We start from the raw sequence: 72,089 nt of genomic DNA on the forward strand, positions 1-72,089 counted from the left end.
AGTACATTCTCTTTCACTCACACACACACGCTTGGTTAGATCATAGCGTTGCATGTGTGTTCAACAGATGGCTCACTAAATGTGTTGTTAACATCTATTAGAGTGAAACCAGGGATGCTTTCTGTCCAATAATCTAGCAACTAGCCAGACCACTCAAACACACACATACACACACACATACACAGACACAGACACACACACACACACTAACATGTGAAGTTACACACTGCACAAACGACTCATCGATGTCTATACCCCAGCAATGAAGACCTCGATCGATACTCTCATATCCCATTGCACTCCTATTTCACCTGGAGAAAAGCCCTTTGATTACACACACACACACACACACACACACACACACATAGATGCGTATAAGTGACAGCGCTTGTATGCATGACACGGGTCTTAGGCATTACATGATGTCTCGCTCATTACTCTCAGGGAGGAGCCAACATGTCATCAGCACATGGCCTAGATATGACAAATGAGCCAATATAATAGATACTGTAAATCATCAATGTGAATTGAGTTACTTTTGTGCCATTGGATTGTGTCAAGAGAAGAGAGAGAGAGAAAGAAAGAGAGAGTCGGGCTAGCCTACAACATTGCACCATAGCCCAAGGGAGAGAAGCAGCCATGGCAGCCGCAAAGCCAGCAGATTCCCGGAGTTCTGCGAAATGAAGCCATTTAGAGGGGGGAGATGGGAAGGGAGACGGGCTGCAGGGAGGGAATGTAGGGAAGAGAGGGAGGTGGGAGGAGATGGATGGGTGGAGGGAAGGATTAGAGGAATAGATTTATTACCCCTTGTCCGGGGTCTTTAGCTTGTCAGGCATTCCGAACACGCAGTCTCCCGTACACGGCTCCCACATCAAGGTGCCCTTCACACATGCACACACACACACACACAGACATGCACACCCTCATGTGTACACACACTTGCTTTATGTGACAGAAAAAATCCAGAAAAGCTGCCCTGTTCCTCAGATATCCCCCCCTCCACTCACGTTGGCTTCCCTCCACTGCACCATTAGTTCATTTCACACAGGACATAACAAGTGCAGCTAAAAACCATGTCAAACTCCAATGAAGAGCCAGACTGGCATTAAAATCAAAACCTTTCCAATACAAAATGAATGTAAGACATAGCAAAAGAAAAAGCAATAGAGAGCACCATCGGACTGCTTTCATTTTCTCTCCCTATTTCTATTTTCTTCCTCACTTGTCCTCCTCTGTTGACCCCTTTTCAACAAATTCCCTCATTCCTTCCTTGTTCTACAGTGAACAAGCTGTTTATGAGAGCTTTATGGTGTTCTCTACACAAGAGGCAAGAGAGGGAAGAGGAGAATATATCAGAGTTGTGCTCTCTCCTCTCCTCTCCTCTCCTCTCCTCTCCTGCAGCACTTCAGCAGCAGCTTAGAGTTTCAATGAAGCAGTTTAATCCAGCAAATGAAAGCACTTTCACTCAGGATGTGACTGATTTTCTTTATGCTGAAAGCCTTGATACATTAAATCAGACAACAACAGAATGACTCAAGAGTAACGTCACTTTGAACCTGTTTCCTTGTATGCAATTAATGTACCTCTCTCTCTCTCTCTCTCTCTCTCTCTCTCTCTCTCTCTCTCTCTCTCTCTCTCTCAACCTTTTGCTCTCTCTCTCAGATAACAGTTTTCCGGATGGGGTCAGAAGGTCATCAAGACATTGACCTTGCCATCCTCACTGCACTGCTCAAAGGTATCTATGTGTGTGTGTGTGTGTGTGTGTGTGTGTGTGTACTTGAGTATGGGTGCATGAGTGGCTTCCATGAGTTGCATTTCACTGTCGCCCTTCAGGGATTTCTCTGTGTTGTTATTTTGGAACTTACATAAAAGGAGGATGATATAATTTCAGAAAGCATTCCTCTCACTGTCCCCATTTTAGGTTTATGTTCACTAAAAGCATACCAGTATATTTTTACTTTTACAGTGCATAACTCAGGACACACTGAAAAAACCATCTGTGCCCAGTCCTTTCTCTCTCAAACAGAGCGGGGAGGTTTGGGCTCTAAATTATACACTTTCCTACCAGCTCTTAAAGCCAGACAAGTTTGCAGTGAATTAAGGGGTCAGCATGGCCACAGCTCAATGGCCAGAGAGAAATATATTTACAGTAGTAGGAGGTTGCTGCATCACAGCTTTTCATCCATGTCTTTTAAAATACATATTTTCTTCTTTATTTATTCAAGTAATTCCCTGTGAGGTCAATGATCTCTTGTAAAAGGGACACATAGCCAAACTTAAATGCCATCATACCATATCAGAGTAGCACGTTTGCAAAAGCCAAAAGTAGAGTACACCATGTGGTGTCCCATCAGATGAGTTCTGGCTCAAATCCATATACAATACACATTGCCACCATTCTGTTATCAACAGCTTCTGATATCTCAGCAGTATGCAGATGCTGACACAGTGGCCAGCCTCCCACAGTCTGAGCCCGAAGCTCCTTATCTTTCCATGTATACAGCTGTATACAGGTAACGTCACACAGCCATTCAGTGGCATTACAATAGTGCCAGACAGCCGTGAAGTGAGTTAAGTGCTCCTATCTGTGTTGGTTAACCCTCTCCCCATATCACAGTGCAACACATGCAGAATAATCAATCAACACGGCCACAGCAGCACAGAGTTTAGTCATGACAGAGTAAGAGGAAGATATGTTAGGCAATTACCAGGAGGGGGAATGAATGGGAGAAAATGGAGAAAATAGAGTTGCAAAATTGAAAATGTCTCAAGTGCAGAGGGCGCAATTAAACTCAGCCACCATTGTTCCTTGTCTTCCATCCTGTTTCCCACTCCTCCATTTCTCACGCCCAAGCATCCCTCCCCCCTCCTCTCCTCCCTTCCTCCTTTCCTCCCTCACACCTACCCCTCAGGATCCATACTTTCGACTGGTTGTTCAGTAGCCTGTATTGATCATCGTGGCGCTTGCGTCTTCTAGGAATATGACGCTAACTGGGCCCAATGGAGTTTGCATGCACACACACATACATACATGCACACGCACGTATACATATACAAAGAAACAGTGAGTCCTAAGGGGCTGCTTTGCAATCCACAGCAAATGATTGACTATCTCAGGAATTGCTCCTCAGAGAAACATTGCACTCCAGAGAGAAAGCGTGAGAGGGGGAAAGCTAGAGAGTTTGGAGAGATGGGGAGAGAGAGACAGATTCTCCATAATTCATGTGAAGCAGTATGTCGAGATGCACAATTTACTCACTCTCATCTCTGTCTTCATCTCAAACTCTTGCTCTCTTGCTTCATCACTTTCCCTATACATACATGTCTCACTCTCATGTATTGTGTTACACCCCGTCTGTTGATCTGTCCTTGATTTCTTTTCTTTTTTAGCCTTTTCTTTGTTCACTTCCTTTCACATATCTCAGAAGAATCTGTCTGAAGCATGGCTTTGACAGGGAGAGAGAGAGAGAGGATGTGGAAGGAATGGTATTTCAATGAATGGGTGAAGGGAGGAATTGAAATAAGAGAAAGAGCGAGAATAAAATAAAAGGGAGATAAAAAGCGCTTTATGGCAAACAGCGCGAGGGTCGTTTTACACGTGAGTCTCATTCTGTCGCTGAGCGAACGAGACATGTTCAGGCTTTTAGTGTAAAATGAAATCAGTCACATCCTGCCTGAGAGCTTCTAAAACACTGGATTAGACTCCTTCGCTAAAGAACTAAGCTACTGCCTGAAGCTCAACAGAGCACAGCAGAAGAGGAGGCAGAGAGAGAGAAAGAGGGACAGAGTGCGAGCGAGAGAGAGAGATTGAGCAAAGGGGAAGAGACAGGGCGGGGAGGAAACTGCAGCTAAAGACACATGGCACACTAGAGGAGAGATTGGAGTAATTGATGGTCTGGTGTCTGAGGTAGTCCATATCCTGAAGATTGGGTCCATAAAATCCAGTGGCTGCAGCTCAATCCTCCCTGCAGGCAGGCGGACGTAAAGTCATGGGCCTTTGATAAAGCAAGGCCACCCTGCCTTTTAATAAACACATATCTCTCCTAAAGCCCTATTAGAGCGTTCTGCATCTCATTACCAGGGTTCTGTCTGGGCTCACACCATTAAGCTCCAGTAATGCTTCACAGACATTTAAGGAGGAGAAAGCACTGTGTAAAGTAATGATTCTAGTGTGCCTATTAAAAAATTACAGTGTTGTCAGTACACAAAGGATTATTCTACTTTATGCTGAGGCAAATTGTTTCCTCATCTTTCTCGTTTGGGTAACTCTTCTCAGTGTGTGTGCAGATTATGAGTCTCAACAACAGATGAAGCACGGCTCTCTGTTAGATCTCTGTAATCAACGGCCTTTGATGTACGGCCTTTGAACAACTACAAATTCACTGTCAAAGTCTGAAACTTTTCTGAAGTTAATGTTTTAATGTTGCATATCACAACAGCATTTTTACATCAAAGCTATATTTGGGGTTGGATTATACTTAATAATCAATCAATTCTGAACACAGGGGTTTAGGGTTCTGAAGTAGGGCTTTATATGTACAAATCCCCCTGGATCCCCCTTACTGATGCTATTGAGGTTTCTCCAGTGCCTGAGGTGTTTCACACCAGTCCACTCCACTTCCGACACTTCCCTGTTCTCCGATCCCCTGCAAGAAAGTAACTAGGAAGAGTTACCTTCCTGATGCTTTACTGACTTCCAGACCCAGGCTGTTGCCCTCCAGTAGCGCCAGGATCCCTGTTGATCTGACAGGATAGGAAAACACCAAAAATATTACACAAATATGAACATAAGTGGAATACAGCAGAATAAGATGTAACAGAATAAAGCACCAAATGTGGCCTTCCATATCCATCTCATAGTTAAGATAAGATGAAACTTTATTGATCTACATGGAGAAATTAGGTTGTTGCAGTAGCAGAAGTAATAGGATTTAGCAGGGGAAAAAGAAATCTAGAATATAAAATAAGCAATAAAAACAGTAAAAGTAATCCAAACAATAAAACATTCTAGCAATAAAACAATATAAACAACTGCAGTGTTATATAAGGCATACTCTAAAATTGTGCTTAAAATTTGAATGTTATTTATGACTATGACAACTTTTACTGCTACCTCTGAGGCCTAAATCAGATAGATGATGCAGAGGGAAATATTTAATACCAAAAAATGTGAAGTTGACTTAACTCGCTCATTCCCTCCTCCAGGTGCCAACGCTTCAGCTCCTGACCAGTTGAGTCTGGCTTTGGCCTGGAACAGAGTGGACATCGCCCGCAGTCAGATCTTCATCTACGGACAGCAGTGGCCTGTAAGAAACACACACACTGTTCTGGTCTATAACTTGTGTGTTCTCCTACTGTCCTGTTCTCGTATTCATACTATAACAACAGTATCGATTGTGTTCACAGGGCTTGTTTGCAAGTTTGTTCTTCACTGCATCTTCACTGAGTTTTTGTTTTACATAACGCAGTATTATGCTGCCCAAAGCCGTCTTGTGGTTTGAAGTGTTACGCCTCAGTTTTTAGTTGTGGTTTGATTATTTGAGTCTCTACAACAAATCGCGTTACACTTGATCTGTGTTTTCTCTGTCCATACAGTGCTCCTAGTTTATAAGTTCAGACTACATTATGCACGTTGTGTCCTGTGTGCACTAGGTGGGTTCTCTGGAGCAGTCAATGCTGGATGCCTTAGTTCTGGACAGAGTGGACTTTGTCAAGCTGCTGATAGAAAATGGAGTCAGTATGCACCGTTTCCTCACCCTCTCCAGACTGGAGGAACTCTACAACACGGTAATAACACACGTGCTGTAATTATAACAATGTAAATATATGCTGCATTATTTTTTACAATGCAGTAGGGAAACATTTATTGCCAACAAGTTTGGATAAGGAGTTCCTGATTAAACTGATGAATGAAATGATGCTTACAGAAAAAACATGGTGTTGGCAGCGTACAACATGGCAGGCAGTTGCAGTTTAGCTGAAATGAACTGTGAACACTGTTACTAATGATAACTGCCTGATCTGTTTTTGTTTCATCAGAGACATGGACCGTCCAACACGCTGTACCACCTCGTCAGAGACGTCAAAAAGGTACGACTCCCGCTGCCTTCACTGTATCTCTGTGTGGCTGTGCAGGCTCGCCATACGGGAATGTTGGCTTGAGTGTGTATACAAGAGTAGAGATGTTTGACCACATAGACTTCGTGTTGCTTTTCTGCAATGTGTGTCGGCGGTTATAGCGTACCTGTCTGCAGAATGTGTCTACTTTCACAGAACACGTTTGCAGACTGTGTGCCGTTACTCTGTCCCCGTCCATCTGATGTGTGTCCAGATTCTGGTAGTCCTAGTTGTTGCTAATGGCAAATAGAGGCCGGCTTTTCTCTTTCAGCTGGAGATGCAGGCTGCAGTGGCTGTGTAGAGCTATGCACGACTCTCATCCCTCTCATCCCCCTCATCCCTCTTTAGCGATCCACCCTGTTCTTTCTCTAAGGCTTGTACACACTCACTACCATGGTAAACAAACACTGCATGTATTAAACATAGATTTATCCACACAACCTGAAATTGGGCAACTTGAGACCGCAGTGGAACTGCTATGAGGCTGACAAAGAGCAACTCAACAGGCATCCATTTGATTAATTTAATGTTTTCTTTGAGTAGTGAAATTGTGCATTCCTGTACATGCCTATAGATAGTTATTTTTGCTTCATGATTGCGCAATTTACGTGTTTGAGATGACGAAATGGCTGCATTATGTACTATCTTTCTCTGTATATGTTTTAGCTGTGCTTAAGCCATGAATCCCCAACACTATGCAGTATGTATTGCTTTTGCTGTTTCCTAAAGCACCATGATGATTACTGGCAACGAAGGACAGCAACCTAGAGTTTTACATTCAGCACATACTGTATGCCCGCATGCCAATTAGGAGTGATCCGCTGTTGAGAGATGATGGAGAGGTCAGCATCACCATCATTAGCATCGAGATGTGTTCATTAATTAAAGCGTGACTGATTACAGTAATGCAGCATGCTCCTCTGGGAGTCATTAAAGAGGTTCACTGGTGTAATCACCCCTTCTTTAACCCCTCATGGTCCTTAAATGCAACTCTGATCTGAGGTTGGTGTAGAGAGGAAATGCAATTTAGATTGCACTACACCTCACCACACCACACACACACACACACACACACACACACACACACACACACACACACACACACATACATGCAAAACACACATCTTAGTGCATGGCAAAACATCATCTTGTTTCTGAAGAGCTCTGTGCAAGTGTCATAATGTAGCTGTGAGTGTGTGTGTGTGTGTGTGTGCCTTTGTAGTATCCTAGTGTGATGCAAATTAGATTTTAGTGCCATCCCTCAGGTTGAGTCAACATGTCATCACTGTTTCCTTTCTTTCTCGTTTCTGTGGTGGAAACTGTAGATTGTTTTAGGTCATACTGTTAGAAATTGGCATTTCTTATTTTGATTCAGCTGCAGGTGTTCTGCTAATGACCGCTGTAAGGACCGGTGAAGGTTGCTCTCAGGTTTAATCTGGCTCCTTCATTAGATTGTGTGAAAGCTGATTCAGAAAAAAGGAAAATCACAGAGATGGACTTGTAGAGCAGCCACTCAAGCAGAAATTGGTTTTCATGCAGAGCGAATGAACAATGCAGTTCTGTGCCTGCAGCTTGGTAGTGATACACCCTGTGCCACGAGTCCCACATACAAAGAAAAGTTTGGAGGAAGTCCAAATTTAACCAGCCAGCTTTACTTCTTGGGTCCATTGTTGATTGTTGATGAAATATTTTCTGTTTATTTATATCTGGTGAGATGGTAAGCAAAATACAATTATGTTTTCTCAACTGCTGAACAATTACAGACAATGGGATTTGCGAAGTGAGAGCACTTCCATAACGCCCTGGTTAACTAATGGCTGTTTATGCCCGGGCCACGCTCTATGGAAGCAGCTGCAGTACGAGAGATTTAGAGTTCTTCAGTGACACGGCTCCCGTGTTGGGAAATCAACCAGGGCTCAAAGTTTACAGACCATGTCAGAGCCTTTAGAACCGAAGAGCTCAGAGCTCACAGAGCATATTCACACAAGTGAAGTCTCAGTTGATAGCTACAGCTTCACCAACGCAGGGAGTTAAATGAGGGCGCAGCTGACCGCATGGTGCATTTGAACTGTGTGTATCACTAGAACGGGGGCTGAGGCTCTGTGTGCGCACGGTTTGAACTCTGGATGTTTCAAAAGACAAACTGTATCTGCGAGTCTTTCGAGTCTCCCTACTTCAAAGAGTATCGGCTGGCCTTTGGAGGTTTGGTATCAGCGCTGCCAGGCTTTACGGAGATAATACCAATAAAATTGAATCTTTAGGATACTATGAAGACAGGCGAGGGATGAGAAGGAAGGCGAGGCTTTCTAGTACCACAGTTCTGACTGCGGGGGAGTGGCGATGGTATCGAGACAGGTGTAGATGTAAGGTAATTGGTGCAGCTCAAAGGAACAGCAGGGGGTCTTGGACTCTAAGTTGGCTGGATAATCACTGCAGGATCTGGGGTCTATCTTGAGGGCAGCAAGTGTTGACATGGTTATAGTCATCGTGTGAAAGGACTGTTTCAATAATAATTCTCATCCCCTCCCGCCTTATTAAGCTATCTGTCTATCTTTCCATGCTATTGCCCAGCTCTTTGAGGCTAATGAGTCATTACTGCTCTCTCTCTCTTTCTGTCTCTCTCCTTTCTGTCTCTCTTCAAGACCTCGCTGAACCTCTCTGAGAAGATCTCATTATTTCCCTGAATGCAAATTAAGCAAAAATCATTCACTTTTTTACATCCGTCATAATTTTCCTCACGATATATCCTTTCTTTAAACCTTACCTGAGTTTTCAGTCTCGCTTCCTTCTCCCCTCCTCCTTTATTCCACCCGAGAGAATAAGGTACAGCTCTGATGTCTGTCTCAGAGCTTTACAGTTAACAAAACTGTAGAGGCTTCAAGGGTTTATGCAAAACCTGCATTGCCTCAAAGACTATACTTGAAATTGTGACCAAAGTATGGTTGCAAGAATGGAGGAGTGGCTCCACACTTCTAGATTCAAGGCAAGATCAACACAGCAGCAAGTAATGGCTTCTATGAGACATAAGTTGAAACATTGCCTGGATGAGATCACAATCCATTAAAGAGACCTGGACAGAGATCTTGTCTGAGAGTTTCTGTGTATCCCATCTCTCCCTGCTCCTGCCACTGCTTATCGCGTCGTATACTCACTGACCTTGTGTGTTCTTTCCAAGCGAGAATATCCAGGGTTCAGTTGGATCTACTTCAAGGTGAATCCGATAATCACGTTTTATTTCATAGCCAAAAAACAAAGTTTGATATGGATTATGTGAAGTGAGTGTGTATGATTTGTGTGATTTCTTTTGTATCTTTCCTTCTTGTTTGCTTTTCTTTATGAATCAGTTGGCATGGGCTTGAGCGGTTGTTGTCTGAAACGATGTCTTGATTTCTAGGGTAACCTGCCCCCCGACTACCGCATCAGCCTCATCGACATTGGATTGGTCATCGAATACCTTATGGGTGGAGCATACCGGTGTAATTACACCAGGAAGAGATTCAGAACTCTATACCACAACCTCTTCGGACCCAAGAGAGTGAGTGGATGATCCTCAACTGCATTAGCATCATACCGTTTAATGCACTCCAACACTAAAAGTTGTCTGGGAGTGAAGTTTTCCCTAGAACTGATTTCACAGCCATTATTTTTATAAGCAAATGCACATTAGCATTGAAATTATCCTCATATTAATCAAATTAGCCCTGAAAAGGGCAAGAAGGACAATAAGAACAAATTATATTTTAGTGATTAAACATTTCGCTAATCAGAGATTGTATGCTCCAGGGCAAACTTCACCTTGCTGATGCTAATAATAAATTTAGCATGTACCTATGTGAATTATGTGGACTGAATGAGCATGTACATGAGGCTATGGTCTGCAGGGTTTGGGTGTGGGATATAATATTTGGAGCAAGGCTGACATAAGTGGGTTAGCGATATATGTTGAGCCATTTTTTAGCCTGCAAGTGAATCATGGTCTCTCCTCTGCACAGGGAGATTAATCAAAGACTATTTTTGTAATCAGATTATTTTTCTAAACATTTATATAAATATCATTTCTACAGACAGAAATAACTAATTGACACTGGATGCCGATCCAGTGTCAATCATGACCAACATATATACGCCTAAACCAGTAGTTCTCAACCATTTGCCTTCAAAGTGCAAGTGAATGCAGGTTTTCTTTCCAACCAAACACTGCATCAGTTGATTTCACTGATTTGCACCTTCAACTAGAGAGTGGGAGCTAATCAGTGAAACCAGCTGTGTAGTGTAGTGTTTGTTACTTTTGACCTGACCACTCTAAAGGGACCCTGAGCATAAATAAAATACATTCAGCAAAAATCAGTGAAGTCGGTGAAGTTGTGCTATTGGTTTCCATTGCATAGCTTTCACTGAAGCCACACAAATAATCTCCAGCATTAAGATGTTTTTCATTAGCCGATGTCAAACCTAAGAGCCATCCTCCTCTTATTATATTAATTCCACATCAGGTAGAGCAGCACCCCGGCACCCCTTACTGGCTTGCTGCAACAAATCATCTATAGCAGTGGTTCTCAACAATGTGCCATCATGACCCAAGAGTATGCAGGGGTTCATTCCAGCCAATCACTACAGCAGCTCATTTCACTGATTAGCACACCTTCAACCACAGAAGAGGAAGTAATCAGAGAAATCACCTGGTATAGTGTTTGGTTGGAGTGAAAAGCTACAGACTCGTGCAGGCTACAACTTCTAGTTTGAATTATTTCTGTGAGCATTTTGTAAGCTTTTTTTATACTAACAGCCATAATGATGCAGCCACTTTCATTTCAATTTTTATATTACACATACGTAATATGCTCTCATGTGCCATCCTGTGACTCTAATGTCTCTCACTCTGCCTCAGTGCCTCACACAGCGCCACAGGTGTGATGGAAATAGAAGTGTGCGCAGCTGTGTCTGAAGCACCATATTTGTGCTTGGCGCTGCACCTTTGTGTTTGTATGTGCGTGCGCGTCTTCATGTGTCTGTGTCTCTCTGCTGTGACAGAAACAAAGCAGCTGGAAAGACACCGATAAAGGGAAAGAAAAGAAACAGAAGGACAGAGAGTGAGCATGCCAACAAAAGCAAGAGACAAGACAGAAAGACAGAGACAGAGACAGAGAGAGAGAGAGAGAGAAAGAAAGGGACTCAGGTAGAGGGAGACAGAGAGAGAGAGAGACAAAGAAACAGTTCCAATTTAACTGTGATTTGACTTAACATGATTTGGGCATACTGACAGCCCCTTTCTAGATTAAATTAACGTGTGAACACATCACGTCCACACACACACACACACACACACACACACCACACACACACACACACACACACACACACACACACACACACACACACATGTTAACTAAGAACAAAGCCTTGAAATAGATGCAGATATCAACAGCCCCACAGGAGGCCTGGGCTATTTTTACCAGCTCAGATGATGGCTCATGAATACATAATTCATACATGCCCTGCTTTAATACAGATGCACTGTACTGTATGTACCATAGACATATCGATCGCACAAACAAACACACACAGTGCCTCGATACACACAACACACACATGTAAAAGAGATGGCTGTTATATGTATAGTGCAACATCAATCACACCGGCACAAAACAAAGCATTGTTCTACCCATTTTAAAGAGACCTGCTTCATGAAAGTGAATGACCTACTATTCTGAAGAATGCACAGGTATATTCCTGGTTTTGGTCTTAAGTGAGTGAGTTTGTCTGTCAGTCTGCACTGTGTTGTGCTTATAGAGTAAATCACTCTATAAAATACATTCGACAAGCTCTTGTTCTGTTTGTTTATGTTTTTTGTTGCTTTTCTAGCCCAAAGCCCTGAAACTGCTGGGGATGGAGGTGAGTGTTGAACCCATCAAGGCTGTTGTTATTCAGTCAGCGTCCTTCCTGTCCCTCGTCTAAAAGCGTCAGTCTTCTCATAACATGAGTGTATACTCAATCAGCAGAAGGCTCTGGGCAAAGTAGCTGTGAAGTGTGTGTCGTATGCCTCGCAGTCTTCGAAAGGAAGAGCTTGAGGCGTGCTTGATTTATTTTACAAGCAATGTGTGTCCACTTTTGAGCTGGTTCAAGCCTGGCTGTCAAGTAAAATTATCAAGTGCACTTCAAGAATTTCACACTATCTGGTACGAAGTCATTTTCAAATACATTTTCCTCAGTCTGATGAGCAGAAAAAGGTTTATGACCATGTAAATGTTTCATGGCTTTAGACACAGTATATGTGTATATGACTCATGTTATGATATATGTCAGAGCACTTCAATTACATTTGGCTGAGTAGGTAATGACTGACCTAACAGGATTACATAATACATGGTTTGTGTACTCACATGTATCCATGGAGTACACACCATGCAGTATTATCTGCATCATAAAGCTTTTATCACAGCATGTGTCTGAAATTTTCTCAGAGGTATTTATATCTAACATGTGTGGCTGTCTGTTTTATCGTCTGTCTGCCTGCCTGTCTGGAAATCTGTCTCTCTGTCAGTCTGCCTGTCTGTATATCTTTGTTTGTGCCTGTCTAAAATCTGCTTCTGAATGTCTTTCTCTCCTTTTGTAAGCCTATTTGTCATCCAATTAGTCTGGCAATCTGGCCATGAAACTGACTCAGCGTAGTATATTAAATTTAGAGCTGTTAACATTTGACACCTCTAATTTGTGCACATTTAAATAGATTTTGGTGCAATTATCTCTAAATATCTATAAAACTGCAAAATCACACTTTCAGAAATGGGCATCAGTCTCACTGTTTAGATTAACTATCTGACTAATACTGTATTGCCATAGTATTAGGCTGCGGCCACACTGATCCGTCAGAAAACGGACAGAATTACTAACGGATAGATATCTGTCCGTTGGGCTGTTTTGGAACGTCAACGCTCTTTTTAAAAAAACACCTCTGATTTGCGGTGACGAATCCGTCCGTCAAGAAAAAGTTCAACTGGGTTGAACTTTCTGTCCGTCAAAACAAACAGAAATCTGACGGAGACGGACGTGTCATCAACGCTGTCCGGACAGCTCTCATTGAAAATGAATTGAAATGAACGGAGACGGACAGACACAATGGATCAGTGTGGCCACGGCCTTAGGATAGCTTTCTGTAACTGAATGTTCTGCATTATCTGTCTCAAAGCCAGCAGCGGAGCTAAAAGCACTGAAAGCCATTTCTCGGTTGTCTGTAAGTGACCAAGTCTCAGCAGTCCCCAACCAGTCAGTGTGAAACTAGTGGGGATCAATACAGCCCACTGAGAAGTGGCATTAGAGACTAACTGGCAGTGTCGATCTCTCCTGAGACAGAGAGCCACCCTGCAGTCAGTAGCCCCAAAATTTCACACTGAGGTTCTGGCCTCTGGTGGAGCAAAAAAAAGTAAAGGAAAAGTACTTCATAAAAGAGTAAGATACTATGAGCAGATTTTATGGAAAAATGTATGAGACCATGCCTTATGTGTCCCTTAAATGGCTTTGTGTGCACTGCATATTTCCTCAACCTGTCTCCTCCTGCAATGACTTTCCCTCTGCATTCCACTGACTCTCACCATTGGGTGTAGGGTGAGCACTTTCTGTATTATAAATACAATGGATATCTACATTGGGTGGTATGACCAATCTAGATGTGTGACTGATGTGGCACAATCTTCCCAAATTTCTTGGCCCCCTCTCCCAATCGCCATGTAGAAACTTTGACATACTATATCCATAAATAGTCTCTGCACCATTATTTCTATACATTTGGTGTCAGGGCGAATGTAAAACACTTGTAGGTTGTCTTCTACAGAGGATTGTTGATCCTTATACTTGGGTTATAGCACAATAATTAACTATAAGGCTACACTACATGTAATCCCTTCCCCTGACAAAGATCTAGAAAAATATCTAGAAAGCTGCCTCCCTTCTCTGGCCTCCCTCTCACTTGTCACGGCTCTCCAGGACGACATGCCGATCCGCAGAGGCCGCCAGAAGACGACGCGTAAACGAGAGGAGGAGGTGGACATCGATTTGGATGACCCAGAGATCAACCACTTCCCCTTCCCCTTCCACGAGCTGATGGTGTGGGCCGTTCTGATGAAACGCCAGAAGATGGCGCTGTTCTTTTGGCAGCATGGCGAAGAGGCCATGGCCAAGGCCCTGGTAGCCTGCAAGCTTTGTAAGGCCATGGCCCACGAAGCCTCTGAGAACGACATGGTGGATGACATCTCCCAGGAGCTCAACCACAACTCCAGGTGGGTGCCAAGGAGGGATGCGCGCACACACACACACACACACACACAAACACACACACACACACACACAGCCTGTGTGGTCCACTGTGTATTCTGACCAAGGGTGGTTCAAACAAAATGTTCCAATATAGAGTGATTTTCTAGGCCTGAACAGGACTTATCTCATGGAAAGTTTTTTGCACTAAATGATTAATGCAGAGTTGAGCTGGGAGTCTAGACTGGAACGACATCTACCCCCACACTCCAGCACATATACTGTAAGCAGGCACATACACACACACATACACACACTCAAACACACACACACACACACACACACACACACAAACACACACAAACACGCATACATGCCTATTTCCCTGCAATCTGCAATCTGACCTGTTTCAGACTACTCCAGGCTCCCATGGGGTGTAAATGACATACATACAGAAATCTAATGACATGCGTCATCGTTAGTTAAGGATATGCATGTAAGATGAAGGTAATCACCTAGAGAAGAAAATGCTGGTTATGGAAATAGCTGTTAATTAGTGTGAAAGATTTCAGATACTACAAATCAAGTATATCCCCACCCCCCCCAAACACACACACACACACACACACACACACACACACACACAAACACACACACACACACACACACACACACAAGTTCAAAGTACAGCCTTAGAGCTGGCATATTTTGAGTTTCCACAGAGAATTTGGCTGGCTTCCTTCGAAGAACTCAATTCACAACATGCATTTTTATATCTTTATGGACTTTTTTTTTTTCAATAGTGTGTTTCTGCGTTTGTGTGTGTCTTTTGCCTTTGTGTGTGAATGTGTGTGTGTGTGTGTGTGTGTGTGTGTGTGTGTGTGTGCGTGTGTGTGTGTGTGCGTGTCTTCAAGGGAGTTTTGCCTGTTCCTCACTGTTACTAAAATTGTAACATTTGTACTGTGTGGAAGTACATAATGCATACATTATGTGCTCCAGGGAGTTTGTCTTGCTCTTCAAGGCACTTGCAAACAAGCTGTATGAATACTGTTTTGTTGCTATATTCACCTTTGTATGTCATTTTACAGTATATGCCATTTGGTGGATGCAAAGTGCCTCACAATGCCATGAGTGTATACATTTATTTAGAACCCCCCCCCCTAACACCAGCAGTGTCAGTGTCTTGCTCAACCCATTGAATTACACAGGACCTGATTACTTTCCACGGTAGTGTGCAATACTGTGTTTTTCATGTTATGTGTGTGTAGGTGTGTGTGTGTGTGCATGTGTATATCAGAAAGTCTTTTCACAAGGTGAAATTAGGGTGTAACGTAATGTGAGGGTATTGATTCAGGGCTTTATTGTCGGGGTGTGGACACATTGAGAAGCTGGTGCAATGGCTGGTACTTCATGTTCGTTGGTGATTTTGCGTATTTGGTAGCGTTAGGTGATGTGTGTGTGGTGTGTGTGTGTGTGTGTGTATTGGCCAGATTAGGGTTATCAAAGGGATGGGGGTTTTTTCTTAGTCCCATATTTCTGCCCCATTTGACATGTCCTAGCATATTTACAAAAAAATCTCTGTGACCCATATTCCTGTCATCCAGACTTCCAAATGAAATTTCTGACAAAATTTGGCAGACAGTAGTTGTTCAACATGTAGAATACATACACACACTCCTGCATTGATAACACTAACACCAATAGAGCTGCAATGATTAATCGATTAATCGATTAGTTGTCAACTATTAAATTAATCGCCAACTATTTTGATAATTGATTAATCGGTTTGAGTAATTTTTTAAGAAAAATAAGTCAAAATTCTCTGATTCCAGCTTCTTAAATGTGAATATTTTCTGGTTTCTTTACTCCTCTATGACAGTAAACTGAATATCTTTGGGTTGTGGACAAAACAAGACATTTGAGGACGTCATCTTGGGCTTTGGGAAACACTGATCGACATTTTTCACCATTTTCTGACATTTTATAGACCAAACAACTAATCGATTAAGTGAGAAAATTATCGACAGATTAATCGACAGTGAAAATAATCGTTAGTTGCAGCCCTAAACACCAACAAAACAAGACTGACCATACTGTCCGTAGAGCCCCTGCTGTCGCGGGGCTAAGAACTATCCAACCAATTCACCTTGGGAGAATTTGGTCGCTCCATGCTAAATGCATGTGTGTGCATCTACATCATCTGCATCATCTAAGAAATGAGGCATGCTGGTCATTAAACACCTTGACAATGCCTATAAGCTGTGTTGAGACACAATATGTTGTTGTGTCTCTCTGTGTGAGAGCATGTGTTTATGTGCATCTACATTCCTTCAGCGTTTGGCCAGATGGTCATTAAAGTCCTTGACCAATTCAATTAGATGTTGATGTGTTGAGACAAAGTATATTCATCTCTATGCTCATGTCTGTGTGTGTGCCTGTATATGTATATCATTTCCCAGAGAATTTGGCCAGCTGGCGGTGGAGCTCCTAGACCAGTCCTATAAACAGGACGAACAGATGGCCATGAAGCTGCTGACGTACGAGCTGAAGAACTGGAGCAACGCCACCTGCCTGCAGCTGGCGGTAGCAGCCAAACACAGAGATTTCATCGCTCACACCTGCAGTCAGATGCTGCTGACTGACATGTGGATGGGACGCCTGCGCATGCGCAAGAACTCAGGCCTGAAGGTAGTGGAAGTGGGGCAGATGGTTGGGGTAACCTGTGGGTGAAGAAAGGAAATAAATATACTCATGTTAAATAACACAAACCTAGTACACATGGGCTAGAAATTTACTTTTAGAAACATGTAGCTGGGATGTTTGTGTATGTGGATGAAGTGAGGTCTGAGGGTCACAGGGGGTCAAATGCTGTAGATGTGGGTTTGAACAGCGGTTGGATCAGTTATCAAATGTCCACACACTTCACAATCACTTCAGAGGAAAATACTGGGAGTGGCGGTAGCCTAGATGTGAGAGAAGCAGGCTGGTAACTGGAAGATTTGATTCCCCAGACTGCCTGGGATTTTTTTTTGCTCATGTTTTATGTTTTCCGTCCCTTTAATGTTAATTCTGCATGGACCATGATTAAAGATATGTTTAGATCAGTTTTTCCATACCTCTCAGGATAGAAAACAACTCTCGAGACTTCTAATTCTGTCAGTAAAGGTAATCCATCACTGTGAATGAGAAGCCAATAATCATGTTTTGCAAAGTTGCCTCAGAACGTTGATATCAGGCTATAAACTTTTACATTTTGAAAGAAGTTCCATTCACCATTTCATATTAATGTGCACATTTGGGAACACTGTGAGAGCTGAGACCCGGTATTCAACCCCCAACTGCTCCACTGGAGCCAACGGGAGGAGACTTGTTGTACTGGGACGCTCCCAGGCGTGAATGTGTGGAACAGTATGAATGTGAAGCACGGTGTTGCTAAAGAGCATGCGTGCTCAGTCACCCTGGGTAAATAAATAAAAATAAAATTTCAACTTATCACACGTATTCCAAGATGCTTCATTGGAACTGATTTAGAATGATGTGAAAAGGAGGTACTGTATATATACCATTCAGATACTGTATATACCATTCCATTGAGATCATCCATCTGCCGCAATGAGAGCGCATGCATCTTCACCAAATGCATATGACCTAAGGCATAAAGGTGAGAGAAAAGGAGCTCTCACTCAAACCTTCAAGTTCTAGTGAGGAGGAGGTTGTAAGCTGAAGGGGATAACACTGGGAGTGTGTAGGTGGCTACAAGGTGCACATGTACACTGTAGGGTAAGCCTACAAGGCCTAAGTTTTGAGACTCAGTTTACAGCCAGGAGGGAACAATAGAATTGCCATTAAGCACTAAAAAAAAAAAAACGTTCACATAATGTTCCACATGTTCTATATTGAGAGTCATGCACAGAACACATGCATCTGGAGTCTGACTGGAGAGGTTTTAGTTGGTGGATGAGTTTTGAGCAATTCCTTTTCTTGTGTAAGTGGGTTGTCCAGAAGTCTGGCAGTAGGGTGATAGGAGCCAGCTGCTTAGATCAGAGAGGTTAGAGCTATTTATAATGAGGAGTTGCCCTGGGAGCTGCTGGAGGGATGGCAGGGTTCACACTTATTCACTCACTCACACACACACACACACACACTGAGTGAGGCAGAGAAAGATGGGTCTGGCTAGGTCCTGAGAGCCAGGCAGACCACAGGTGCTTCACGCACCCTTGAGTCTCTGTAAGCAGTGGTGGAAAGAGTACTAGATGTAGAAATATTGTTACTTTGCTGATATTTTACGTAAGTAGAAGTAAAAGTACTGGTTTAAAAATCTACTCAAGTTAAAGTAAAATGTAGCTCATTTAAAATGTACTTAGGCTAAAACTTACTAGTCTACTTTATTACTTTATAGTTACTTTATAAAAAAAAAAGAGAACATCATCAGATGTGATCTTTCCCATGCAATTCTAAAAGGACAAGAGGACAGAGTTCAAAGTATATATATTTTTTTTATTGGAAAATTTGGAAATGAATAAAGTGCACAAAGTAAAGCCAGAATACTCTTCTCTTCTTTGCTGACTGTTCACTGCAAACGGCTCCACAATTTGTCAATTGACGATGGTCCAGTTTGTCACTTATGGAGAGCCTTCAGAATGTTTACTCAGCAATGGATGCGATTTACAATGAAGTACAATACTTCAGTAAAAACACACTTAAGTAAAAATAAAATTACTGACTGACTGAAAAATACATAAATAGAGTAACGTGAATAAATGTAATTATACATTATATAATACTGCCACCCTTGTCTGTAAGAGGAGTGAGATGGCGGTGAGAGGAGAGAAAGTGTGTCCAGGTGCTTCACAGAAGCTTCTAAGGCAAACTCACTAGAGCGGAAAGACAGGAAGAAAACCACAAGTGGAACAAACACGATTCTATGCCCTAGGACTTCATGATATACAGCAAATAAATTTGTGAAATCGTCCTCACTCCAACACAAACTGGTTCTCATATACACACACATGCAAACATACATGTGGACATCCTTGAGTTGCTATAGTTGTGAGGACCCTTAATTTGATTACAGTCAAGCCCTAACCGCCTGAACACTCCACCTCATCAGAATATGGCCACTAAAGGCAACCCTACAAATCAATATCAATAGATAAGAGCTGTACATTGATTTCTTCATGCAAAAATAATTGTCACAAACTATTGACGTTTTTGTCCTTGACTCCAAGGAAGACGACAATAGGCGCTGACAATATCCCATTCATATGTTCAGAGATTTGGACCCCGCAAATGAGTATAAACATGTATCGACCGACAAACGTCATCGACACCTTCGTCATAGAAACTGTTCTGTATTTGTTCCCTTTTTCATACCTTATCGCATCAAAAAATTAATGGAAACTAAACTTCAAATGAAAACCAGTTGTGTAAGTCAGAAGTCAATGAAATGAAAAGAGCTGAATTTCACTTTTCGCAGGGCATTTCCCTCAAAACGTCTGAAAGACAGCTGCTTCTAGAGATAAGGACGCGCTTCCTCCCCTCTGTCTTTTCCCGTTATTCCTCACCTTCCCACTGCGCTAGCGCACTCCCTCTTTCTTTTCTTGTTTGACTATTATGTATCTGAAGTGTTTACAGCGCGCCTGCCTCCTTTATCTGCGGTGGGTGCGTGTCCCTCTCATCCGTCGTCGTGGCTCAGCACCCTTGCTGGCTGTCTTGACTAATGCTTTAGTAATTGACTCGATGAGAAGACTCGCCTGAGCTGTCGGACACACCAAAGCTTTGTCACTCAGCCTTGTGCAGGGCCTCATGGGGGGTTCATAAGGGCGAATTTGTGTGAGTGTGGCAGAGGGGTTGTGTACGTATATTATGTATGACCAGAGAGAGAGTGTGTGTTCATTCCAGACTCTCTACTGTCTATGTCCTAATTTCCACAGCACTGCTCACCCAACTACAGCTTTTTCACATCTGTGAATTTTGCGCTCCTGTTATCCCTGCCTCTCCCCTCCAACCCACCTCCGCTTCCTCTCTTCCCCGTCACCCAGGTGATCCTAGGCCTGCTTCTGCCACCGTCCATCCTGAGCCTGGAGTTCAAGAACAAGGACGAGATGTCCTACATGCCCCAGGACCAGGAGGCCTACCTGCAGGAGAAGGAGGAGGAGGAGCCCGAGAAGCCCGTCAAGGAGAAGGAGGAGGAGGACATGGAGTTCACAGTAAGATCTTACTGTGAGGCGCAGTACAACTCCGTGGTGAGAGAACCCACCTCAGCCCCGCATCACAGAATCTATACACATATTCAGCCCCACTATAGACTCTAGACAATACACACAGGCTTAGCCCAGATTATAAAACGCATTGTCGAACACATAGTCCAGATTCTGTGTCCTTTGTGAACAACACTTGTGGACCAAATGCAGTTTCATGCGATGTTGTTATGTACTATGGGTCCACACGTTAGATCACAGACACACAGATGCACACAGTTACCCACACAGACATACTTCCTTCTCTATTCTGGCCACCTGGACCCTTCCAGCCAAATCAACCTTTCCTGTTTCTCGTCGTCTCAGCGAAGACGTGGTCGTGGAGTTGTAGCGTCTCAGTCTGTCGCCGCTTGCGGCTCCTTGTGTATGTTTCTCTCTCCATCTATCGCCTTTTCTATTTCTCTCTATCTTCCCTTTGGTCCCTCTTGTTCTCTACCCAGCCTTCTCCCTGGTCCTTTTGTTTCTTTGTCTATTTCCACTGCTTTTCCTCTCTCTTCCTTCCACTCTCTCTCTCTCTCTCTCTCTAGCTCTTTCTGTCTTTCTCCCTCTCTCCTAGCTCAGTTCTAATAGAGGTATAGTACTGTTTGCTGGCCGACCGCTGCCCCTCACTCTCTCCCATCAGTGATGGCTTGCTCCACTCAGCATGCCGGCTGCTGGGAAGGGGAGGCTCAGGCTTTTGCATTATATAACCATGTCCGCCTGCTGCTGCAGAGCTTAAATCATGCAGAGTCTGAACACCTTCTCCTGGCTCACAGCGGAAGAGTTGGCTCTAGTCCATCTGCATAGACATGGATGTACAGCAGGATTGGGGCACGTTCCATTTCAATCCAATCAATTCTGGAGATGACACCGGTATTCTGTTTGTGTATTGGAATTAAGTGGAGAGCATTCAAGACTGGAATTTGACAGGTAATTTTTAATACACAAGCTGGATCTCAAGTCGTCCTGTTGACAGATTGAATTGAAGTCGAATGGCTTTCAGCACCACTGTACATACTTTACCATCTGCATTGAGTACAGCCAGCTAGCCAGTGCAAAAATTCACAAAATGGGCCATGTGATACTTGTATTCCCTGAGGCAGTTTGGTGTTCTATAAAGAACCCTGCTGTCCAAGGATGCATTTGCAGTGAGCTCTTCCCTTTGCCCTGGCTTCTGACTGTCCAAATGCACCTTCAGATAATCCAAACTATGAATCGGACAGAGATTCATACTGATCTACACAGCCTGCCACACCACAGGGGGAGATTGTATTGCCCTACCCTCAGATGCCCTCTAAGAACCACACTGTGATGACTGTTTTTTAGCTTGTGTCCACTTGCTGATCGGATAATGTGCATGTTGAGTGCAGTAAAGGCATGGTGGGACTTAACACACTGGCATCTGAATCTCTTCACCCCGAAGGGCCTGTCTGTGTGTGCCTCGATCCCGACGTGGGCAAAACATTTGTTGAATATGTTCCACATATTTGGAAAAAAAAAAGAAATGTTTGTCTCCTTAATTTACAAGTAGTGGTGGTTTTTCACCTTTGTGGCTCTTCAAGTGCCTGGGAGATTAAGTCAACTGCTCTTCAAGTATTTCAGATATTTGGAATCACATTCACACAGATTTTTTTGCCCAGATCTAGGCTACCAGATATCTAGACATGCAATACAATTCCATGATTTGACCCCCTCAGAGGCCTGGTGTTGCTTTGACATAAGACCATGACCCATAAAAACACAGGGATCCAACCCCTCTCTCATGGATAAGGAAATGTGTCCCAGCTGGAAATGAGATATCTATGTATCTTTTTCCTTTTCTTTTCTCTCCCTCTTTCTGTCTGTATCTTCTCTCTGTCCTGTCTGTTACTGTTGTCTGAGACACTATCCATGAGTGTGTGTGTGTCTGCGTCATACTTGACACCAGCCTCCACCCAACACTCAACCTCACACACATATATCACATTTTGGAATGATGACATTGCCTGTGCTTGCTTCTTTGATTATGACACTGAACGCTGAGGCGTCACCTTTATTCTAAGCCTTTACTCTTTCCCTTCTCTCTTTCTCTTCTTCTTTTTTTGTCACTCAACGACGCTCCCCGCCCCACCACCTCCCTTCCACATATTTGTCTCTATCTCCATCCCTCTCACCCACTCTACCTGTCTTTTCTATCCGTCACATCTGCCTCTTCCCACTCCCTCCATCCCTCTATCCTTCACCTCTTCCTCCATGCCTCCACCCCCTTCTTCCCTCCATGCGGGGTTTTCGTGCCCCCAGGCCATGCTGGGTAAAGTAGCCACGGAGACATCCAGGAAGAAGGACGTGGAGGAGGTTCAGAACCGCCACCGCCTCATCCCCATGGGACGCAAGATCTACGAGTTCTATAACGCTCCTATCGTCAAGTTCTGGTTCCACACGGTCAGTATCTGCTTCCACAGCGACGTCTCTATTCTCGACTTCTTGTTCCGCACAGTCAGTACCTATTTCTACAACATCATCAAGTGCTGGTTCCCCACGGTTAGTGCCTACTTCTACAGTGCCTCTATCCTCATTAACCTCCTGTTCCACACTGTCAGTACCTATAGCTTTATAAAGCCTGCATCATTAAGTGCTGCTTCCCCGTGGTGAGTGCCTGGTTCTACAGTCACCCAGTCATCAACTTCATGTTCCACATGGCCACTGCCTGGCTTTACAGCGCCCGCATCATCAAGCTCAGGCTCCTGGTGATCAATACGTAGCTCTACAACACCTCCATCCCCCCATCAAATTCTGGTCAGTATCAGGGGAGAGAGAGAGAGAGAGGTATGTAAGTGAAAGAGAAGCAGGGGCGGGATAGTTTAGTGTGAAAGAGATGGAGAGACTGATGGAGGCACATGGTGAGAAAAGGAGAGGGAGGCGGGGGAGAGAGAGGGAGGGAAGATGAGACAAAGGGGATTTTGTAGCGATGGTGTAAACACACACTAAACCCTCTGAGTGATGGCATATTGTCACTGCAAAGGATAAGTAAATAGTATGTGTGAGTCAGGGAAGTGTGTGTGAGAGAGAGAGAGTGTGCATATTTTGTCTATGTGTATGCGTGCATGTGTGTATGCTTGCGTAGGTGTGTGTTATGTGTGTTCCTATACTGTACTGTGTGTATGGATTCCTGGAATTACTTAGTGTGTTTGTGTAGGTGTGTTTGGGGGGGTGGGGTGCTATTAGGTGATAATAGCTGATCTTTCATCTCCCATGCCCCATGGTAGCTCTTTCAATTTGCTTGCCCAGTGAAAACATCTCTACGCATCACCAGCAGGAGTCTCATTGTTTATTTATGCTGAGAAAATCATTTTTCTCCCTCTTCTTTCAATCCCCTTTTCTCCTCTCTTGCTACACACTCTCTCTTTCTCCTCCGCTTTTCACCCTCCCCTTCCTTCCCCACAGGTTAGAGAAAAAAACACTTTAGTGTAAATTTTATAATTTCACTTACAGAACAGATGCTGGGCCTGCCAGGGTCAGAACGTCATCATTAGCAGATTTGTACTCGTGCCCATCATCCTCTGTAGAGCACTGCCCCTCTTAGGGCTAATAGAGTAAAACCTAGTCGAACCTTCCACACAAAGCTACTGTGGATGTAGGACTAAATGACTATGAAGACAGTCCCGGTCACACATCATTAAAATCACTTTACCCACTTACATCAGTGGAATATTAAGCCAGGCATGGGCCAGAGAGAAAAATCATCCCCAGTCTGTTTGTAATTGCTTCAATCTGCAAACACTTTGAAACCACAATTTTAAAACACTTCTGATTTATAGTGACACAACTGCCGTAACAGAATTTAATCATGCATAGGCTTTAAAAATATCTGAGTCCTTCCAATTCAAAGGAGTTCCTGTGACAGTTGACAAGGATTCTGCATAGCTATGCAAATCAATGTGAAATGATTTTGATGTGCTTTAAAGGCTCTCAAAGGACACCCTACGGATCACTGAAAACACTTTAATGTTATTCAAAATGTCAAACAGCCGGCTCTGACATGCAGTAATGCCCGGACATGTAGGTGAGAAAAAATGAATTTTGCATGAATTAGCGTCCGGTCTTCCAAGCCTAATTTGTAGATGGTCAGACTTGCATTTTGATTAACATTCTATGTAGTCTGGATCTTGATGAGTCACATTGCACAAAGAGAGCAGGGAAAATGTATGTGGACGGCGGACATAGATTTAAATAGATACAGCCACAGGAGATACATAATGGACATTTTCAGGTCAAATGTGAAGGTACAGCAATCAGGTGTCTTCACATCACACCTCTATTATCAGATTTCAAAAGATGCATTGACAGGAAGTGTAATTGGGGTCAATCATTCACCGAGCATGTGTTTAATCTGACCAGTGTTTTACACAGTAGCCCTTTTCAAAATGAGCTTCAAGACATTTTGTTTGCAGCAAAAGAATTGAGTTTTATTGATATATGCTAATGTGGGCAAAGGGCACACGCCCACAGGCCCGCAAGAACACATTAACACACACACACACACACACACACACACATACACACTTCCACAACCACCTAACCATACATGTGCACACACTGATTTCCCACTGCTGTTGTGTTTGTGTCCAGATGGCATATGTGGGCTACCTGATGCTGTTCAACTACATTGTTCTGGTCAAGATGGACCTGTGGCCTTCTCCTCAAGAGTGGATTGTCATCGCATACATCTTTACCAACGGCATCGAGAAGATGAGAGAGGTACATTACAGCAGGATGGTGGCCAGGTGCAAATGTGCACCAAGCATGCAGAACAAAAAAGATGTACACGTTTGTGCACACACACACTATTGTACACAAAATAATGAATTTATCAATACTACCCATTGTGCTGAAAATACGGGGCTAGTAATCATAAAGATGCCTACAGTAAGAAGTTCTGTGGAGGAATGAGGAGGCTAAGTAGTTGGTCAGTATCCTGGGAGGGTGGCAGAAAGGGAGGCAGAGACAGAGAGAAGAAAACAAAGAGATAGAGAAAGCAAGAGAGTGAAAAGATAATGTTTGCCCTTATGGGACTGTCCAGTTTAGCCTTACTCTCTGGCCAGCCTTAAACTGTAAGTGTATGAAATGCATTAATCATTGTGTCAAATCACTCTCCGCTGCACACCGATGCTTCCTCCGACACCTGCTCGGTGGTCCGATTGGTGAACTCATACTGCCCTCTTATGGTGCACATGATGTAATGCAGTTCTACTCCTCTAATCCCTTTACTTCCCATCAACCTTTCCCACAATTTCTCTGTCAATTTCTCCTCTTTCTCCTCTACCTTTTCCCATCTTTCCTACATTTGGACATTCTCCTTTTCTCCATTTATTTCCTTTACCCATATTTTCCCTTCACTCTTCACTGCCCCCCCCCTCCCAGATCCTGATGTCGGAGCCGGGGAAGCTGTTACAGAAGGTGAAGGTCTGGCTGCAGGAGTACTGGAACATCACAGACCTCATGGCCATACTCATCTTCTCCGTCGGCATGGTGCTCCGCCTCCAGGAGCCGCCGCTCATGAGCTACGGCCGGGTCATCTATTGCGTCAACATCATCTACTGGTACATCCGGCTGCTCGACATCTTTGGGGTCAACAAGTACCTGGGTCCCTATGTTATGATGATTGGCAAGATGGTGAGAAGAGGCAGGGGAAGGGGATATGTGTGTTTGTCTGCTTTTCTCTCTGTCTCTTTCTTAAGTCTCACTCCTATCTTATCATCTCTCCCCATCTTCTATTCATTCATGTCTGTCTATTTCTACTTGTGGCCTTTTCTATTTTAACCCACTCAACATGATCTGTCCCGAGAGCATGATAATGTGCAGAGTTCCTTTGCATATAGATTACATACTGTAGGTCCAATTTGTATTTGCTGTGCAGGCCCTGTCCCAACAGAACTTCTTAGCCTCAAGCCTACCTCTTTGTTTGATCTGAAAGAATACGAGATGGCCTGTGATACATACATAACAACATGAAGACAAAACTAGAAAGGGGATCAAAGGCCCAAGTCTGTATCTGTCTGATGTTAGACGGTCTCTGAGATGGGCTCTGTATCATTGGACACGAACGCTCTTTTGATATGAAAATTAGCAATCAGAGAGAGAGATTTGGCGCTCAACAACATAGACAGGTTATTGGCATGTATGATGCTGTTTAAGTGCACTGATATGAAGTCAGATTAAGAGGTGTGTCAGTGCATCAGATCATCCATTTCAGTAACAGAGAAGAAAGAAAATCTCCAAAAACAAAAGCTGCATTGTAAATAACTTAATCTTAATCAAGCTTGGAATTAATCTCAATTAAGTAAACTTTACATTTTTAAATTTAAAGTTTCGGTTTCAGTCTGGAACTGATTAAATTAAAGTTTGATTGACCCACCAAGACTCTAAGAGGGATAGTAATCCAAAAATGCAAATGCAGACCATCATTTATCAAGCTTGTGAAACCAGTTCTGCAGCTGGAACAGTGTTACAGACCAACACTCTCCCATCCTCTTCTCCTGTTTTGTCTCATTCCTTTTTTTTTTACCTGATCCATTCCTTCTTGTTTTACCTCATCTCTTCCACAAACATTTTAACCTTACCTACTGCTCCCCATCCTTTTCTCTCTTTTCCTCTCCCTTTTTAAACCACTTATCCCCCTCTTCTCTTGTCTCCCTGGCGATTCTCCTCCCGTCTCTGCCCTCCCTCCCTCTGTCAGATGATCGACATGATGTATTTTGTGATCATCATGCTGGTGGTGCTGATGAGTTTTGGGGTGGCGCGGCAGGCCATCCTCAACCCTAATGAGGACCCATCCTGGATGCTAGCCAGGAACATCTTCTTCATGCCCTACTGGATGATCTACGGAGAGGTGTTTGCTGACCAGATTGACCGTAAGTTCAGGGCGAGATTCCAAGTGTCACAACTACTAAATAAACATTTTTTTTGTTTTAAATCCAGGGGGGAATACTTCCTGACTATGAAGCAAGATGACAGTAACATGGCAGAATACACTTTTATCAAAGTGCGGAAATCCATTGAACTTTCATTCATCCCTCCAGGGGTCGAACTGTTGCTGGAGGATGTGTGTCTCTATGCAACACATACATATTACAAACAGTGCTACAACACACATTGGCATCTACACTCTTTAAAATGCTGTAAAATACAAATGCTGGGAACAGTGTGATCTAAGAAATGAAGAAATAAAATGGCTGTCATGTTTTTCCATATGCTATAAGATTTATTGTGGATGAGTAAAATTCCTGACAAAATTTGTTGCTACACTAGTTATTGAGCTTCTTACATCAGGAAATCAATTTTACAATCAGTTTATCATAATGTTTGATATTTGGCCTTTATATTATTTTATACAATGTACAAAAAATGACTTGTCATTGACTCAATAAATCAGACATTGACTTGACTGTGACAAGGGTCTGTGAGAAAATGTCTTTGAGAGTGAGAGTGATATGTGTGCTCTTATCTATTTGTATGGGAGTATATATGAGTGTGTGTAGAGAATGTGAGGAATGGCCCAAAGAGAAGAGATCTGAAATAATGTTTTCGTTCTTTGTTTCAGATATGCATAGTAGGAAGTTACAGCACAGGCTGAATGAAAAACTCTGGCTGGTCGAAAATTACTTTCGAACTCACGGAACCTGGCGTAATACTGGTCCATCCCACATTGCCCAGTGCAGTCAAAATCCCAGTAAATCCATAGATATAGACCTTAATTTAACTTTATCTACCTACCCCACCTCTCCTTCATCATCCCAACATCTCCACCATGTCATACTCACTCCTACCACTAGAGGCCACTAGAGACAAAAGCGTGCATGCAGTTCCACAAGCTCCAAGGTTAAAGTTGCCCTCACAGGTTTGGATGACTTGGGTCAACCGAGCCATATCAACAGTTTCCTAGAACTAACATTGACCTATTCAAGAAAATGTTAAATGGATGAATGGCCCGATTCTATGAGGCGATCTACCATCTTTGACTGAGAGAATCAGTAGCTTGACCCAAGGCTATATTCAAAGGGCAACTTTATCCTGACCAATTTTGGCACTGGCTGGCCAATGACATTGTTACATGGCAGTAGCACTTTTCAAATGTGTTCTGATATTTTTAGGGTTTTATTTTTGGTCGGTTGTGATTACTTTAGTTCGAACATCAAGGGGAACTATCAAAGTTTAAGCGTTAAAGTTTGATATTCCCTTGATGTTTCGTCCCTCCATTTTTAACTCTGGCTTTGTCTTTGCTTCATTTTGAAGAAGTGAACCTGCCATGTTAACAGCGTCTGTCACATAAACCATGTCACCCTCCCTTTACGCCAGCTCGGCTTCTCACTGGAGCGATTGCAACATTGCCAAAATATCGCTCCCAGTATATCCAATATGTAACACAAGTAAGAATAGAAATATAGAAATTTAGATATGAATGCCACACCATACAGGAATAAAATACACACATATGGACACACACAAAGAGACACACACACAAGCACACATACACACACGCACACACACACACCAGAATATACATATTCACCACCTTTCATCATCTGTAATCTGTTTTTTCACGTGGTTCAGTTGTCAGAGTTTTTTAATCCAAATTTTTTTGAGGGTAAAAATTTCAATATAGAAAAATTACTTCAGTTCTCTATCTTTGGGCTGCATTGTGTGAACAATTGAACATCAAGCAATGATGAGCATGACTAGAATGAATCCTGTAGGCAAACAAACCAAGAACAAATGCTGACTGTTCCCCATATAAGCCACAGCAACTGAACCATCACAGATGGAAAAAACGTACTATGTATCCTAAATACATTTCAAATGATTCAAGGCAATAATCCATTGCTGACCGAGGCTATGGCACACATATGCAACAATATATTTTAAACATTGAATACATGTTTAAATATATTGGGAACACAAGTTGTGATACATGATGAATGTATTTTTGAATATATATTTTTTTTCAGATGCACATTTCAGCACATGAGCCCCCTACCATTATAGCGTCCACTCCTTCCAGTCCCTCCTTAAAGAAAAGAAGCATAAGAACAAATTATGCTTCTTGTTTGTTTGCAAAATATGTAGCTATGCATTTTGTTTGGTATTTGTTGGTCTGCTTATCTCTTTGTTTCTTTGTTACTGTCTGTCTTGGAACTCCATGTGTGCTTGAATGTTTGGTTTTATCAACACTGTTTCAATCAGGAGAGACTAGGATGAATGCTCGAATGAAAAAGTTTATTCATGACATAAAACAAGATGTAAACTTTGGCATAAGCTCCATGGAGGAACTCCTCCCATTCGTGAAGTTAGGAGTACATCCGGGATAGACGTAGGAATTAGGAACTCTGGAGCCTGGACATTGGTGGTGATGGGGTAGTGGAGGGATGAAGGTAAACACAGTGACTGGAATGACAGCAGCATGCGGCATAGATCTGAGAGAAGGGTAATAGCATAGAAGGTGACGTGTATATACTCCTGTCACTTAGACAATTGGCTCTTTGATAAAGAGAGGGAAGTGACGGCTAACTCTGATTGGTTCTCTGGAAAAAGAGGGAAAGTGTTCACCAACTCTGATTGGGTAAAGAGAAAGCATGAATGAATGATAAGTAGTCTTCCTGATTGACATGACCTAATACTTCACTTGCTTTCTTGTTGTTTGTATGGGTTTTATTTATTTATTTATTTTTATTTTTTTACTTGATTGTATCGTATGTCTTCTCCTTTTGTTGTGTGTGTGCATGTCTTTCTTATTGTTTGTGCATCTATACATTTCTATGCATTGTTAGTCCTTTTTTTAGCTGATTCATTATGGTTTCATGTCTTTTTCTAAAACCACACATATACCTTGTATTAACTTACCTCCTTTTGTATGCGTGTGTGTGTGTGTGTATACATGTGTATATGTGTGTATTTGTATGGTGTTGGTGTGCAGCCCCCTGTGGCCAGAACATCACAACAGAGGATGGGGTGGTGGTGGCCCTGCCTCCCTGTAAGACAGGTGCCTGGATTGTCCCAGCCATCATGGCCTGCTACCTGCTGGTGGCCAACATACTGCTGGTCAACCTCCTCATAGCTGTGTTCAAGTACGTCACCTCTCTCAATCTAAGTATTTCCTACATCAACTTTTCAACCTGTGACAAACTTACAGACACCTCAATGCCTCATAGACCGCTCAGTGCTTGAAACAAACTTATCCAGGTAAATACGATTACAAAGATAATTCCTCTCTGTCCTCCAACGCCCAACAGCAGCTGAGCCAAATATCACTAAGCTATGCATTTGCCTGTTTTACATAAAGCACACACAACTGGCTTTCAGACTTGTCTACGTGTGTGTGTGTGTGTGTGTGTGTGTGTGTGTGCGTGTGTGAGAGATGACAGTAGCAGCTGTTTGGGCTGCTGTTAAGGTGCAGTCATTAGAGGTCGGTGGCAAAGTGTATTAACATAATGGGATGGTGCTACTTCCACAAAGACATTATCATGCTAATGAGATGTTATTGTGCCTTGCCGTCTGTATAATACGCTATAGCACGGATGATCATCATCACTTCACACTTGTCACGGTAATTACCAAAAAGTGCAAATTGGAAAAAAAACAAGAGCTAAACTTGGGTAATCCCATTACAGACAGTTTATTGGCTGTGTCATTTCTTTCTATCTCCTCATACTCTCTATATCTGCGTTGGGCTCAGGTCGGGCTGTGTAGTATAGCAGCATGCTACAAATAAACAAATGAGTCCAACCAATCAATCAATATACTATTTGAACCAGTTATAGTGTATGGTTTGCCATTGTTTGTTTACATAGTTATCAGTGGATGTAATGTCATCTCTCCTGGTTGTCCGTCATCATAGTAACACATTCTTCGAAGTGAAGTCCATCTCCAACCAGGTTTGGAAGTTCCAGCGCTACCAGCTGATTATGACCTTCCATGAGCGGCCTGTCCTTCCTCCACCCCTCATCATCTTCAGTCACATGACTATGGTCCTCAAGCACCTGTGTTGTCGCTGGCGCAAGCATGACGACGACGAGAGAGACTATGGGCTGAGTGAGTGCCTGAAAACCAACGAACAAGCCTGATAAACTCAAACAAATGTGATCTAAACTAGACACAATACTGTGAATAATGATAATGTCAGACGAAAGTGCTCCAATTGAGTCACATAACTGTTGGGACAACAAAATAACATGCAATTTAGCAAAGTGATGAAGTTCATTGTTTATAATATGCAGCTGTTTGTGTGATAACAAAGCTGTTTATCAAAACGTCCCAGAACCAATCCTGAATGTGTAGCCCAAGGCTACCTAAAATTAGTAAGCATACATTTTATAAATTGGAACATTTGAAATGTTTGGATGTAACACAAAATAAAAGGGACATATGACATTAAAGCATTATCATCTCCCTCTTCTCTCAACCCTTTCATCCACAGAGCTTTTCATCACAGAGGATGAGCTGAAGAAAGTTCATGACTTTGAGGAGCAATGTATCGAAGAGTACTTTAGAGAGAAAGACGACCGATTCAACTCCTCCAATGATGAGAGGATCAGAGTCACTTCTGAAAGGTCAGACATGGCAACATTGAAAATGTCATCGTCTGAAATATTAAAACATGTTGAACCATTGTACGTCAACACATTTAGTCTATGAAACTTTGTATATGACTAAGTTCACTGTCATAGAATTCCACTAGGTAGATAGAGCATGTGACGCAGAACAAAAACATCACTTTCATACAATAATCTTACATATTTCATACAATATTATTTTCCTTCTCCTTTGCTCTTCCCTGCCATCCTCCCCTATCCTCTCCAATGCTATTCATCTCTTTTCTTTCTCTTTTTCTCACTTCTCTTCCTCCATCGCCCAGGGTGGAGAACATGGCCATGCGTCTGGAGGAAGTCAATGAGAGGGAACACTTCATGAAGGCCTCCCTGCAGACTGTTGACATTCGTCTGGCCCAAATGGAGGAGCTGATTGGGCGAATTGCCGTAGCGCTGGAGCGCGTGACAGGTGTCGAGCGCGGTGAGGTCAACAAAGCCCGTTCCCGGACCTCATCTGACTGCACAGACTCGGCGTACATACTCCGTCAGGGTGAGTGCCCCGATGCAGCGTACATCCTCCGCCAGAGCAGCTTCAACAGCACAGAGGGGAATGCCTACCGCCTACAGGAGGCGCTGGAGGGAGGAGCGGAGGGCTCCATGTCCCCTCCCTCCCCTACTGGCATGGCGACACGGACAAGGAGCCACTCTTTCTATGTTGGAGGAGGTCGTGGTGGTGAACGAGCAAGCGGAGCCGAACGGGCTGAGAGCTTCTTCAAAGAACGCTCGCTTAGTCTCCACCGAGCCAATAGCTCACAGTCGGTGGCCTCAGGCGCCGCCCCCAAGGAGTCTAAGCCCCTCCCCCTGGCGACGCTGTCGGTCTCCCAGCAGCACCGCCCATCGTCATGCATTGATATCTATGTCTCAGCTTCTGAGGAGGTGGGGCCTGCTGAGGTCTTCCTGGATCCTCTCCGTGTCGCCCCACCCCTCCGGAGAGACTCCTCCCTCCATTCGGAAATCATGGAGGCGGTGCTGTCGGGAGGCCGGGACTTCAGCAGCGCCGCCACCAGCGGTCTGGGCGACAGGCACTCGGAGGGCGGTGCGGGCAGCAGTGGAACAGCTGGAGCTATGTTTGACGATAGTGCGGCGGCTGATTTGTCTTTGTGCTCAGCCCACCTCTTACCAGACACCACCCTACCTCCCTGGGACATGGAACCATCCCCCCCGCCCTCAGCAGGGCTGCTGGAGCGCTCCAAGAGCAGCCGCTACCTCTCCACGGCAGGCGCAGGCTTCCTGGATGAGCCTACTTTAGTCAAGTCCCACAGCCTCATGTTCACACCAAGAGGCTGCTATAGTGGGCTGGGAGCGGGAGTCCAGGTAAAAGCAGCGGAGTACACCAGCATCACTGACTGCATCGATACGCGCTGCGTCTCAGCTCCTTACACTCCTGCAGAGCGCTCACACTCCCCAGGAGGATCCACCTCCTTCCCCTTTGACAAGCCACCAGACATGGGTTCCTCTCACCCGGAAAGAGAGGCAGAGCTGAGCCACACAGAATCTGATCCAGAGGACCCTGAGGACCTGGTTCCGGCCCCTGATACCCCTCGTCTAGGGGGCCTTGGTGGGCCCAGTGGGGCCCCTCTCTGCTCCCCCTTCTCCAGGCTGGAGCGAGCAAACAGCTGCTCCTCAGACGACTCCCATCCTTCCCTCACCCTGGCCCCTCCGCACCGGAAGAGCCTGTCGGTGAGTGAGAGGATGGAGAGGGGACCGGGTCTGGGGGCAGACAGGGGGCCTGGGCCAGGGGGCCGGGGCTTGGGAGGAACCAGAAACCCATTCCTCAGGAGCAAGTCTGGGGCACGGCCTGAAACGGCAAAGACTGACAGCCTCTCCATGAGGAAGCTGGCTACTCCATCAGCTTTCCGCAGCTTTGATAGACAAAACTATACGTGACAACGAGGACACTGGTCAGCACACTCTACACATTCATAGGACCAGGGAAGAAAACTGAAAGGGCAAGGGGCAAAGGTGAAAGCAGGGTAAAGTTGCCCATAGATGCTGATCTGGGCCAGATTTACAATTTTCTCACTTTTGTTAGAAACGGTGATGGAAAGTTGATCCATAGCCAGTATTTGAGGGCAACTTCACCCTGGATCAGGAGAGGGGGGAAGGGGTGGGAGATAGGGGTCCTACTGTACACCAGTCGAAAACAAAGAGCTATGAATCTAGGCTAGTTTTTACCTCCTCTTGTAGCTAAGTAACTCTCAATCGGGTGTTATGGCAATGGAAGGTGTATGTGTATGTCTTCCACCCACCACCTTTTACGTCAAGTAGACATTCTGTCACTGTGTTACATCACATATCATCACCATGCTAGTCAAAGAAAGTATACTGTAACTTTTAGCTACATTATATGATAGAAACTGTCAGTCAGAGAGAGCGAGAGAAAGAGAGAGAATAAAGAAAGTTGAAAAAACAAAATGGCATGGCCAGCTCGTAATGTCCAAGAATGGCGGTCAGTATTGTCACACAACAAACTTAGCTTAGATTTTCCTCTCATATAATCCAACTCTACCCTGTAAGACCCAAGCATTAGCAACAAAAACAAAAAAAGTTATTTTGGTTGCATAATGTGGAAATCAGTAAGTGTTTGGAACCATCAGGAAGGATGTGCCTTCTTGGTTACACTGATAATTATAACATGACAATGATTTGCCCCCAACACAAATACACCTTTCAAATAAATGCAATGTCTTTTTTGCCTTGGTCTTGTGGAAGTAACATCAAACTTATACTTGACACTTTTGTTCATTAATTATAGCATAATTTATTATCCTCTTTTTAAAGTGTCTAACACTTTAAAAGGGCTTCACACTCACCATGAACTAAAATTAGCCGTGCTATCCACAAAACTGTCACTTTTTTACAAATCTTTTTGAGTATTCTCGTTTTGGCAGATCAGCTACAAAAATAAAATACAGAAAAAACAGCAAGATGTCAAAATAGTGCTGGGTCATGCAGTGTTTGAGCATATATCAGATCATTATTTTATTATGTGTCTCCATTCATGGTTATCAAGTGTCTGCAATCCTCTATGTGTAGTGACTGGAACAGTAGATGCTACAGGTTTAATTAGCCATGTGAAAAGAGCAAGAAACAATTATCAGAAAAAGGTGAGAAAGAGAAATTAGCAGGTGACATGTCTAGCATCCATTGTTTTACATGGCATGCTTGGGGCACAGCATGGAGGCAAGGCTTAAATCTATGTATATCAGGAAAGTGAAATGAGGGCAGTCAAATCACTGAGGGCCAATGCATCACGAAGGAAAGAAGATGGAGGAGTTTTGTAAATGGTAACACACACACACACACACACACACACACACACACAAACAGACCCCTACAAGGCTGTATGGTCAGTGAAACCTTAACTATTGCTAGGAGAAGAACTTTAGTCCCAACTTTATCCTAGTCAGCTTTAACAAGTGCAATTGCAAAAGTAGTGACAAGAGGGCGCTATGAGCCTGTTTCAGAAATAATGCCTGAACCACCTTTGCCTGCACGTAACACCAAAAATCATTCCACTATAGGTACTAACTGAAGGAACACTGGTTCTCTTCTAGCCCAGCCCTCCTTCATGTTTTTGGCAGTTGCATTATGTTGCAAGGGTTTGACACAAGCCTACAACCAACAGATCCGTCCTTCATCTATTCCATAACTGTCGTTCATTTGCTTTTCTCCTTTCTTTTTGTAATTTCATTCAAAGTCAGCCACTGCGAAAAGGAGACTTTCTGAAAATGCAGTCTTCTCTGACCACGAAATCCATTACAAATCATGTACATTTCAAGAGTTAAGAAGGGAATGGCAAATATCTTCAGTTCCAAAAGAAAGAGCTCATTTACTTTTAAACTTGAAAGTGTGCTGTCAAGTATATGCATTCTAGTTGAGTCAGATAATGAAAGGCATGCATTTTAAGTGACATGAAGGAGGGAATTTGAGTTTTTTGTCAAAAAATGAAAGTCAGATCAGTGTTTTAAAAATCTCTTTTATTTATTTATTACTCTGATGGAGAAAGTGTAGGAGGAATAGGAAGCCCTTCTACGATAGCTTTGTAAAGATAAGATAGGTGAAATTAATAGAACAGATTCTTAAACTGATTTTTTTATGTTTGTGTTTTATATTTCATCAATATTACAATCCAATTTAATCATATTGCATTTATTTTGAGACTGATTCTATTTATTGACATATTTTCTTGCTCATTATTAATAATTAAATGCCTGTTTGAATTACTAAATGAATATTTATATCTTCTCAGTGCTATTTTTGTCTAATTTTAAGTATTTTCTAATTAAGCTTTTAAATTTAATAAAAGATGACCATCTACAAGCACTAAATACGGATGTATTATATTATTTATTAAATATATTATAAAATTGTCTGATATACTGTACATTTCAATCATATTTAAAGTATTTAATAATTTTTATTGTATGTTTTATCAAGCAGCTGTCATGAGAATTTTCTAATGTAAAGTTGACATGGCAATACACAGCTGCCAGCATTACCAAACATAGGGTGCCTTTTGGGCAAGGGTGGAGTACATGGGGACTGCAGTGATTCAAAATCTGTGACACTTTTCCATCTTCGGTTTCTCCGTAATCACAGGACCCAAATATCAGTGATTATTTTCAATATGTGGCTGTTGCTTACACTCACAGACCTTTGTTGTTCTCTTTAAACAGATATGTTGTGCAGAGTGGGGCGTTGTTGTAGTTAGTAGACTGTGTCATCCCTTACAAGGACATTTATTTGAATCCACATGCATGGCACACCACAAACCATACAAAAAAATGTCATTGGGGAAAACAATGGTTGCATAGCTGAGGAAAAATTTTGCACAAGACACTGAGTGGCCAAGGAAGCAGATAAAAAGACACCATGAGGGTGATACTGAAAAGGGGCATCCTAGCACCTACTTTGAGCTGCTTCCTTATTTCTTAAGGTTGTGCAAGTCAGGAGGGGAACAGGATGATTTAGCCTCTTGATGCTGATAGGGGATCAGTTTTGCAATTTCCTCCACAAAGCTTTAGGTTATGTTTTGGAGAGGAAAAGTTGAACCCAAGTCAGTGCTCAGGGACAACTTCACCCCAGAGTGATGCAAGGTATCATGGAATCATGTTGTATGGAAAGAAAGAAAGACCAAAAGAAAGAAAGAAAGAAAGAAAGAAAGAAAGAAAGAAAACACCAAAATGGAAGGTTTCCAATATAATCACTGTGCTTTATGAATTTAACCCAGAATCTCCTGGGATCTTGGGGAAATCTATATATTTTGTGTTTTCTTGTGTTCAGGAAACGTGATAGAGTATGATAGAATGTCTCCACACAACTCAGCAGACACCTTGTTCACCCACAGTAGTGGACCGACCAAACTACAGAGAGGGATTTATTTGGTCACACACAGTTGCCCCTCACACACATCCCTGCTGAACCAAACCAAACCTTACCAAACCAAATGGATTGGAGCTGAGCCGGACTCTGCTGACCTGTTGTCTCCACAGCTGCGCCAGATGTAGCGACAGACAACCAAGCGAGGGCAGCACAGCTCAACTCACCTTCATTTTGCATGGCTCAGTAGTGTGAAAACAGACAACTGTGTGGACACTCAGAGGTGTAGGTTTAGGCCCTCCCATTTGAATGGGAAATTAAAATATAGCGGTGATACTGAAGGTCTTTTTTCTCTTTTTTTTTATTTCCTTAATCCTTATGGTAAGGAATATGACATAGCATACATGTCCATGGCACTTATGAACTCATGTGTGCATGATTCTGTAAATGTTTTTGTATATGTTGACATGGCTGTTGTGCAAGGTATTGATAGTTCAGATCGAAGGGAGGTGTGTGTATGTGGTGTGTGTATGTGTGAGTGTGGATTTGTGTGAGTACGTGTGTGTGCATAACTGGGCGAGTGTGTACCCTGACATGTAGATGACAATAGCCTACTAACAGAGAGGCGTGCCAATGCAACGCAATCCAACAAAATCCCAATGTACAGTATTTTTTAAATATTTTCCTATACTGTAGCTTACAGTTTTGTGTAATCATGAGCATATGATTATAATCAGGAGATTTATTTACCCCCTTTGATGACCTGTCAGTGAGTACTCGTAAGCTAAAGACAAGTCCACGCAAATGTTTTTTCTGCAATAATTGCTGATGTTGTGGTTTTACAACTGAAAGGGACTCACCCTCCTACTGGTCTCACTTTATTTAATGTCCTTTAAATGCATGCAGTTCTTCCACCAAGAGTGTACAGAGATGACCTTCTGTAAAGATGACAGAGAGAAAGATAGAGATTATAATATGAAATCACAGTAGTGAGTATTTGGATGCAAATACAAATCTGTATTCTTCAATGTGGATAGGATCATGTCTGGCATGCATTGTTAAATAAACAAATTAAATAGATTGGTATAAAGTGTCTCTCCTGTTTTCACTTCACCTGGCTCTGTGCTGCAACTGCAACAAATTACAAATGACTGATACTGATACTGATACTTATTGTGTGAATGGGAGAGATGAACGAAAAGCACGTAAAGTTAAAAGCACGTGTGAGTTTTAGCATGTCACTGAGAGACACAGAGGAGAGAATGAGAAACAGAGAAAGACGAGAGGAAGAGTTGTGTGACAAACGCTTAGCTAGACAGAGAGAGAGAGAGGGGGGCTGTGGTCACATGAAACAGCCAGGTCTAAACATTAGGAATCAGCATTTCTTTTAGACTCTTCGTGTGATCTACAAATTGGGGGCGTAGGCTATTAACCGCATTGTTGTGGAGCTCCATCAAAGGAGCACAGTGTGTAAACCGTAATGAGGCGCAACACACAAGCTGCTCTGCAGTTGTCGCAGGACGTCAGTCTCCCCCTCCCCCGCCGAGGCTGCTGGTGAGCTCAACGGGACAGGTGTCGCTTGGTGAACTGTCGGTTTTAACTCTTGTAAGGCACAAACAAACAAACAAATAAACTGAGTTTTAAACGGATAGCTCCAGTCCTCCGCTCTTGTTGACTGAATCCCGTTTGAAGCAGCTAAAATATCCAATAGCCGCACACCTGTGACCAGTGGTGGAAGAGGTACTGAGATCTTTTACTTAAGTAAAAATAGCAATACAACAATGTAAAGATACTCCATTACAAGTAAAAGTCCTGCATTCAAAATCTTACTTAAGTAAAAGTACATAAGTATTGGCAGCAAAATGTACTTATAGTATCAAAGTAAACGTACTCATTATGCAAACTGTCCCCATTTAGAAAGTTATATTTTTCATAAATTATTGGAATATTAATACTGATTTATTGACATACATGTACATGTAAGCAGCATTTTAAAGTTGTCAACGTGAAGCTAATCTTAACAATTTAGCTATAGCTACTTTGGGGTAGTCTAATCCAGTGGTTCTCAACGTGGGGTGTGGGGACCACCAGGGGTCCTTGAGGGGGTTCCAGGGGGTCCCCAGCAAATTGATGAATTGTTAAACTTCAGCATTATTTCATTTACAAGAAGTTAACACAATCAGAGAATGTAGAAGAATGACTTTGATCATAGTTTCACTGTTATCTCTCTACCTACAATACAGATAGTCATGGAATTCTGGACAAAATCATATCTAACAATAAAAATATTCTCAGATTTGGATCCAAGAGACAAAATCTCATCAAATGGGCCTAATGTGGACTAAATTAGGGGTCCTTGATATAAAAAAGGTTGAGAATCACTGGTCTAATCTATAACAATGCTATTTTATAGATATTTTATAAAGATGATCAAATGTTTTAAATATAAAATATTGATCTGAAAAGTAACTAGTAACTATAGCTGTGAAATATATGTAATGGAGTAAAAAGTACAATATTTCCCTCCAAAATGTAGCGGAGTATAAGTACAAAGTAGCATAAAATGGAAATACTCAAGTAAAGTACAAGTACCTCAAAATTGTAATTAAGTACAGTACTTGAGTAAATGTACTTAGTTACTTTCCACCACTGCCTGTGACCGCAAAACAGTAAGCTAACTGAAAATCATCACTCGCACCGTTACTTTGTGTTGCATAGCAACCACTTTGATTCGTTCATGGATGTGCTCCTGCTTAAGAACTATATTGCTTGGCGGAAGAATATGGGTAACATTTAGACTAGTTGTTGTTATTATTAGCATTTAATTAACACTGATTAAAATAAAAGATTTACAGAACATTTGCTTCTTTTGTGCTTCTTTTTTGCCACCGTTTTATTAAAGCAATAAGCCACGATATGCCTTGTTTTACAGTCATTTTACAACAGATAGCCTAACATGTTTTTCACATCGGGCCAGTTCCTCTGTTATGTTCTTGAATCTTTGTAAACTGCCTCGGGTGGCTTATTGGTTAAATAATTGGACTGCGTTGAAAGAGAAGGCCACTGGACTGGGATTTCCAGTCTCCCTACCCCACAGGGTAGGGGAACTGGAACTGGGTATTGGGAAGTTCATATATAACTCACCTACTTGGGAGTGGGTCAGCAGTGGCGCGTCAGTTTACACCGGTTCACACTCAGTGCGCGGAAGGGAAGGGTACATTCTGTACTCCGGTTACACACGTGCTCGCTCACTCACTCACTCTCACTCTCTCTCTTTCGCACACATGCGCGCGCGCATTCATGTACTCAAAAACAAACCTCACCTCTCTGACACAATCACTGTATCATGTCAACAGCAGCATGACTCATATGCGCCCTGCACTCTTGCACTTGGTGAGAGGGAAAGCGGGGTACAGCAGCAGCCACTGAAGAAACACCTCCACCCCTCTTCCGGGAAAATGTTTACCACTTACAGTGAAGAAAGAGGGCAGCTTCAGGCTACGCGTCCGGCAAAGATCCGCTTTCAACACGATTTGTTTCTTGGAAACTTGGAGGCTCTGCGACCGAAACGAATGGAGTGGAGGCGGAGTTATCACACGGGACGGATAGGACTCGCCCCAACGAAAAATCAATAATGTTCCTATAACATTCTTAGAGGGTATCTGTGGTGCTCAATAGTGAGTTTATAGCAGCCTTGTCGTACTTTATGGTATTGTTATCCCTATGGTATAACATTCCTATAGTATTCTTATAGCATACTGTAGGCTATAGTTTTGCTGTTATAGGCCTATTTATGATACTCCATTTGTATGATATTTATAAGATCACTGTAGTTCTTTTTGGAAGGGATTTCTTCTATCTTCTATAGGCCTATGTACAGTGGGAATATGATTCGATTTTGAAAATGCAATAATGTGAATAAATCTGTTTTTCACTATAGCTTAAAAGCTGATTAATTTGTGCAATGTAGAAGAGATAAATGTTGAAGATATTTTTGCAGCTGTTCAGAGGGGGCGTGACACTCTTTCCTCTGCCAGTTGTGTGTCTGCATTGTGACTTTTCCACTCCTTAATCCATCAAATGGATGCTACATTATGGTACTTTAGCCCATCATGATATATCTTTGAGGGGAACACAGGGAAGTAAACACTCTTTACTTTGCTTTACTTTACTTTTGGCCTATAATGTGCCATAGAAACGTTATGGGGATAGCCTGTTAATTTAGGTGGGCCCATTGCCTTGTCTGGGCCACATTATTCTCATATAAACAGCTGAAGGGAAGAGCGCATGTCCAGAATGACTATGGAGCACATGCCAACCTAGAAACTGGCAAGATGGAACGTTGCTCAATATACTCCCCCAAAACTGAGCAGGATTTTCTAGGAACTTTGTCCCTGAATGAACCGCCCACAACATTGGGGGCATGGGGAGTTCTTTTTTGTGGGTGTTTTGTTTTTGTTCTTGCTTTTTCACTGAGGGTCCTGTTACACTTCCAAGCCTGTTGGCTGCAAATTCTATCCTCTAGTGTACATAGGCTCTTAAATGTCCTATTGACTCTCCACTCACTAGGATACTAGATCCTACTAGATAGAATAAGAAAAATATACCATTGATCAACAAAGCGGACCCAGGAATGCAAGTTACATTGCCAATAGCTGTTTTTTTTAACTGTGTCAAAGTGTTAGGGTGTATTTTTCCTTAAAGTTTCATCTCATCTAATATGATACTGGTATTCACAGTTCTCATGGACTCTTAAACTACAGTCCGTCCTAACAGGAATAGCATCTGTAAAAACAACATCACTCATTCAGTTTAACATTTTACACTTTAGCTCTCGCTCTTAACTAGAGGACAGGCTAAATGCAACATAAGAATACATTTAAATCCCTAGATCACAAACATTACAAGCAACAAATGTAACAAAGTTGTTACATTTATTATTTTGTTACATCTGTAACAAGACATGACCCTTGCTGAATTTGCAACAAAGGGAAGACCAGACAGCTGTATTCAAAGTTTATGCATTTTACCTTACTATGTTACGACTGTATATTTTACAGTGACAAGATATAAACCTTATTATGCACAGTGTCATATGACTCTGTTGTTGTCCCTGAGGAGGTCAAGTGTAATGTTGAGGACAGTGGCATACATATAGGCTACACTGTGCTAATTTAGGACTAGGCCATGGTTGTGAAACTGCAGGGAAAAAAACTAAGTGAGACATGCCTCCAGCTAAATTATTATGAGCCGCAGGGTCTGGGTTGGCTTACATCTAAGAAAACAAGGCAGTAAAACATTTATCTCCTTTCATGTCAGAGATTTATGTGTCATTCTCTGAATGCTAACCTGCTAACCCTGGTTGGATGCCATGGTGGTCACTAATATGAGGATGTTGGCAAAGCAGGGTGTGGAATTGACACTGTCAGATATATCAGTGGCCAACCTTCACCACACAGATCCTTTGCCTTGGCAGGCTGGTACCATCCCCTTCCACTCATACATACCACAACCATCATACTACCATCATCAAAAAAAAAAACCCTATAGTAATCCTACAATAAATTGGAGATGGATACTTCAAAAAGTTATTATAGTAATATTATAGAAATACCATAGGAGATAAAAAAAAAAACAACAACAACAACAACATGTAGTACAATAAGGTCTTTATAAACTCAGTATTGAGCACCACAGACACAAGCACTATTAGACAGACACATAGCACTAGTGACACCATTGGAAATAATATAACGTACAATTAGGTAAAAAAAATAAACTCACTATTGCATATCACAGACCCCACTATCAGTCCCTATAGGAATAGTGATTTTTCGTTATGGCATAGAGTCTATATTAACTTCTTACAAATGATGCCTCAAGTCCAAAACAGCATGTACAGAAAGGTCCGTCTTAATGATTGCAATAAGCCTATTTTATCCTGTGCTGTTGGCCTATAGGCTACATCAACAGGGAGCTCGTAGTCTGAAGATCGCCTTTTGACCTTCACTGATTGATAACTGTAGCGCCAATAGTTTTGCAGTGGTAGGCGGGACATACAGCAACACTAGTACGCCATTGGCTACTGAAGAGTGACGTTGCCCAAAAGTTCAGCAGCAGCCAATTTCTCCACAAAACAAATAAGGAAACAAGGCGGCTGTGGTCATGGTCGGCCAATGTGTTTTTTGTTGTAAATCCTACTGATTTGTGGGATTGCCGGTGGTGTGTTCGCACCTTTACCATCAGACACCGCTGTACCATTGAGCAACATTCTTACAGCTGCATATCTCTGTCTTTTTCTTTATCTTTCTCTCTCACACACAAACACAACATTCATTTTCTTTTATGAAAACAACCTATAACAAACTCATTTTTAAAGGATACTGTACAAATGTAAAAACAAAACTAAAGGGCCATATAAAAGTCGTATAATGACACAATGGGAGATAAACACGTTTGTTTTGTCTCTCAGGTTTGTTTTGACCTCATACAGCAACAGCATGGTGTTTGTGGCTACAGTGGGGCCTGTGTGAGGAAATGTAATGTGCTCCGAGTCTGACCCTTATGGGAGGGCATTGGGTTGTGATGCTGCCTTCAAGTGCTCCTGCTACCGTCCTGTTTGACTACGGAGGTTGTAAATACGGCTTGAATTAGCCTACTTTAGGTATGAAAATTAGTCCGATAAAAAAACTAATTTTGGTGGCTTTAGTTTTATTTTAGCAATCATCAGCATTGGAGCTGCTTTGGGCTGCAGTGGCAGAATGAATAGGAGAAGATATGCACAGGACATGCTAATTGATGTTTTAAATGTTGTATAGGCTAACTTAGAAGTAGGCTATGCTAAGATTGTGTAACAACTAAAATTAAACAAAGAATGAAAATAGGAACATTCAGTACAAATTATTTACATAGAGTGCCAAACAATAACATGTAATAACAAAATACATCACTTTTTACCATCAGAGGCTTCCACGCTCTCCACCATTTGCCACTCAATACACACCCATTAAACATCACATCTTGGCCTATCATGCAAAATTTTGATTCAATTCAGCAATATCAATTCATTCAATCCTAAGGCATTGAAAACTCCATGCATCTTATTTTCTAACAGAATTTCCACACCTACCTACTTATATGGACTAAATTTCTGGGGAGAAGAGGAGCAATTAGCTACTGATTGACAATATATTATTATTTGATCAATGGGATACATTTTTCCACAGGCACACAGCATGGAGGGAACATTGGTCCTAAATTTGGACTCCTAATTGACGCCCACAATCCGCAGACGCATTGAGGATTTGATTTATCTGACAGCAACCGAAGGCAGCACGAGTCTGCCAATACCGGCCCGGCCCGCTTGTCATCCTTCCCAGCCTACGATTGGCCAGATCACCTGTCAGTCACACCTATGAATGGGCAATTCCAAAAATCGAGTCACGTTTCGTACCAGCCAATCGCAGCGCTGTTTTATTATGACACTGTGGGATTCCGCGAAATTGTTTCTTGGAGTTGAGAGAAGTGCTTCACACAGTAAAATAGGGCAAGTTGACGCATGTGTGAGAGCGCACACAAAGACGGAATATACGCGGACACAACAGCTGAATCGATTGCCGTTGTGCTTTATTGATCCGTTCTAAGAGGAGGAAGGCTATATTTGATTCAGAGAGAGAAGGAGGCGATTCAAACTGTTATCTCTCCTGAGGGGGTGTTTATTTATACGCCCTGTAGCCTACCTCAACAAGAAAACAGCACCCTTTGCGGAATGGTCACATTGAAGACGACACGTGTGGATGGTTAACCACATGTTTCCTGGGAAGAGTGTAGTGTGATTACTGTATTGTCGGAGTAGGCTATTATTGGATTGATTTGAAAGAAGATTTGTTTTTTGTTGTTGCCATTTTCCATTCCGATACGGGACAGGGATCTGCTTTATGATGTCGGAGGTTGATTTCTCTGCAGAGTGTCTCTCCAGCCAACCCCCGGGACCGACAGAGGACACGCTGAAAGAGAACCAGGAGAACAGGACTCTATTGATGGTGGCAATGATTTTGTTGGACTTAAACAAATGCAGTCCTAACGCTATCGGCGGCGGAGGCGGCAGATGTCTCGGTGGGACCGATGCCACCACGCAGGACAAGGTGGAGCGGCAACCCCGCCGGTTGAACACCGGGGACAGCCGGGGCTCGGCGGCATCAAAACAATCCCGGAATAAAAAGGCGGCGGCGAGGCAGGAGTCTCCCGAGAAGAGGCACTGCTGCCCTTTTAGCGGCTGTGGGAAAATGTACGGCAAGTCGTCCCACCTCAAAGCCCACTTAAGGGTCCATACCGGTGAGTGGTTCGGATGACACGCCTACAAGCCGCATCATCTCTGTTGATGAAAGCGATACAGCTCTGCGTCACTTCCATCATAATTCAGTCGCATGTTCCCATCACAGTAAGACTTAAACACTATTGGTTATTCTCAGGAAGTCTAGCATATGAATACTATGATCTTACTTAAACGAAAATGAATTAGCACTACAGGAATATTACAATTATTATAGGATTATAGCTCCCAAAGGAGATTAAAGAAATATCAGAAAGTACGATAATGTCTCTAGAAACTAATTTAAGAGACACATGGGAATATGATAGTGACTTTGCGTTATGGGGGGTGTAGCTCATCTTCTCCCTTGGAATATGACAGCAGCGAGCGAGAGAGCACATGTTCCTGCCAATGGATAACAGATTATAGGAATGGTCGTCCTATGAATTTGCCCGGTCGGAGGCGTGACCGACCGCAGGCCAGAGAGAGACAGAGAGAGAGAGAGAGAGAGGGAGAGAGAGAGGGAGGAGGGGAGGTCTGTTGGTGTGCTGTTGACACGTACAGAGACTGGGATCTGGGAACACTGCGTGCCGCCGCCCATATTTGTGGCGCATGGTAAATAGCTCAGATGTGATAAGAAGTCCTCCATCTCATATCGGGTGCCATATAGGTAATGGTGTTACCCGATGCATCACAGCAGAGCCATATTGGCATTGATTGTAGCCTAGGCCAGTTTAGGAGATGGGTTTATTTATTTTTATTTACAGTCTTCTTATCAGTCAGTCAGTCAGTCTTATTTTAATTACAGGGATCCGGGGTAAGATTACAGAGTAACAAATGTGAACCTGACATATGAGTTTATGATTCACATGCGGGTCACTGCGACACTGCTGTCCCCACATGTTCTTGTCCGGAGGTAACCCTCCCTGCACCACTATTTCCTCATACGTCATCCGCTTCCAGTCCCCCCGCGTCGGGTTGTAAACAAGAGCAGACATGTGGTTAGAGGAAGCACGTGGAGGCGGAGGAGCGCTAGTTGGGTGTAGCCATTATAGCTTTTTATTCATGAGGCCCGTGTGAGGTCTATCATGATGACTCACTGTTTCTCAATCGGAACGCTTTGTCGTCGTTCCTAGAAAATACAAGCAGTTCTGTTTCGTAAAAGTTTGATTTGCCACACAGACAAAAACAACCTTGTTTGATGAAGCTTGTACTCTGTACTTTCTCCTCTCCTCCCATACTTGCTTAGCTGTGGGTGTTCATGTGTTTTTCTATACTTGTGAGTACCAGATTGGAAGAATCCTCCAAAGTGAGGACATTTTGCCGGTCCTCACTTTTTCTAAATTTAGGTTTGGGTTTATAGTTAAGGTTAGCCTAGGATTAGGTTTAAGTTAGTAAAGGTTAATGGTAGGCTAGTGGTGGGGATTAATGTTAGGTCTTTGGAAATGAATGTAGTCAATAGGAAGTCCTCACAAGTACAGTATAGTCACACAAACCTGTGTGTGTTTCCTCAGGTGAGCGTCCGTTCGAGTGCACCTGGCCAGACTGCGGCAAGAAGTTCTCGCGATCGGACGAGCTGACGCGTCACTACCGCACGCACACGGGCGAGAAGCGCTTCACCTGCCCGCTGTGCGACAAGTGCTTCATGAGGAGCGACCACCTGACGAAGCACGCCCGCCGGCACGCGGGCTTCCATCCCAGCATGCTCCAGGGCTCCGGGGTGGCCAAGAGACGCCGGTGCTCTGTGTCCGTCTCCTCGTCTGACTCCGGAGACCAAAGCCCTGCCGGGGTGTGAGACACACACACACACACACACACACACACATACATAGATACATGCTTACAGAGGCATACACACACACAGACACACCCAGATGTGGTGTGTGCCCTTAAACAAACACCATACAGTCAGAGTGCTGACTAATGAACCAGCCAGTCCTCTATGCTACGGACAACTAATGTTTTCTATACATGTAACGCTCTGCAGTTGCTTGACAGCAACCAGAGAAAGACTTCTACAGAAAGACATCAAGTTAGAGCTTCCCTCTCTTATTGGCTGAGGTAGCTAATGGGTAGCCTATTTAAGGTTATTAAAGGTATTTCAGTTTTAGTTGATTTGTCATTTTTGATTATTTTACTTCATGTTGTATGAGTTATTTTCTGGAAAAATCTATCATCACAGTAGTATTCATGTACTTATATGGTCTTTGATAAACACTAGAATTAAAGTCTTAGGTTTGCATGATTGACTCTGTTTGCAGGGGAAGGACAATAATACAATTTGGTGATTTGTAACTCAAATTGTCAACAAAACAAACTTATGACTAAGATATGTATACTTGACTAAGAAGTTCTGGACACAATCCTTTAGCAGATATTATGTATATGCACACACACACACACACACACACACACACACTCACACTGTTATTTTACAGTTACTCTCCACTGCAGGACAAGGTGAATGTATAGAAATATTATCATGTAAATAGATGAAACAAACTACCTTTCAGATGGATGATATAGGCTAATATACTCAGTATAGTTAAATGGTTAATTAGAGACTAATAAAGCAGTGTTCTAATATAGAGAGCTTGGGTATTTAATTTCATATATTTGTCTGTGTACTTAGTAAATCAGGTCTACTGTGGGCTTGTAGGTCTAGGCAGTGTGTTTCCTCTTTTGAAAACGAAATTATGATATCACATCTATAAACTTTTTTTTTTTTTTTTTTAAATGATTGCACCAAAATACCTTACCGTCCTTTGACAAGACCACAACCTCATGGGAATTTTTTCACATATCATACATTTCAAGAGGGAATTTGTAACAGTATAAATTGCTTTTGCAAACTTGAATCTTGATTGTGCTCATGCAAAGCTTTAAAAAGGTAGAGCAGGAGTCTCACTTTTTCACTTGCAGTTGAAACACTTTTGGGTCTCAAGACCAAAATGTTTCATGTTCAGTAAAAGTGTTTCACTTCTAAGTGAAGAAGACTGTGCCTTTTTCAGGTTTTGTAGCAGAAAGGGATTTCTACATTTTCAACCTGTGGAGATATTGACTACCTGAATGAACATAAATTCCTTTTCTTGATATTCAAGTCTTTGAATGTCAATATGATTTTCTCTTATGCCAACAGCGCCAGTTACTGTATATTGAAATGGACTTTTTTTTTTTTTTTTTACTATATCTGGATTGCATTTTATCAGGGAATAGTGTTTATGCATGGTCGTTTAAATCTATTTTACACCCCCTGGTGGTGATTTGGAAGCACAACATTTCTCAAGACAAAAAAAAAGGTTTTAGTGTCTTAAAACCTTTTTCTTCTCTTCTGTTATAGCATTTTTACACACATTCTCTTATGTTTGTGAATCAACCAATTCCATCATGTAGCATGTATGTATGTATTTGTTTTTATTTGTCTGGTAATCTTTTATAAGGTTGCTAATGGGATGAAAGGTCTTATTTGTCCACCAAGAAGAGCCAGAAATGCGGTTGATGTCAGGAGATTAGTATTTCTTTTGATACTTGCCACGTAATTCATTGATGTCCAGGTAGAGTGTAAAGTTAGACGTAGTTAAACTCTTACACAAACACAAACTACATTGTAAAGTTAAATGCTGTTTTTCCTTTTCAGCATTACATGACAACTGTGATTAAATGTTGGTGCCTTTCAGCTTGAAGCCCTTACTTTCAATGCTACTGTACTGTAATCAGGGACTGTCACTGCAGACCCACAGATATGCAGGGCTTAGACCTCCGGCCAGGTGCCGGATTTCCGGCATATGGACGTTTTAGATTCACAAACTATTTTCGAGAAAAAATAAATCTCACTCCACGTGGGTTTTTGTTTTTGATGCGTTTTATCCAATCATATTCAGCGAAGCAAAGCAATATTTTACATTTACCAATGGAATGCGAGCAAGTTTTTTTAATCCAATGAACAGCAAGCTACTTTCTATCACAATGTAGCACCGATTCCGTGGTGTAACACAGCTGAAATATGGAAACAAAGTTTATGAAAGCTGGTGAAGATACACGCGTCACTGAGACAGGAGTAAAAAACAAACAGCGATAGGCATGGATTGAATAAACGGGTGGAGACGGGAAACCGTTTGCCACTTTGTGCGACAAATTAAGGGAACCAGGTGTTTGTTCTGCACTGTGTGCTCAACCAGCAGAAAGAAAGTGCTCTTTCCACATGAGGTCAATCCCAGACACAACGCCTCTTTGCGCGCACTCCGATATCTGACCACACCGGGAGCGACAGTTACAGCTGCCGCTCCAGCAGCAATGACAGACCTGAACGGTATCTGTCTTTCACAATTTCCAATCGTCATTCATCATAAAAATGTGGCATTGCTTTGGCTGTTCTCTACAGAGCTCCCCAGGGGTCACCTGGTAAAAAAAAAAAAATTGATGTGGAAATCCATACGGGCACCGATTGGTAAACTGCGTACGGCCCCATGCGCACGGTATAGTAAACCGTGCCCTCGAATTAGAAATCAGTGGAGTCCTAAACCATGCCCGCAGATTAGTAGACCGTGCACGTGATTTGTAATATGTATATTGATAACGTCAAACAGGGACACCACAGCGGCCCACAGAGTTGCATATACAATTTAATTGACATGCTTTTTCTACAAGCATGATTTATAGGGAGTAATTGTCACCAAAACACACATCGGATCATAAATTAGACCTACTGATGTGATTAATCAATGGTTATGGTTCACATATGGTCTAGGTGCCTAATGGCTATTACAGCTCACTATATGTATGCCAAGCTGTGTGTAATGGCTCTGGCTCACTGTATATAGGCCTAAAAGTCCCTCTTTGATGTTATCAACGTAGATATTACAAATCTGTGCGCATGGTTTACTAATCCGTGGGCACGGTTTAGGAGTAAATTGTAAGAAAACCGTGCCCTCTGATTTCCCCATCATTTTTTTGTACCAGGTGACCCCTGGGGGGCTCCACAGTTATCCTTATTGCACTAGGTTTATTGATTAATAATGCTGTGTGTTGAATATTCATTCATTCAGCACAGAAATGTGTCAATTGTTTTCGTTGTTCATGTTATTGGACTAGTTTTATAGAGAAATAGAGAAATAAGTGTAGTGTGCTGACTACCCCGCCCCCACATCAGTCAGGAACATTTCAGGCTCAGAATGTTTTTTTGCTTTAAACCCTGGATATGTTATCACCATGTACATAGCTGTGTAATTACTGCTGAAAACCTTTAACATTAAAATGACTTTCATTTCTAAACGTGTTCAGAAGTTATTCTTTACAAGTGTTCCATGCCACACACACACCTATATCTGCTACTATTAATGTACAGTTCATTGTCTTTGATAACCTTTGTTTAAATGTAATATTGGTGACAACACAATGACTTAAAAAATGACTAGAGAATGTTTAACTGATGAAATGTTAAATTTTTTTTAAATATTTTTTTTAAATAGTGCAGTGAAAGAGCAAGAAAGATAAAGTAAGGGAGAGGAGGGAGTGCTCAATTAGCTTTGTGTTTATTGTTTTCATACACTACACATAATAACATTGTTAAATACTGGAATGGAAGTGCTTACAATACAACAAAATCATAAAAAACGAAAAACCAAAGAAAACAATTATCACCTGTGTCTAAATGTAAAAAAAGAAAAGAAATGCATAACTTTATAGACAGCAAATGCTCTTTCGAATAAATTAAGTCATCAAGATGGCAATAAATATACACGCTTCGTTTAAACATCTCTGTACTTAAGGCATACTCTAATTGCAAATAATCAACTGATTGAAGGGAGAGAGAGGGTTGTAAATGAAGGATATTAGTGCTCCAAGTCAATGACCCAATATGTTATGATTAAAAAATGATTCCCAACCTATTAGTAAACAGAGAAGCAGAAATGACACCCCACTCCATGTTGGCATTGTTTGTATGCATGCATGTGTGTGTGTGTGTGTGTGTGTGTGTATGTGCGTGTGTGTGAGAGAGAGAGAGATAAAAGGGGATCTCATCATTGCCTGAACCTGTGTGCTCCTTTGATTCTCTATGGCGTGAAACTGTCCTGTAGAGATGGGATGGCAGGAGTGTACAGTGATGGTCAGGCTGTGCTGAAAAATCTATCTAAAGCTAAGAACAGCAACAATACAACACCTGGAGTCCGGCTTCCTAGTCCCTTTGGCCTCGATAAGAGGGGAATCATGTAAGCGTTGTGTGTTGGCAACGATATGACGTCTTTCCTTTTGACACAGTTCATTTCAGATAAGACACTGTCACTGCTATTTAGGAAAGAGTATCCAGATATCGGCCCACAAATCAAAATGTGCAAGAATAAGACAAAACAATCAATGTCAAAACAGTGTGATCACACAGTGGAAATGGGGGAAACAGAATAGCCAATTCAAATGTGCAACAGGCTACTTACATTATTTGCCATTATTTTATTCAATCTGGTGCTCTTCATGCGTTTCGTTTTTGTTTTTTGTTCCTCTGCCATTCATGTTCATTCATCCCGAAACTCAAACCATGAAACACCTCAAGCCAGTCAAAGGGAGGGTAAGGAAAGCAGAGGGTGAGAGTGTCAGGAGGTGAGTGCAATGACCGGGCCTGTGCTACATGAAACCCTGTACAGTACCATCACTACAGTACCACTGTCTTCTATTTGGGGCACCAAGACCACAGTCCACTTTTCAAACATCTCCACTTCCAACACATACAATCATACTGATCCTTCAGTTTGTTTTTTAAAAAAAACAGTAAGCAATCAAATAAAAACTACAAAAACAAAAAAGATATAGAATTAAAAACGCAATAAATACAACCTAGAATTCAGGTAAGCGGAGCAGCTGAGTCAGCAGCAGTTATGATAATATTCATTATTCTTTAGGGAAATGGAAATCACTTTTTATAGCATCAAATGACCTTTTAGTTTTCTTTCTACTAATGTCTTATGTTACATCATGTTCTCCAGGAGAAGGCAATGGGGAGGCCAAGAGTGATCCCCCCCCCCCCCAGGTCCCAAACACAAGTGCATGTCCTGCCATAGGAGGAAACCATCACTGTTACTCAATTTAAATATATACTGAATATTTTCATATTTCATATTTGTTCCTTCTCCTCGATTTAAACTGAACTTTCTCTGTGTTAATTTGATTATTTTGTCATCGTCATTATCATCATAGCACATAACTGTCGTAACAATATTCTACCAATGCCTCTCTGTCGCCGCTCTGGTGGCGGAGTAAACTCACAGCACATGAGGGTTAGGGGGGTTGTGTTGTGTGGAAAGGGGGGAGGGGGGGCAGGGGGCTCAAAGGGGGGCGGGGTTACTGTATTTGACAGGCGGTTGAGGAGGTCGCCTGGCAGCACATGCAGGTAGGGTTGACTGATTTGGGCGGGATCAGATCCAGGTCCTCGTCGTCCGGGATCTCGTCTAGACGGTAGCCGTCCTTCAGCAGCTGGATGTTCAGATCCTGGTTGATTTGCTAAAGAAGGGAGGAGAGAGGGGAGAGGTCGAAGGGTTAGGGCAGAGGTTCTCAACGTGGGGTCCGGGGACCACCAGGGGTCCTTGAGGGGGTTCCAGGGGGTCTCCAGCAAATTGTTAAACTTCATTTACAAGGGGTTAACACAATTAGAGAATGTAGAAGAATGACTATTTTGATCATAGTTTCACAGTTATCTCTCTACCTACAATACAGATAGTCAAACAGACAGACAAAATTGTATGTAACAATAAAAATATTCTCAGATTTGGGTTCGGGAGACAAAATTTCATTAAAAGGGGGTCCGTGGCCCTAATGTGGACTAAATTAGGGGTCCTTGATATGAAAAAGGTTGTGAATCACTGGGTTAGAGGAGGGCAAATGAGCAACGAAACAGGTCTATTAATAAAGACAGATACACCAAGGGGGAAAAACGCAATATTTTACTGAAGTGGACAGATTCTTTTCACTGACACTGTGGGTTTTATGACGACAAAGACAGACAAACTCTAAGACTGTCAGATGCAGACAATAGACAGCTAACAAGTAGCAAGATTTTGTGAGCTTGTGAGTAAAATCTACAGTGGTAACCATGACAAAGTGAGATTAACAGCCTACGGCACATTCACTACAGATGGTTGTAAGGATCATCGCTTGGAGCTTTGTGATGACGAGTCCTGGTGGTGTGATTTCTTCAGCAAAGACAATGTCTGTGTCTGCATGAAAAACAACAATCTAATTACTGTCCTTTCTCTGCAGTCAAAGTGTCTAAGGAAAGTCACATTGATATAGCATTTTTTTTCCAAGTCTTGCGTATTACTTTTAATGACTGAATGTGTGAATCACCTATTTCCTTATAAAGTATAAACCGCATCAGTCATTTCCTTCCTGTCAATATGACAGTAATACAAGTCACATAATTGGGTTACAGTGTTTACATGAGCTAATTGTATGAAATCAGGGGAGAGACTATGGATCTGTGTCCGTCTGTCCATCTTGCACAATATCTCGGATGGCAATGATTGGATTTTTTCACAAAACTTAAGGGAATGATGCGTCTCATTGCTCCATTCCAGCATTTTTAAAATTTGCCTGATTAATGTAAGGGAGGCTCTAAAATGTTGGTTTACTTGCTACTGGTGGTCCAAAGGGGGGCTGCATCATTTGTGGGGGACGACATGTTTACCGTTGCCTTGTTATTCACTACAGCTTTCTCATGGTGGCATTAAGATCGGAGCACTGGTGTGCATGTAAATATACTGTGTTTACCAGCCAGGACTAGCTGGAGAGAGAGAATACTGGGGAGATGTAAAGAGTGGGAATGAAGATCCCTCTGGGGAATAAATACGGCTGATTAAACTGATATTGGCAGCAGCATCGGGAATAGGATTTGCAGGAACAGACACCCAGAGATGACACTTCACTTGTTTCCATCTTGTGTCACACACACACACACACACATGTGCAGGTGCAGATTCAATGTGATCATGATTCGCGAGGAGCTCATACACCTACGGAATTAACACGGATGAGCAGGATGGATATAAATGGGTTTTGCTTTAAGACTGGCGGGACCTGGCTCCTGGCCTCTTGACAGCCATGCTAATGGAGTGAGGAACCGGAGAGAGTGAGGGAGTGAGTGAGTGAGGGAGGGAGTGAGGGAGGGAGGGAGGGAGTGAGAGAGTGAGCGAGGAGAGGCATGTGTGTAAGTGCTGTTTCCCAGAGTGCATAGGTACCTGCTCCCTCACACATCTCACCTCGGCTGAGGAGTATCCCGATGACGAGTATCTAGACATGTCGAAGTCATCATCACTGAAACACAAAAACACAGGTTAGGTCATTTGAAAATGTTTGCGCACATTAGCGAGAAAAGGGATAGACAACATGAATGAGAACAAGAATAAATGTATGTGTGTGTGTGTTCACCTGTCTGTGTCTAGGGCCACCAGCGGCTTCTCATCTGGACTCTGGTCTAAGGAGGAATAGCCTTTATTTGGCACTACCAACCTATAGGTAGAGGACAGAGAGAGAGAGAGAGAAAGAGAGAGAGAGAAAGGGAGAGAGGGTGTAACTGAATGTGACAGGGAGGTTGTGGTGGAGGAGGAGAGAGGAGGGAAAATAAATGTGCAAGCAGGAGGAGGTGAATAAGAACAAGACTAGCAGAGATGATAAGAGAGAAGGATGGTGGGCCTGGAGGGAGCCGCCGAGAACAACAACAACAACAAAAGCTTGTAAGAGATCCAATTTCTAACTCAGACGGCTTAAAAAAACATGGATTCATAAACTGATTTTTTTTTTTTTTTATCGTTACAATCCCAGTGGTCGCCAAAGATAGTATTTTGTTGTTACAATACTCTGAACTGACTCCAGATCCACTGTGACAGTTGTGGCATGATTGCTGAAATGAGAGTTGACTTGGTATCTTTAATGTAATCTCTATCTTTAATCTAATCTAAAAATCAAGTACATAGCTACACACCAAGACAATTTTAATTCTTATAATTCAATTTTAATCCTCTGATCACACTGTGAATGTGTGAAACGGGAAACACCAAAACAACTTCTCATTTGCAGTATGCTATCAGTAGCTAACCAAAACACAAAATATTGCACTGGGATGAGGAAATCAAATCAGCCTATCACAAAAACAAATCAGACTGAAAATTTGACACTCCGACAAACTCTCGGCAAAATACCAGCAGTTAGAGAGAAGAGAAGATGGGAGTCTGTCTCACATCTTCTCTTCCAAACAGAGCGCTCGCCTCTCACCGTGTTCTGGCCATGACGTTGTTCTTCTTGGGTTGCTGGTTGACTGGACTGCCTACAGTGTTGCCGTTCTTCAGCGAGCCCTTCCTGGCCAGCTCTCTCTGCTTCTCTGCATAAGACAGACACAGGAGCACAGTTTGGTATTTACACAATTCCCCCGCTTAGTGAGCTCAAAATGACACACAAACAGCACAGCAAGTGATGGAATATGATCGATTTTGTGTCAGTGTCTTGCTCTCTACAGGCTTACGAGACACACATATGTCACGTTGCAATGTGCATATAAAAAACATATTCCTAAACAAGCCAAGGTATCATGCACAGTTACAGAAGCTGGCTTTGAACTGGAAGGTTGCTGGTTTGAATCCCTGAAATGGCTGGGAAAATCCAGGTGGGGAACTATTGTTGAGGTTCAGTTGTACCAGGAAATGTTTGTAAGCTTATGGCTGTGAAGCAGGGCGTTGCTTTCCCTGGATAAATAACGGTTGTAAACAGTACATTGCTGTTGTTTGTCATTTCGTCACATTTGACACTGATATGTTACTACATTACAAACACATTTTTGGCTTTTACACTTCCATAGGTGTTGAGCTTTGACAAGAAGTATGACATACTGTATACACACACTCATCAGAATGTATGCTGATCAGGGATGGCAAAAGTGTTTAATTCTATATGAAGTTTGATTAAATCATTTAGTCACTGTATCGCTTTATGTTGCTGGATGGCGTGATATGAGCTTTCATAGCAAAGCATCACAGCACAGGAGGTGACATCAGAGTGGATCAATTTCTGGAGGGAGTGGTGATGAGTGTTCCTGGACTGAGGAAAAGAGAGGAGGAGAGGATGCTGTCATTAGGAGTCTGCTGCTGGAGTATGGCAGCTGTGCAGTGGCATTTTTTAAACTAATACAAAAAGCACTGAGTGGGGTATTGAAAATCTTCAAAATGACCGTGCCATTGAGCAATAGCAGACTCCTCATGTGACATCAGTGGCTCTTCCTTCTCTTTTCCTTGTTATACTCTAGTCAGCAGTTGGATGACAAATGACTGGATGATGCTATTAGTCCAGTCTGAGTCAGTGATGAACTGAAATATCCTGTAATCTATGAGTGACAAAATTTAACTCTATGTTCAATTTAATTCTGTTTGGTATTACATTCTTCATCCAGAAAAGACCATTAAATTGCCAGTGTAGATTAGAGCCTTATATATTTCCCAACATTAGACATGCATACAAGTGTTGGAATTTCCATGTTGATGTTTACATGTTATAAAATGACTTTAATCAGAAAATTAGATCATATGGGATGTTTTTGAATAGGAATGTAGCCGTCATAGTGCTTTCACTGTTTACATGTTCACCATCCAGACTTGACTGCAGAGTGAAAGGTATTTCCACAGGGGCTGACACTGTACATGTGGATGTTTGTTTTAAGTTTAAAATGTGAATTTCAGTGTGTTTCTGGGACTGAATATTTTACTGTTTTGAATACCCTTGATTCTTAAAGGCTTTGGCTCAGCAAGGGTTGAATGTAGGACTAGAAACTAAAGAAGCATTGCTGCTCTCTCACCACTGGACTCTATCCAAGGTGCTGAAATGTGGCTTTGAGGACTGTGGCTTTTCAGGACACAACAGATTCAAATTTTCAAAGACAAAATAGACCACAGGTGCCCAAAGTTTTCGTCATAAACTTTACAATAAAATGGTTGGTGGGACCAAAACAACACTATTTGTTATTGATAATGTAACATGGATGGTTAAACAAGTATTTCATACAGTTAAAGCATATCACCACAATGTTTGACATGCCTTGTAATACGCAAGTTACCTCAAAATCAATCCTAAATATTCAGATGCCATTAAATGCATTGAAACAGACTGAATAAAAACATATCATGTCTCTATCTAGGCCCCCTTGTAAGGCCAAACATCATACTGACTCTAATAAACCTACTGCTCTTTGTATTCTATACAGCATCCTATAAATTAATATTCTCCAACACAGCTACAGTATCTATGCGGATCCCTCTAATACCTCATTATTGTACAGAGATTATGTCAGACACAGCAGACTAGGCCCTCTGAACACAGACCTGTAGGGTACAGCAGGCTGCTCACTTGGCCGACAAATGGTTCTCGCTCACCTATTTTCATCTGCAGGGGCGAGGGCTTGTAGTTGATAGTGACAGGTTCCCCCTCTCTGGTGTCTGAGTCCGCCTCTGAGGCTGTGGACGAGGCTGGGTCCTGCAGGCGGACGGGAAGACAGGTACAGGCAGAGAGATGCAATGGAATGTGCATTAGACTGAGCCATCTATAAATAATTAATGTCTTTTTGTAATGCATAATACTATGCCCATACAATGTGAATATAACTTTTCATAAATAGATTAAACTGAAGAAGTCTCTCTCTCTCTCTCTCTCTCTCTCTCTCTCTCTCTCTCTCTGTGTGTGTGTGTGAAATAAACTCTGATCAACAATAAGCAGAATATTTCCCAAGAGGGCCAAGCTCTAGAAACATGTCTGGAAGAGTTTAGAGTGAGAACATGTAGGCCTATACACAAACATTGCTTTAACACTGGAATACCCAAACTTTTTCAAGTCAAGGATCCCTGTAGACACACTTTAGACCACACACCCATGATAAAGGTTTTGTCAAAGGGGCCTCCATTTTTTGTTTTTGCTGTCTGTACAGATGGGGAGGAGACGGTGCAGATAGTGAAACACTGATTCAGAATAGCAATTACACATTTTCTCCTGTAATAACTTCAAGAGAATGCAATAATATTCAAATGCAACTAATCCTTACTTTGCTGGGGATACCCAGGAACCCTCTGAAGGATCCCTTGGGTGTCCCTGAACCTCACTTTGGGAAACACCGCTCTAGAATACACATCTTATTCACATCCTAGGCTACTTATTCCCCCTGGTACCTTTTTTCAGGGTAACAGCAAGGAGAAAGAAAGACCTTAAGGATCAGAGAGATGAATGGGGGTGTGGGGGAGTCTGGCTCTCGAGTGGAGCCGTACGGCCGGTCGTGGGGAGCAGGGGCCGCCCTGCAGCCCGCCCCGCAAGCTGCAGTAACCCAGGGCCCCGCTACAGGCCTGGAGCGCATCACCAAACGATTTACACTCATAAACAATAAACGGCCGTGGCTTGATAACACGCGCACATATTCGCACATATTCCGCTCTCTAAACACATCGCCACTACGGTATTGTCCTGGAAGCTGGAGCAAGTTGCTGTGGATGCTGAGGATGAGGCTGTGGTGGGATGGGATGCTTGTTTTCGCCAGACATGACGGATGCTGCTCACTACGCAGCAGACCGGACGCTGCCTGCATCCCATCCACAGAGGGGGGGAAACGATTGCCAGCCTATCGAGTAAACCACTAATAATCCTCAGAGGCTTTAGGAAGACGTGTTTACTGTCATTTTCACAATTTACTGTCTACTAGTGGGCTAAAATTGGTCCATTGGTTACATCAGCCAACATTACGCATGGCAAGTGATGGATCTAACAGAATCCCAAAGCATAACATAATGAATGGTAGGCCTCGGTCAATAATCAAAGCATAATGGAGTAACAAGAATGTCATTTTCTAAATTAAAATACAGGCCAAACACTGATTTATCATCTCCAGATAGGCTACGGGTAATACAAATCTCACTTACGAGCGGCTGCATCTCAGCCTGCATCTCCGCCTCCTGCACGGCGCTCGGCACTTGAAATCTATCTATTTCTTCCATCATTTTGGCGACGCGCCTTTTTCCTCCCTTCTCCTAGAACCTAATTATTGGTAATTTGGTCGTTGTGATGAGTTATCGCTGAGACTGTGTGTTTTCTCAGATTTGTAGCGATCTCAGTGGTTCTCCGGCGGCTAGCCTCATACCAGCAGGCAGTATGTCGACGGTGGTGTGACCAGTCGGTGACGGTGACTTCACCACCCACTTCCGGGTAGGGTGTCCCAGATTGGGGTCCGGGGGCCCACCAGGGGTCTCTCAAGTGGGATCTAGCGGGTCCCCGAGCAAAATTAGACGTTTAATATCGCTATTATTTCATTTGAAGAGAGGACAGTGAGGGAATGATAGAAATGCCTGCATCACTCTGCTGTTAAGGGGCGAGGGGCTTATTGACATGGAACATTGACGTGGAAACCTCTGTTTAAACACCGGGGGCCAGTAAATACCCAAGATCTTACTTTGTTACAAGAAATACGAGAAAGACCAACAGCAGACAAACAACTTATAATTCGGGAGACCAATTAATAATTGTCTTCATCCTAGAAATGTAATTAAGACTGAATAAATTACCTTATCAAATGAGCAGCTTGGAAGAAATTAATTATAAAGATAGAAGTTCTCAGTTGATTCAGGAGAGACAAAATGACACAACCAATGGCTAACGAAAAATTACTATTGGGACTCATAGTGAGTCTGTGGTACTCATTAATACATTTATAGTGAACTTACAGTATTTAAATTTAATGGTATTCTATTTATTTTAAATCCCCTATGGTATCACTCATACATTCTTAGAATTTTCCTATAGGATCTTAAGATCGAATAGATTTCGTCACCTAATCACATTGAAACAATGTGATTCATTTTGTGACAATTTTAAGTGGCTTTAAAACTATGACTTTTATCGACCTCTATCGGCGACCATGAAATTGAAACAACCAAGCTAATTAGCAAGCTAATTATAACAGAGATCCAACAGAAAGTGAAGAGGTAATTTACCACCATGCTACTGTAGTCTGTATACAAGGTATACACAAGGTACACGATTGTACTTGAAAGGGTACAAAGCTAACGCTCGTCGCTGGAGCTGCTCCCTTTTACGAATATTGGATCCTTAGACATGACCCCATATGTGTGTCCTTGTACTTCTAAAGGAACATTTATCCACCCCAAGTGACCAAAATATACACGCATTGATGCTTTTGTATAAAAACGTCACCTTCAAAAAGGTGCAAACATGTCCCTTTGGGGATACCACCCCGGAGTAGCTTATAGGACCAGTAGTGTAACTTTGACACTTGTGACATGTGTACTTTTGGGAACATAAATGGACCTGTATTGTACGTACCCATATTTCTCACAGTGTAATAATAATACGGACTCCTGCTTTGAAGTGAGGTTTGAAAGCCAGTAATCTCAGATAGGCCTATATATGATGATTTTGGCTTTGGTGAGTTATTTATTTTTTTGTTCGACTTATAGTGGCTCCATGACACTATAGTTTTGCTGATATTTCTATGTAAAATCTATTGTTGGATTACTAGACATCTTTTTTGTAAGGGAACAACTTTGCATTTGAGAAACTATTAAACAGTTGCTTTCATCATAGAAATTTAATTAAGACTGAACAGGTTAATTAATCAAATGAAAATTCGGAGACAAATTAATTATAGAAATAGAATGTCTGAGATGAAAGAGCATGACCTTTTGCCAAGCCATGACAACAACAACAACAACAATAATAATAATAATAATAATAATAATAATAATAATATTAATAACAATAATAATAACAATAATAATATCTGTATAGTATTCCTTTAGGGACTTTTATAGTTTATAGTGACCTTGTCTATGGCATCACTGTAATATGCCTATAATAGCCTATTCCTTCTGGGACTTTTATATGGACTATAGTTTTGTATAATATCCCACTAAAATGTATTATATGGTGAGTAGGCAATAGTTTAACAGTTTCTTTTTTTCATAGAAATTTAATCAAGACTGAATCCATTACCTATGAACAACTTGGAGCACATTAATTATAAAGACAGAGAGTTGATTTAGAAGGGAGAAAATTACATAACCTATGGCTGATGTTAGTCTGACAGAAGAACAACCGCGATATAATGAGTCGGGCTCATTGAAAGTCACTGACACGTTTGATTGCACATTGTCCTTACCTGGAAATACCAGCAGAGAGCAGCAATACCATGCTCTGCTGCACAATAACCGAGAGGCGTCTTGGCAACGACCAGCCACTGCTGCAGCCGACTGGGAGTTACAACTTCAACCTGCAGCCACGACAGTTCGAGCCAGCAGGTGGCAGTCTAACTCTACAGAACAGGAGGGAAATAGCCAAACATATTGAAAGGACAGAGTGGTGAGGATGAATGACAATGAGATGTATGCAGGGTCAGGTAGGTCGTAGTGCTTTAGCTATATAGACTGCTATCTGCAAGCAGTTTGAGAGCCAAATTTCCGCTGTTCCATATGTATTAGATGGGCTATGGCTCGAGCAGAGCGCTGCATATCTGGAGGTCAGCCTTGTGTGTCTGGATAATGTGAGCCACTGGACTTTGTCTCACATTGGATGAGAAAAATTAGCATTTGCAAATTAAAGGAGCACTTTTTCTTTAATTTTCTCTCTGCCTCTCTGTCACATACACACACACACACTCTCTCACTATGTTTCATTGTTTCTCTGCCGTGCCAGGCATACTGATGCTTTTCCTATCACAGGCATTATTTCTGCTCGTTTCATGCTATAATTAGACCTTGTAGACAGAATAAACATTCATACAGACTAAATTATTCTGAATTATAATGATTTGGATATCAGAACTGTGCTGTTGTCAAAACCGATTTAGCGAATGTGTGCGCGTGCGTGCCTGCGTGTGTGTGCGTGCATGTTTTGGTGGTGACTCTATAGGGGTCCGACTAGATGTGATTAAGTGTGATCAGAACTTTGTCTGGTGAGCCATTAATTATTCATACCCAGAGACGTTAAGACATTAAGACACACACACGCACGCACGCACACACACGTAGGCTATGTCTCTTCCTGGAACCTTGAAATGCTAATATCCCTATCTCCCTTAATTGGATTACAGAATCGGGTGTCTTTTTGGCCAACTGCTAGATATTTGGCTTCACACACAAGACACAATTGTTCAAGTCTGTTACAGTGAAACCCAACTTACCTGCTTCTCTGAGTGGGGTGAGGACAAACCCTCCTTAATGTCTCTATAGATTTGCCCCTGGCTGACTGGTATGTTTGGATCTTCATGGACGAGGTACACACACACACACACACACACACACACACACACACTTATCCAATCAAGCACTCATGTTTGTATTACTGAACCAACTCCTCACCATACTGCAGAAAAACAATCATACTCAACCACAAACAAATCCTTAAAACACTCTATTGTACAGCCCCTACACGCATCTTTCTCTTTATCCACCTCTCTCTTTCACATACACACACACACACACACACACACACACACACACACACACTTACACATACACCCTTGAAATGCTGAGCCACTAAATTAAATCATAGATTACATAAGATTCAAATATTACAAAGGTCCCACTCAGTTTTAGGACAAGATGTGTCCAAAACATAGATTAACATCTAATGCATTAGCAATGACAGTTACAACACATACACACACAAACCTACACACAGACACACACAAACACTATCCTCTGATCCTCACTGCCCGTGACTCAGTCTGGGTGGATGTGGGTTATGCAACCCCTCCAGCGGTGCAGATGGAGCTGCAGATTACTTGCCTGTCGTGTGTTTATTAGTAATCTCTGTGTTTATAATATTTGTCCATCTCGTTATATAATACCATGCTGAGTTCAGTGGCCCTCTATCATCTCAAACACTGTTGGGAGGTCCAGGAGAGGGCCGTGCTGCAATGTAGTGTAGTCCGCAAGATGGAGGGATGGAGGGGTGGACTGACTAATGCTGAGTTCACTGGCGTTCTCTAATCTCAACAGGATGGACTCAGAGTAAAATGCCACAGCATCACCCAAGCTATAATGCTCTCGTCTTGGGTGGAAGGATCAATGGATGGGTGATGGGCAGGAGAATAGATACAGGGATGGATTGATGGTTATTTAGCTTTTTTTTTCAAGCCCTGTTAGGGTCAAATGCCCAAATATTCAATAAGTCTCAGTCACGTTCATGGTATATCAAGCCACCTTTTTGGCTCGTGACTCTTAAAATGTTGTGATGCCTACTCGCGACCTCCTGTCACAGGCTGCATACGCAGAGTGGTAAAAGAATGATGTTAAGGTTGTTTCATTTGATTTATTATAGAGGAGGCCTACAGGCTTTAAACCATTCAGTATTTCACAAGAAAAGAGCAAAAATTAGAGAAAATTTGAGTCGAAATATGTTGTTTTCCTGTCCCATCAATCATCTTGGACCCCCCAAAATTCTTGCAACCCTTTGGGGGTCCCGACCTCCAGGTTGAGAACCAGTGCCTTACACAGAGGGTCCGTTATCAGCAGGGCTGATATGAAAACCAGAGAAGGTCAATGCGGTGTTTCATAGACGGTGTGACTAATGCTCAGAGCGTTTCACCTTCAGTTTAAAACAACTCACTGAGGACTAGACCGCTGGATCTGTGCTGGTCAGTTTGCATGGGTCTGGGATCGTCTGGTGGGAGGGAAATAGAGAAACAAATAAGAGAAAGAGAGCGAGAGAGCGAGAGAATGAGAGAAACAGGCAGGCAGATAAATGGACCGAGACTCCAATAAATAGTAGACAGCTGTACAGTCTCCTTTCTGACGAGCATTTTCAAACCAACGGCCCACCGAACGCCCTTACCATCTCTCTGATATGCACCATTAGACCAGTGTTTTACACATGCGCATGCATGTATACATGATCTCTCTCTTTTGCTCTCTCTCTCACACACACACAAACATGAACAAACACACACTGCACGTGCAGCTAATGCATCTCCACTGTGACCAAATAGCATTAGGCAGTTTCCCAGCTCATCTCAGTAGGGAATCAGGTAAATCCATGACTCTCACAATCTCGTTAGCAGTTCACCTCTACAGCATCCTAATACGAATGCAATCTGTGAAAGCCTCTAACCTACCTGTGTGTGTGTGTATGAGTGTGTGTGAGAGAGAGAGAGAGAGAGAGAAAGGAGAGAGAGAGAGTGAGTTGGAGCGAGGGGGAGGCAATGCATGTGTGTTTGCTTTTTCATTCAACATTCAGATGTTCCTCCTGGCAGTTCTCTGCAAGGCTTTAATTTTGTCTGTGCATGTATGTGAGAGTGTGTTGGAGGGTGTGTGCGTGTGAGAGAGAGAGAGAGAGAGAGAGAGCCATTGCAATTCAGTAAACACTGTAAAATCAGTGGCGGTGCTGCATCATGGATACCAGATAAGGATTATATGGAGGTTGTTGACTAACAACAGGATGTGGGTCACAGATGAGGTCAAGTTCCACATTGATTCCTTCAATGCAGGAAGTTTGTCAGACTTACATTCAACAGTTATACATGGAAATACAGTATGTGAAAAAGTGTATCTATTAACACACTGGACCTAAAATAAAAACTACTATCTTTTTCATTACTCTTGAATCACAATTTTAATTTCAGTTCTTATTTGGAATAAACTAATGTTGTATTGACTCGAACCCTAATGCAAAGTGGGAGGGCAACATTGACCACATTAGTTATAAACAAAAGTAAATCCTTTTATTATGTCGTTATAAAAGAAACTGTCATTATGTCCATGAAGCATAGAGCAGAATGGTAATTCCCATAGTGAAACACAGAGACCTATATCTATATAGTGATCAGTTACCATATGGCATTTGTACAGAAATATCCTGTAAATGATGTAGAACAGAAAGTGCTGCACAGAAAATAACATCAACATAGTTATATCTTATTAAACTGAAAGATAATGCAGTCATACCTGAGATTAGATTACAACTGACGTTTTTCCACCGCAAATAAATACAAAATGCTTCCATGCAGAACCCTATCATTAATCAGCATTGTATCTATGCGAGGGAAAATATTCTATGCAGCACTTTTTATTCTAATGCTGCGGAAATAAAATTATGGTTGGCTCGTAACTTTGTCAGTCAATCTGATCTCTTCCGTCTCTCTTCAATCCGTAAGACGGTCTTGACATTACACAGTCAGCAGCTACAATACATTCGCTATGATAACACAATTTCCCCTCATTATTGACTGCGAGGGTTCAGTCACTCTGTCATTCCTGGTGAAGCCTGTCTATAAATAACAGTTATTTAGTCTTTAGAGGAGCTCACAAAATGGAGGAGAGGCACACCGGGACACGGGCGGAGCGGAGAATGGCATAGCTTTCAGTTCAACTGTTCAGCTGTCGTTCCTCTCGGTTGATTTTTCATCCAATATTTATTAATTTTTTTGTTCCTTTTAATCCCATGGGAGTCGGATCAGTGGAGACTTGCATGTCAAACGGAGAGACTGTCAAACAGAGGCCTCGAGCTCCCTCTCTGTAAACAACACCTCATCACAACATCCCCTCTCCTACTATTCTCTCACTCTCTCTTCCCCCAGAATATCTGCCCTCTCTCTCTCTCTCCACCCTGTCTCGACTCTCGCACACCCTTTCTCCAGTAACATCTCTCTTTCTCCCTCTTGACTCCTTTCAGGCATTCGGTCTCCACCTTTTTTCTGTCTGTCGCTCTGTCGCTGGCATCATTAGTGCTCCAGCTGGCAAGTATCAAGCTGCTTCTGTTGCAATGAGACTTTGCCTCTCTCCTTCCCTTTCTCCTCACCTCTAACGCTTTAGTTCGACTCTTGTTCGACCCCCCCCCCCCCCCCCAACCCTTCACCCCGCTCTGTCTTACTAACGCTTCCACCCATCGCCATTCTCATTCATTCTGCTTTTTTGCTCCTTCTCTGCCACATCCACTCGGTTTTCTCCTAGAGAGATGAAAGAGAAAGAGTAGAGGAGGAGAGCATGGCCTGCCAGTGCAGAGCTGACTCGAGCAAAGCAAACAGACTGACAGATGGACAGTCCCAGCGAAGCGCCGCAGAGATAAGAGGATTGGACCGGTTGTTGTTGCTGTTGGTCTTGACGTAACCCTTAACGCAGCAAAGCTCCTCAGCCTCTTTCACTCCGAGCTCCGCTGAATGGCACAGACTAGACAGGGGTGATGGGGGGGGGGGGTATGTATGTAAGACAAAGGGAGAATGTCAGATTTTGAGGGGAGAGAGAGAGAAGAGAGAGAGAGAATGATTTAGAGTTCAGAGTTTTGTAGATCTTCTAACCGACTGCAGGTCGACCTTTGACCTCTAGCAAGTTGACAAAGTTTCATTTTGTCTCCATCCGAAGTCCATGTCTCCCCCATGAGGTCGTTCACCATGATCAGGCTGCAGTCAGCAGGTACTTCTGTTCGCCCTTCTTCAGCTGCTGCTCCGCTGTGAAGACCGGCGCTTTCTCCTGGCGGGACGGCACCTTGCAGGCCTTGTAGAGGATGACGAAGAGGATGAGGATGAGGACGCCCACCACAGAGTTACACACGATGGCCACAATGGCCCACACAGACAGGCCTGTCCTCAAATCAGCCTCCATGGTCGACCCGACGTCTGCCTCCGCACTCATTGTGGTCGGTCACTTCAGACTGTAGAGGGGTGTGTGGGGTCTACGAATGGCGTCATGATGCTTGGTTTAGTTCCACGGTTAATCCCTGAGAGAAAAGAAAATGTGGAGTCAAGTGAACATACCGGGTTTAATTTCCATGTGCACTGCACACACACACACACACAGTCACACACATACTGGCATACTTGGCCTTGGTTAACCTGACTGTGTCCTGGGAAATCTGTCATGTGAGTCTGCTGACTCCACCAGTGAGGTCAGCACAGTACTGATTACTTTCTCTCTAACAAGCCAAGTCGCTAGGCCAAGGTAGCTCTATTCCTGGATCTTGAAGATAGATTGAAGTGGGGTAGTGGGGTGCTGGAACAACAGGAACACAGATTCAAAGTAAAAATTTAAGAGCTATGGAGTACTTTGAAGCTTTATTCCTGGAAACATTATTTAGAGCAACCGTTGTCCAGCACCTGCATGAGAATGTTTTTATTATTTTATTTTATCTACTTTACATTCCTGGAGGTGCACTCTCAAGCCTTCTTCCTTGAGAGGCAATAATTAACACCACAAGTGCTTTTCGCAGTGTCAAACACTGTGCATTAAAAGGGTTTCTTATAAAGTGACGCTATTTCAGGACCTGTAATAAGCAAGAAACATCACAGACGACTGATATCGAGAAACATAGCTAGGGATTTTGTTATGTATAATAATCAGGAGATGATAGGAGAATATTACAGGTCCAGAGTGTGCTTTTTGGCTGCAGTTGCAGGTTGGAACATTCATTTTCTTGTTTCCCCTATATAGGCAGAGAGCAATGAAGTTATTAAACTGATAAAGAAAAGTAGGTGCCAGTAAGCAGTTTTTCTTGCTGAATTATTTTGAATGAGTCTGAGCAAAAATGTGTTTGGGGAAGAACATGTTTGAGAATACAGTTGCTGGTTTTGTGGCTGATATTAAATGGGTCACTGAGGTGTACTTATGTGTGTGTTTGAGAGTGAGAGAGAGAGAGAGCGCGCGCGCGCGAGAGAGAAGCGGGAAAGAGCATGAGACGGAGTATGTGAATATTATTCCACTCAGAGTTTAACAGATAAAAACTCTCTTGCTCATCTCCTTCCGTCTATACCTCTCCCTCTTCCCCTAATGCATTTCAAATGAGACCGCATACTTCCTCCTCTCTCCAGCTGAGGGCAATACCGCAGACAGTCAACCCTGCTGTTGAAAACTCATTTCAAAGTTATCCTTCACTTTACAGGCTTTTTATGACCAAACAAAATAAAGATGGATAGCTCCAAGTTAGAGTGGGTGGCAGTGATGCACTTGATTGGCTCTTGAAACGCATGAAGTAGACATCACCATCGGTAGCAGATGGGTCCCTCTCTGGGCGACGGTGGCATCACTCTGGGAAAAATTACCCTCATAATCACTAGCCAGGATTATTGTCGATGCAACTGCCCTCTTCGCAGCTTTTCCGATTATTTACAGCAGCTCTGTCTCTCCGTCTGAAGCTGGGTTCACATGAGTTCAGCAGGGGAGCTGGGCATCCAGTTTACCATTTCAATTAGAAAGAAAGAGAGATGTGTAAGCTACCAGACTAAAGAGAGGGGAAGAAAGAAGACTGTGTGAGAGAGGGATAGAGAGAGAGAGACACAGAGAGACACACAGAGAGAGGCAGAGTAGCCTATCTAAAATGAAATGGTTGTGAGCAGTGTAATGGAACTGTTTGTGCGCTTATATTGACTTCAGAAAATCAGTAGTGCATATAACAAGAAAACACAGCAGTCACACTAGTTATTCATTATCAGCAATTATAACAGATTTTCACAGCCCATGCTTCCCAAAGTACATGATTGTGGTTCATTTTTAAATCACTACAAGCATAATTTGTTCTCATTTGCAAGATAAAGACATTTCCTCTAAATACCAGATAGCTCTGTTTCCATTAGTGACTTCACTGGGAGACAGAGAATCTATTCAGAAGTAAGCCAGAGCGTGTACAGCCCAGAGAGGCATAAAAGTTTAAACTGGCACTATATGGTCCATTTGCTCAGCCAGGGCACCAAAATGGCTCAGAGTCACTTCTAATGGTTCTCAAGAAAAGTAATGTTTTTATGATCCTGGGTCTCAGGGTGAGAAATCTCCTCATTTGTGAATTTGGATCCTGAGTGAGAAGTGACGATGAATCACTGCTATCGCTGCTGGGTGAAAGACAGATTTGAGTGAGCCATACAGGAAGGCTGTGTCCATTCGGCATAACTTAACTTTCAATCTGAACCCTATGTAACTCTGCTCTGATCTGGAGCAGGCCCTTGCAAAGTGCTTAGGTCACACAACAACTCTGTCTAAACACTGTGTGACATTAAGCCTCTAATCACACTCAGTGGAAAGTCTAAATGATGGGAAGTTTGTTTTGTTTGATTCCAGAAAGTCCAGAGAGCAGAACAGCACATGACTGCCCCCCTACACACACATGCACACGCACACACGCACACACACACACACACACACACACACACACACACACACACACACACACACACACACACACACACAAGCACACATGGACACACACTTCCCCCAGGCTGTTATCAATACTCTGATAAACACAGTGTTTCTGTTATGCAATGACTCTGTGCTCTTTGGCTGCAGAAAGAGATAGATATGGGGTGAAGAGGTTCGGGGGAGGTGGTAGTGAAAAGTCTGGCAACAGCAAAATTCAATGTGAGTGTATGTATGTGTGTGTGTGTGTGTGTGTGTGTGTGTGTGTGTTCATGAATGGTATCATTGACAGACATAATGGCCTTTTGTTTAGACATGCAAACAATGTAATGTAAATGTATGCAAATGATATATGCACCAAAGCATGCTTACAGAGGCAGGCAAATGGGCAGATACACACACACACACACACACACACACACACACACACACACACACACACACACAGAGAGAGAGAGAGAGAGAGAGAGAGAGAGAGAGAGATGGAAAGAGAGAGAGAGAGAGAGAGAGAGACAGAGAGAGAGAGAGAGAGAGAGAGAGAGAGAGAGAGACTGACTGTGCCTCTGATGAAATGGAAGAACAGTCAAATCCTTGTCTGAGCTGTGCATAATGCATCACCTGGCAGTGGACTATCAGTATCAGTGGCCTCCCCTGTGGCTTCCTCCCAGTCGGCCCTCACTTCCAAGGCACCAGCTGCATAGCAACAACTTTAAAATGAGTTGGACAAGTGTTGAGTGTTGAGTGTCGACAGAAAGCCACAGTTAATGACTTTAAACTGTAGCCTAGCGGTTGATAATCCGTCGAACTAGTCATGATCAAACATGGAATTATTGCCTGCCCGCACGAAAAACCACTATAGTAATCCTTTAGGTGGATACAAATTAAGCTACAGTAAAACTTTAAAATATCATCATGCATCTACTATAGCTCAAATGTGATAAAGGAAATCATGTATTTATGCCACAGTTGACAACAAAAAAATACCATGAAGCAGGGTGAGATCACTAAACTCGCAATTGAAGGCACACTGTCGAAATACTATAGAAATAGTTTTTCAGTGAGTGATTTGTCGTTAGAGAGACACATACGACTGTGTGTGGCGACTGGAGGGAATGGCATTTGTTTTGTTAGGCGTTTATAGTTGCTGGGAGCAATCAGCATCGCACCAGAAACACAAACATTTCGTGCAACAGCCTACCTAATTCTTCCGCCTGGTCTCCGGTATCCACGCGCTTGTGTATTATTTCCTCACCGCCGTCCCAAGTGCAAATTGGGTGAACCTCAAATTTCAAAATGGACCTCGTTGTGATCTTCAACAACTTCACGAAATCATTTCTGTAGCTGGAACTTGAGCCGAAGTAGGTCACCAAACTCTGACCGACCGTTTGGCAATATGGCTCAGCACGCGCGGACACCACTGGACTAGTAATAAAGTCAAGCTGGCGGAGTCCCGGCCAGTTCCCGGTGACGGCTGACAGGCGCAAGGCGACAGAGCGGAGATGCTGCTGTCAGTGTGGCTCCTCATCATCCCTCAGTCCCTTCCCTTCCCCCTCCTCCACCCATCCTTCCTTTCCCTCTCTCTCCCTCCCTCTATGAACCGAGCTATTTATAAAGAAGCTCATCCTATCATGGGCTTTTCCCTCTCACACCACCGTCACTTGCCCGTGGTCAAGACTTCTGCACCGAGGAACAGGTCAACTCAACAGGCAGAGTCGCGTAACCTATAAGAGTCAAAAGAGAAGCATATGTAATAACAATAGTGTGATGCTTTATTGGTCCATTGGGAAATTGTCTTTTCTGCTGGTTGGGATTCAGAGTCTTTCTTTTCAGCATGAAGGGTCCATGTATGAAGGTCTCTTTACACTTGGCCACCCTGTACCCCCATACAGAGAAAAATGCATTTCATATACTTCTAAATATGTTCAGAGATACAGTGTTTCAAAATATTTGCCAAAATATATGAAATATGTATTTGTATACGGGTAGATGACATTCGAAATATGAGTGACCAATACATATATGTCAATGGCGCATAGCAAGGAAATGTATTTTCAGTGTCCAACCTGCTGTATTAGGAATTAAATTAAATATTTTGTCA

The 72,089-nt window shown here is 42.6% G+C and overlaps 3 protein-coding genes across 6 annotated transcripts; 2 read left to right on the forward strand and 1 right to left on the reverse strand.

Annotated features, from left to right (window-relative positions):
• Window positions 1-1,662: 1,662 nt before the first annotated feature.
• trpm3 (transient receptor potential cation channel, subfamily M, member 3) lies at window positions 1,663-34,111 on the forward strand (the record flags this gene model as incomplete). The annotated part of the gene is made up of 19 exons (XM_071535510.1): window positions 1,663-1,735; window positions 5,206-5,306; window positions 5,653-5,787; window positions 6,040-6,090; window positions 9,293-9,328; window positions 9,512-9,652; window positions 11,980-12,009; window positions 14,098-14,390; window positions 16,824-17,052; window positions 20,406-20,609; window positions 22,884-23,024; window positions 25,212-25,340; window positions 26,004-26,255; window positions 27,319-27,493; window positions 28,183-28,311; window positions 30,553-30,703; window positions 31,474-31,667; window positions 32,053-32,185; window positions 32,491-34,111. Coding segments are annotated over 19 exons (4,218 nt in total), but the record flags the coding sequence as incomplete, so codon positions are not given.
• An 11,000-nt stretch (window positions 34,112-45,111) lies between these two features.
• Window positions 45,112-51,110, forward strand: klf9 (Kruppel like factor 9). The gene is made up of 2 exons (XM_071535511.1): window positions 45,112-45,880; window positions 47,372-51,110. The coding sequence occupies exons 1-2, from the start codon at window positions 45,484-45,486 to the stop codon at window positions 47,650-47,652; spliced, it is 678 nt and encodes a 225-aa protein (XP_071391612.1). The 5' UTR covers window positions 45,112-45,483; the 3' UTR covers window positions 47,653-51,110.
• A 2,079-nt stretch (window positions 51,111-53,189) lies between these two features.
• On the reverse strand, window positions 53,190-59,863 carry fam219ab (family with sequence similarity 219 member Ab). 4 transcript variants are annotated; one of them, XM_071535522.1, is made up of 6 exons: window positions 59,837-59,863; window positions 58,302-58,358; window positions 56,115-56,215; window positions 55,272-55,352; window positions 55,103-55,157; window positions 53,190-53,348 (listed from the first exon to the last, which is right to left on the reverse strand). In XM_071535522.1, exons 1-6 carry the CDS (start codon window positions 59,861-59,863, stop codon window positions 53,190-53,192), a joined length of 480 nt encoding a protein of 159 aa, XP_071391623.1. The 4 variants fall into 4 exon arrangements, with proteins under 4 accessions (XP_071391623.1, XP_071391621.1, XP_071391622.1 ...); XM_071535520.1 differs by having other exon boundaries at window positions 56,115-56,220; window positions 58,259-58,358; XM_071535521.1 differs by having other exon boundaries at window positions 59,786-59,863.
• Window positions 59,864-72,089: the final 12,226 nt, after the last annotated feature.

This window comes from Centroberyx affinis, unplaced genomic scaffold (assembly GCF_046629955.1).
Source record: "Centroberyx affinis isolate AG114_WGS23_722 - 3 ecotype Tasmania unplaced genomic scaffold, CSIRO-AGI_Caff_v1 ptg002725l_1, whole genome shotgun sequence".
Taxonomy (NCBI): domain Eukaryota; kingdom Metazoa; phylum Chordata; class Actinopteri; order Beryciformes; family Berycidae; genus Centroberyx; species Centroberyx affinis.

Coding starts and splice junctions, on each gene's coding strand:
- fam219ab (XM_071535519.1), bottom strand. CDS start 59,863: ATGATGGAAGAAATAGATAGATTTCAAGTGCCGAGCGCCGTGCAGGAG. Junction 58,359..59,785: donor AGGCTGAGATGCAGCCGCTC/GTAAGTGAGATT, acceptor GTCCGCCTGCAG/GACCCAGCCTCGTCCACAGC. Junction 53,349..55,102: donor CGGGATACTCCTCAGCCGAG/GTGAGATGTGTG, acceptor TCCCTTCTTTAG/CAAATCAACCAGGATCTGAA.
- klf9 (XM_071535511.1), top strand. CDS start 45,484: ATGATGTCGGAGGTTGATTTCTCTGCAGAGTGTCTCTCCAGCCAACCC. Junction 45,881..47,371: donor CCACTTAAGGGTCCATACCG/GTGAGTGGTTCG, acceptor GTGTTTCCTCAG/GTGAGCGTCCGTTCGAGTGC.